The sequence below is a fragment of the Dermacentor silvarum genome, chromosome 8, assembly GCF_013339745.2.
Source record: "Dermacentor silvarum isolate Dsil-2018 chromosome 8, BIME_Dsil_1.4, whole genome shotgun sequence".
NCBI lineage: Eukaryota > Metazoa > Arthropoda > Arachnida > Ixodida > Ixodidae > Dermacentor > Dermacentor silvarum.
In genome coordinates this window covers 95,485,881-95,557,969 of record NC_051161.1, presented here as the reverse complement: position 1 = coordinate 95,557,969, position 72,089 = coordinate 95,485,881, and the positions used below count along the sequence as shown (strand labels likewise).

The 72,089-nt window shown below is 45.6% G+C and overlaps 1 protein-coding gene across 1 annotated transcript; it reads left to right on the top strand.

Moving 5' to 3' along the window:
* Positions 1 to 31,626: 31,626 nt before the first annotated feature.
* Positions 31,627 to 71,336, top strand: LOC119462299 (uncharacterized). The gene is made up of 5 exons (XM_037723642.2): positions 31,627 to 31,798; positions 36,349 to 36,485; positions 49,702 to 49,793; positions 61,966 to 62,052; positions 71,102 to 71,336. Exons 1-5 carry the CDS (start codon positions 31,694 to 31,696, stop codon positions 71,248 to 71,250), a joined length of 570 nt encoding a protein of 189 aa, XP_037579570.1. The 5' UTR covers positions 31,627 to 31,693; the 3' UTR covers positions 71,251 to 71,336.
* The last annotated feature ends 753 nt before the right edge of the window (positions 71,337 to 72,089 follow it).

Genomic DNA, 72,089 nt, shown 5'->3' with positions numbered 1-72,089 from the left:
TTGCTGTTAGGAAGCGCATTGAACAGAGTGGCGAATGCGATTTCCAAAACTCCGCTTGCTTGTCGGTTCATTGTTTAACGCTTTTAGAATGTTATCTTAGTGTAACATTTAGTGTTTTTAACGAGCAGCCTTTCCTGCAACGTAGAGGAGTGTGCATTGGGTCTTGCGTGGCTCCGATTCTATGCGACACATTTTTAGCTGATATTGACAGTGCGCTTAATTTGGCTTTTATTTGGGGGAAGGTATTCAAAGTGTTTCGGTACGTCGATGACTTTTTAATTCTTTTAAAGAAAGAGGACGGTTTCCCTGCCCCTGGGAGTATTTTAGATGTTTTATTCAAGCTGGGCAGGGTTTGAGTTTCACTCATGAATTTCTTGGAACTGAGGGGTTACAATTCCTGGATCTCAGGCTGAAATTTAGTGTAGGCCATGTTCGCTGAGAGTACCTCCCACTGGTTAAGAAGTGTCCCCTGCCTTTTGACTCTGCCCGCCCAAAAATTGTAAAAAGGGGCATCGCATTACAATGTCTGGATGCTGCGCTCCGTAAGTCATGCCAGCATTCAATGCAGCATAGCTTTGACAATCAGATTGGTCGCCTTTTAGCAGCGGGATTCCCTGAGTTGCTTGTTGTTGCGGTGGCCGAGTCTATCCTGCAGAGGGTAAAGAAGAGAGCTGGAGCGGAAAGGGCTGAGACCCAGCGATGGATGGCGAGACCCGTAGCCATGCTTTATATGCATCAGGTCTCGCACAACCTGAAGAAGGTCGCGAACAGGCATCGTATTCCTGTGGTCTTCACGGCTCCTAACAAGCTATCCAGGCTCTGCCCTCGAATTTGCGGTGACAGGAAAGGAGGTTGCCAAACCAGCCACGATAGCCGCTCCGTGGGGTGTGCGACAGGAGTGGTATACTCCATCCCCTTGTTGTGCGGGAAGGTGTACATCGGCCAAACCGAACGGTGCATAAACAACCGGCTCAGGGAGCATGCGCTAAAAGTTAAGAAAGAAGAGGACAAGTATGCTCATTTGGTTGCCCACATCATTACGTGTGGTTGCAAGGCACGATTTTATGAGACCACTATCTTAGGCAAATCAACACACTACACAGCTCGAGTGGCTCTAGAAGCATTCTACATCCCCAAGAACTCAGATATTTGTATAAGCGTAGCGCCAATTCTTTTGCCCAGTGCCGAACTGAACTATTTGAACTCTGTTGCCCGAGGCAGAAAGTACTGTTAACTGTTTTAGATTTCTTTTTATCACCTCGCATGGGAAAGGGACGTGACACTGGTGTACGTGGTTCACCTTATAAATCGGAGGGTTTGTTGACTGAAATAAACGGTTGGTAGTAGCGCTCGTCCGCATCTGTCGTGTCTTCGTGTGTGTTGAGCGTACTTTTTTGCGCTATGTCTGAAAGTAACTCGTGATATGTACTTGGGCCATGCGGTCGTTGCGACAGCACCATATGGGTAGATAATAGAGGAATAATGCAGAAATCAGTACGAAAATGTATAATTTAACTGCCTGCAGAGCGGCGACAAATTTTCTGCACCCAAAATTAAGGAAGGGTATTGCTTCCGCTCAAAAAAGAAGTAAAAGCGGCTAGCTAAAAAGGAAAGAAAAGACCAAACGAAAGCCACAGATGATGCGGCAAGTTAAACTACCCAATATCCGAGTGTGTTTGTTGGGAAACGCCGCGAGGGCCGGGCTTTCAATAAACAAGATCGGTAAAAATTGGTTATTGATGTCCTCGCAATTTTCGTTTTCACACAATAATTTTGATCATGATGCTAACTGTTTGAATAAACGGCGAAAATTTCTGCGGTTTTAGAAACTTATGAACAGTCATACGTTTTCATAATTACGAGTTTATGGACCTGAAGGAACAGAACTTTTACTTGCATTGATTTTTGCCGCTTCGCTATCTAAAAGACAAACTTCACTCGGCGGGGAAGTTTAGTGAAGCGGTCAATGACTTCGGACACGTTGATGCCGACGTCTCTGTGGACGTATATAAGCACCTGCCTAACAATGTGTTCCTCTGACATTGTAGAGCGCAAGTAGTTTTTTAGTAATCTCATGTAAAAAAAACACCGCATATCCACGGGGTGAATGATGAGTGGGCGAAGCTCCGGAGGGAACCATCGGTAAACCGTGAATTTCCGTGTAATTCGCCCAGTCTCGCCACACTAAATCGAACGATTGACTTCCACCAATGACACGCGCCATATGTGACGTCATTCCTATTTTATAACAGCGCCCTTCATTATAATTGCACCATCTCCCGCTTAAGGGGACGCTAGCACAAACGCGTTAGAAACGTGCAGTACTCTCTAGTAAGGGGGAGAGGCCACAGCGTCTTACGCAGCCGTTTACACATGCCGGAACGTGCACCGCGTTTGCCGACGCCATCACATGACTGCTGAGAGAGTGTAACCCCCGTATTCATTAACGCTCCTCGATTTGAACTTGACTTGCCACCGCCTTCAACGCGTTTCGAACGCGCTGCCCAAGGCGGTGGCAAGTCAAGTTCAAGTCGAGGAGCGTTTATGAATACGGGGGTAAGGCCGAGAGGCCACAGCGTCTTACACCAGCTTCTTACACGGGCCGTAACGCGCTAGCACCAATGCGTTAGAAACGCGCAGTCTTTCGTTAATGTTGGGTATTTATTGTCATCGTGGTGCGTGTGTCCATGTGCGCTTCGTGGCGTAGTGGTTAGCGCCGCGCGTTCGGAAGCGAGGGGTCCCTGGTTCGATTCCGCGCTGCGGAAACAAGTTTCGGAAATTTTTTTCATAAAAGTAGACGTGGCTACCTACTACTACGACGACTACTGCTACTACTACTACTACATACTACAGAGGAGGGACAGACCCCCACCCTAAGGAGCTTCGCCCCTAAAATATACTATCTGCGCTGGAAGTGGTTACTGGAAGGGTGACTAGAATTTGAAGCCGTTTCTACACATTTACATAGAACCTGCAGTCGCAGTGAGAGAGGGCATCTATTCCGGCGCTAAAACCTAAAGGTACTCCTTCGATGTCGTTGGCATCCTTGTTTAGGTACCTTGCACAAACAGTAAACTGTTGGATACCGGCAATATCCGTCGTTTCGTCAGCAAATATGGAGAAGCAGCCAGCACCATTTACTTTTGCATCTAGGATTTCTTTGATAATTTCACCATAAATTTCTATAATTGGGTTTTTTACATCTGGGCTTAAATGCGAGGTATTACTGGGGCAACATACAAATGGTTCTTCAGATATGTATCTCCACAATCAGCTCGCAAATGAAGAAGCGCTCTGAAAATACCAATATTTTCAGAGGGGATTTGCTTAAATCCACAGGACCACTGTCCCTATGGCTCTCCAGACCACTGGTCTGGAGAGCCAGACCTTGTCGTCCGCAAAAAAGAACCGCCTCAATAATAGGCCGTTAACTTTCTTCTGTTTTCGCTTATTTTACTTTGCCTGCCCTGGTCCAGCTGATTGATCACATCGGGCGCCCTTCCTGGAAATGTTTGGAGAAAATTATCAGCTGCCAGCTGGCAGTCACGGTCATATTCAGTATTTTCGTGTGTGTGGAAGATTGCGAGCGCGGGCTTCCATTTCTGAAACTGCTTGGACACGAGGGCTCCAGTGCGCGCATGTTAGCTCAAGTTTATAAGAATATTAAACCCATAAAGTTCCAGAATTGAAAATATAAAGCACGCCTTTGGAAATGTCAGTGCACCTTTCGCGTCATAAGTTTATGATAACTTTATACCCATAAAGTTTCGGAATTGAATTCCATGCGCTCCGTAGATTCCGCCGCCGCTGCGAGATGCCGCAACGCGCCCGCTCGCTATCCAAAAGCCCTTGAAAGTTTGTGCTCGGATGGGGCTCCTTGAGTTACGTGACTCCAGGTGCAAGGGCGTTGTCGCGAAATCCAGCCCGAGTTCGCAATGTTCGTGCCGAATTGTCTTTTCGAGCGTGAAAAAGACATTGTAGACAAAATCCAGAATGATTGCCGGCGTCGGTGTTAGTTTTGGTCGGCGGTGCATGCCGGCACGAAAAAATTTCGAGGGGGGAGGGAGGGTCTGAAGCCCCATCAGTGCTACTACTGCTACTACTACCCCTACTGCTACTACTATAATACATTATTATTAAATAATTATTATAGAGGAAGTACAACAATAATGAAAGCTTTACATGAGATCCAACGCAGTGTTTTAGCATAAGTGATGCGAATGTTCCATTGCGATTATAGAAAAGTTTTCATGCGTTAAATCTGTCGATTTGATGCAGATTGACAGTGGAATCAACATACTCTGGCTTACTTATCGTGATTATTTTTTTTCATTTACGATAAACCACATCTCCAGTACCAAATCTCTTAAGCAAACTTTAGTGGACTCTGGGCTTGGGCTCCCGTGTACTGGTGAGGGATAGTTGATACGGGGGTAAGGCCGGCTGATCCGCTGTACACGCAGGGCCTCTCTTTTCCTCGCGCCACCGGCACCGCCGTTGGCCGAGCGTCGTCACGCCGTGACAAGTGATATAAGTCGTTCTACTCGGCACAGAGCAGAGAACATGGCGAAAACAACGCCGGTATACCACTTGCTTCAGCTCTTGTGCCATCCGTATCGGCAAAGGCGCGTTCCCACCACGGCGTCAGGAAGCACATCTATCTGGCCGCTTAGGCCTGAGCAGCGGCCTCACTCCTATCGCGTGCACTCAAGTAGGGCCGCGATTTTGTAGCGAGGCATTATGACTTATTCTACTCTAGTCTTATCATCCACCGCTCAAGGCCGGCTGATCCCGTTGATAACGCGAGCGGACCGTCGCTCCGACCACTGACAAAGCGCGATAAGCGCGAAAAGGCATTATTACCGGAAAGGCATCGCTACAAAATACCGGCCCAGTATACACGCTTGCCCTCGTCGCCGCGCAACAACTATCTGCAGCAACTCTGAGCATGACGGGATGCCGCGCACCGGGGCTGCGCAAATTGCAATGAAAATGGGAAAGCTGTTTACTCTGTGCCGTGCAGACGGACCGTTGTCGTCTACAGTAGTCATTAATGCGAAAGCATTACATGAGCCTTGAGGTATAAAAGCCGGCGTCGTCCACAACGAGTGGTATCAAAAGTCAATGTGACGTCGTCAGCGTCTTCAATGAAATCAGTAGTAATAGAGAAGATAGTAAATGGTATGACAACGTTAATTAGTAGTAATTATGGGTAGTTATTGTGAAGTAATGTGAATTACAGTGAAGTTAATTAAAGTTACAACAAGTTATATTTGGGTGACTTAAGGTGGAGTCAATTGAATTAATGGGAAGTAAATTAAATTACAATGAATTAAATTTGGTTAAGGTGGATTAAAGTGGATCACCATATTAATTCGTAGCTACTCGGCGATGAGTTCTGAATGGTTGTGGTCTGGTGATTAATGAACGCAGAGAAAAGAAAGCGAAGGAAGGATTGCAAAAAGGTTGTAATAATTAAGAAGTCTTTATTGGTAATGACTAAGAGAAGTCATAATGATTTCGCATTCAAATCACGTAAGGATACTTAAGGTACAATTTTTTTGCGCATGGGCCACCACAGGGCTATCGCTTTAAACCCCACCGCGCCTCTACCCGCCATATACCTCTTTGCAATAAACCTTCGCTGTGATAGCGTTAATGATCCACCATTAAAACCCGCCATGTTTGGCTGCGTCATAGTGCACAGCTATCGGTTTAATATCAACAATCTTTTTAATCTTCGGCGCGAACGACCGTCCCATCCAATTATCCTCGCGTTGCAACGGCAGCCCCCGCCACATCCGAGTTGCACCCCACCGCCCGTATACTTCGGCCGGCAGCGTGCTGCACTGTCATTGCTTGAAGGGGTCTGCTGCGTCACGGCGTGAAGCTCCCCTCGCTACAAACCGGCGTAGTTTCTGCGCACGCTAAGAGTGCATGTTTATTTCCCCTTAACCACTACGATTAGCAACATCTAGGTTTTAAACGTTTAATTAAATTATAGGCTTTTACGTGCCAAAACCACGATCTGATTATGAGGCACGCCGTAGTTAGGGACTCCGGAATAATTTGGACTGCCTGGGGTTCTTTACCGTGCACCTAAATCTAAGTAAACGGGTGTTTTCACATTTCGCCACCATCGAAATGCGGCCGCCCTGGCCGGTATTCGATCCCGCGACCTCGTGCTCAGCAACCCAACACCATAGCCACTCAGAAACCACGGCGGGTCGGAGCAGATAGAAAATTGAAATGAATCACATGCATCAAGGGGGGAGGAAATAAGAGAAAGGCAGAAGGCAGGGAGGTTAACCAGGATAACGTCCGGTTGGCTACCCTACACCGGGGGAATGGGAAGAGGGAACACAAAGAAGACAGGGAGAGAGAGGAGGGAAGGAAAGAAGAGAAATGAGCGGTTAGTTCGCTGACGCGTGTGTTAGTGCACTAATAGTCACAGACGTTGACACAAGCCCGTCGTCCTCAAGAAGCACAAAAGTGCCTTCACCGCTTTATGGGCCGACGAGCGATGGGGGCGGTGTTCCAGCAGCACCTGCACGGAAAGCGTCCGATCGTCCAGTTTTTTTAGCGCGTTAGCAAGATCTTGTCTTTCTTGAGCATACCGTGGACAGTGGCACAGCAGGTGGTCAATAGTTTCGTCGGTGCCGCAGACCTCGCATGCTGCACTGTCGGTCACTCCAATTAATGTAGAGTATGCCTTTGTGAAGGCAACTCCTAACCAAATGCGACATAGAAGCGAAGCTTCACGTCGAGGAAGTCCGAATGGAGGTCGGAGTTGCAGTGACGGGTTTAATTCGCATGCATCAAAGTTTGCATTGCGAGTATTATGAAGGACAGTTTCAGTTTTTTTCTTGCAATTTATGATATATGACAGTCTTTGTGATGACTTCAATTTCCTGTATTACGTTTAGGCTACTGACACTGCACAAAATATATTTTTTTGTCATAATACGGAACACAGGCACCAGAGTGCGGCTCATAAACACATCGGTATAATGAGGTGTAATTTGTGGATACATTTCTCGGTATGGGTAATATAGGAGCTCCTTTCTCGCAAATATGTGTCTTGGTTTAGAGAGCTTGGGCTGAAAGTGGACTGATTGTCCGCGCTTTCCGTGGAGCTGCCGAAGTGACTGTGAAAGCCTTTCGCTGTGTAAAGGTGTAAGCCCTTCGATGCCAGGCGCCTGAATTATACACAAAGAACGCGCTCGTCCGGAACCAGAAAAGTCGCAAGCATCACGCCAAGGTCGGGATTACCCTTCTACGGGTTAGTTGCGTCCTTGACAAAAAAAGAAAAACCGGGGAGTGACAAGTCATTTTTAACGACGCGCTGTCGTTCTTATCGTGATCACAGATGACGATTGCGCCAACGTACCGCGCTTTGTCGGGAAGCTGTATGGTTCATTCTTTAGAAAGGGTATTTTTTTTTCCGCAACGTAACTTACGTCATCGGGGCAGATTTAAAAATATAAAGGTCACGAGTCAGGCGGTGGTACCTAAGTGAAATGAACGCCCGAGAAAGATGGACTTGTAGTCACTTTCTTTTGGAATAACGTTGCAGTTTAAAGCACAATAGAACTTCGTACACAGTATTTTTACCAACAGCTTAACAGAAGGCTATTCAGTCGTGATATTATTAAACTTATAACTTTTTAGCAGATACACTCTCACATGGCTTCAACATATATACAATAAAGGGCTCTGTAGTTTCCACCGTGACTTAACCTAGGTACGTTGGCGTACTTCATGCAATAATCCCAGTCAGCCTACTCACATATACCGCATTACTAATCATATCTACCATGGCCTCGGCTACATCCGAAGAAGTAATTGCCTACCTCTTCTCATTGCTAAAGATTTGGTAGGCGTAAGACAGGCCAAAATTTGAATATAAATGCCCTGTATGGAATTAGCATGGAACCTTTAGTGATATAGAACGTATGCATTACACTCGAGTCTGTACAGAAATGGACAGTAACATTATTTACTCTGACTATTCATTTATCATCAGTGTTAATAAACAAAAAGCATGCTGAGCTTCTATCGCTAGGTTTGCGTCGTGAAGTCACCTGACCTTGCAGAAGTTCTACAATTCTACGCTCTAATATTCCATCATCAAGAGCTCGGCGCTTGTCATCACGTATAAGCTAAAAAGCAGCCTGGCCTTCAGACCGTATAGTCAGCGTCCAAAGCTTTCACACGCCTCAAGCTGAAAAAATATTATATTTCTACGCCTGAGGCACGCATCGTGGTATTTGGATTTACAGCGTATGCTGGTCTAGAGTAAACAAAGGTTTTGCATACTTTTACTGGCTGCGGGCGTAGCTGCGTTGAAAATGAACTTATTCGCGGAATCTCGGCCGCGTAAACTTTTGACGGTGACTGTGCCATTGAACACCTGTATTTTCTTTATTCTGCACACATTTTTTAATGAATGGCCTTCCAGCCAACGTCATGCAATGCTTACACCTGGTTAATTTTCAGGACAGCCATCTCAGACATGATGTATTAAGTATAAGAACTGAACTACTATGTAGTACGTCATTATTATCACCAATGAGGTGTAATAAATTTGTAAACAAATAAGGATAATAACATTGCCTATGAAATTTTACTCAAATCTCAGGACTACTTCAAAACTTCGCCTGTTCGTCTTGTGTACCTACCACCCTATGCTTTCTATGAAACTGAACGGGCGAAAATCAAGTGTGAAATTGACATGTCCTGTGGCACCATGGCAGAAAAGGGAAGGTTTGGCTTAGTGGGACATATGAAAGGTTCAGCTGCCATTGTGCTACTCACACACGAGGAACGACACTTTGGCATTTTATGTATAGGCAACAGACAAAATGATAAATGATGCTCAGTGCACGCTGGCGTGATCATGACAAAACGACCGTACCGATATGGGTCATAAACGATTCTAATAAAGGAACATTTCTGCAAACCCTCACGGTCCTTTCTCATGTTTCTTCAATTGTTCAAACATGTTAAATTTAGGGTAGAATAATATTCTCGCAGAATTACTAAAGAATTGCACCAGTAATTATATCATGGCGCTGTGACCTGATTCAGCAATAGAGTTAGTCAAGAACAGAACAGCAGAATGCTATATGGCAACTTCGGTAATTGCAGTGACTTCTTGCACGACTTTGTGGGCATAACTCAAAAAGGGTGATTGGAGTCGTTCTCTATTTTTACACGACAGGCTACATTAACACGTCCCCAGAGTCTTTTCGCATAATTTCCAGTACTCCTCTGCGTAAGTTGTGGTAAAAGGGTAAAAGGATATGAAGACCTTTAGTATTTCTGGAATTTTGTGAAGGTATATGGGAATGGTTCAAATGATAAGACACGTGCGCTGCATATTGAGGGTAGAATGTTTATGTTTCGAGGTATCGGTTTGTACTAAGCAAACAAGCTTGTGCAATAATTCGGACAGCCTTCATTTGTACCGAAGATCAGGTATACACAAAAATTCTGCTTTGATATAATGCAAATATACTCAGTCAAATAGCTTCAACTGTATTCCTTTGTAAAAATACTACGTCTGGGGCTGCAGCCAACTTTTCTACTTCTGTGTCTTTTAATTGCACAAACTGGACGCTAGTTATTTTTGTGGTACGTTTCAAGCCGCACAAGAGTCGCACAAACACGCCTTTCCCAAGACATAGCTGAAAAGGCAAAACATTTCTTAGTAATGCCTTCATAAATATTCACCTTAAGAAAGAAATGAACTTTCAAAACACCGTTACCTGGGTTTATTCTCCAAAATACAACATACCTAAAGTGCAAAAGGTGGTTGGAAGCACGTTCGCATGTTCTCGAATCCAGCCAGCTATTTTTTTAGGAAGACGTTGGTACAGTAGAAAGTAACCTAACAAGAACCGTAAGCAAATGAAATGGAATATGCCATTCTGGCGAAAAACCGCCAAACTAAGCAGCGAAAAAGTGATAAGAAGCGCGGCGCAGCTGGCATCGAACCTGCGAACTCACGATCGTGGTATCAGTGATCTTGATCTGTGGTCGCTCAATACGCTCGGCTGCCGTTTCGAAGCGCTGCTGTTGGCGAAAACTAGGTTTATGTATGTACCACAATAAATTCCGTGACCTTGTTATGAAAACTGCGATTTTGGAACGACTTCTTTGCCATTTCAAGAGCTGCTGCTTCAACTAGCTGAAAGCTGATTCATTGAAGTTGATAAATCCCCAGGAATACGTCAGTCGATGCAATAGGTTCATCGCAAATTGCTTTTTATTGGCCAAAAAACAATTTTACACGCCTTTAATTTCAAAATCTGTTTCTTTTAGGCTCATTGTAACTACTGTATGCTACATACTGGGGCCGGATTCACAAAAACGTTCTCACGCTAAAACTGTTCGCAGAAGCAGGTGTCAGCGAATCGTGGTGCAGCACTTACGATCGAAAAGCTTTGTGAATTCGGCCCCTGGTGCTTTGTTTCTCTGTTTTAGATCTCGTTTTGGTTTGGGTATCACTTCTTATAATGTTACCTTGAAAAAAGTTTTAATGCGTGTATACATCCTCCCCGCTATAATCCTCCTCGAGCAAATATGGGACTGTATGATAAATAAATGAAAGGCTGTTCCAGTGACTGAATCGTCCTGGTTCTGTTTTCAAGAAGGCTTAAATGTGCGTGCGATGAGGCGAAATTTAGTCACAGCGTTACGCAGGCTAATAACCAAAGTGGGCCAAGCAGCAATAAAACATATACGTACCGCCACTAATATATACAGGCTTCAAGCGTTGAGTTGTACGAACAATGCTGGAAATGTGTTCCTATAATGAAGTTTTACAGCATGGCCTGCATATTGGTTCTTGGTTCACTAAAGTCATGTTATTCTATTGATTGACTAGTCATATGCACGCCGTCATGTGCAACAGTTGTCGCCTTGCGTCACCCTTGAATCACCTGTGAACAATAAGATTGTCGAACTTAGTGTGTCCTAGTGGTTTTTCCCTCATTCCTTTGGTGCGAGAAATCATTTTGTAGTTGGATTCATGATCTGTCTCGTTAGCGAATTTATTGTAAGGATAAGACCATGCCGCGTGCAGTTGTGCCTTTTCTCTGTGCTCTATAATATCTGACTAGCGGCATTTTCAAGCTTAGTACATTAAATAAAAGAAGCAAATCAATGCAGTACTTACACCATTGAACATTGATTTGGAGAGCACAAATTTTTCATGTGCCAAGAAAATGACAACGTAAGGGTGTGTAAATGGTGTCATGCCACTGAAAAAGCTTTTAGCATTTAACGAGAGTGCATCAATCAGCTGCTGAATATCGTATTTGACCGTTTTTTTTCCCGAAGCTCTACTCAACGCCGCCACACACGTCGCATTGCGGGAGAAGACGAAAACTGTCGAAAATGTTAACTTCACATTGACAATGCTTATTCTAATCAGAAAAAAAATTTTCTGCCGAATTTTTCCTAGCGCAGCATGCGCTAGAAAGAAAGCAAGTCCTAAGAACCAAAGACAGAGAGTTGATATACTGTCACTATCCGCTTTCAAAAGCACAAAGCCAATTTGTCTTGTTTGTGGTAAGGTTGTGACTGTTATTTGACCGTAGGGGGGTGGGACGGTTTTTTGGCGAGAAAACAAAGTAGTAGCCCTGGCATTGTCCGATAAATGACCATACCCTGACAGTCCATGTCTCGGCCGCACGAGAGTGGAGCCACGTGTGCAACTTTCAACAAAAAACGACTACAGCGCAAAAGCTAGTAATACTTGCCTTCGCGTACTACCATTAAATGTCGCACGTTTAATAAAAGAAAAAGAAAGATGAAGTAGCACTGTGCTTTTTGATCACCTCGGATGGGGACTACTTCCAAGAACGCCGAACGCAGATGACTCTACCTACTGCAAAAATGTTTAGGTGTTTCCGTCGAACGAGACAGTGACCTTATGGTAATGTATTGAGACGCTTCCCAAAACAAACAGGAAGAAAACAACAAGAGACGGGAAGCAGTGCAAACTGCCTAATAGCACCATTTTTGGGCACTTGTACTTTGGATTCACTTTTAAAGCAACGGCTTGCGCCAGAGAATATATCCATTTTTCGAACAAGGAATCGACCCGCCACCCGAAATTCTCTTTCTGCGTGCTGATCTGCGCCATCCAGTAGAAAACCGGATTTACAACATGTCTATGCCACCGTATCCACAGTGACCGACACCGAGCTGCTTTTTGTAAACGACACGCTGTGCCCCATTTGCTCAAAAAAAAATTATCGGCACTCAGTCGCAATGAGACAGAACTGCGCCTGTATTTGAAACTTGTATGTGTATTGCGCCTGGCTTGAACGTAATAAGTAATAATAATATTAACTACAATAATATTAACAATAAGGTCAATTTCGCCCGACAGGCGAATCACTGATTGTGACAGAAATTTATTAGACAGCTGTGCAAACTAAGGTTAGTCGTTTTATCAGCTGCATAAACTGCTGTAAACATTCGCTTACTAACTAAATTAACCTGCACGTTGTCACGCGCGCACAATCACACACGAACACATCTCTCTCGATAAGCGCGGACACTCACTGTCAAAACGATGGCGTGGGGGAGAGCGGCAGCAACAGCGAGCGAATTGTCCATCGTGCTACTTCTAGCTTCAACGCGAATTGCGCCGAGAATACACCACACATGACGGCATCAGGAGCGCTTTAACGAAAAGCTATTCCAAACTGCCTCTATTCTATTTCTGAAATCAGGCCTCCATGATTGCCCAACTTGTCTTTCACGCAACGTAAAAATATTAGCGTAGCTTGCACGGGGGGCGCAATGCTACAGAGAAAGCGGAGCTGATGGGCACCTAGCTTCGTCTGGCTTTTGGGCTAGGCTAAGCACTACCAAGTCATCCCCAGCATTTCCGGAATTTATTGATCATTTATCGATTATCGATTAGCTGCTGTTTGACTATCGGTTGTCTATCGATGACAGACTAAGCTTAAGTAGTCCCAACCATGCTTAGCCAGACTTAACCAGGCTCAGCTTCGCCAGTTCACAGAGGTACGTGTCATTGCGCTTGTACCCTTTCTGCACAACCGCCAGGATCGGCCCACAATTTCTGTTCGCAGGTTACGGACTAACGCTCGGCTTAAACAGCTCCGCTGTTAAAAAACCTCGAGAGCTACTCACTATTATATGACGTGTGCACACTAATTATGCATGTGAGACCGAACAACAGAAAAATCTAATTTTTCGATTCTATGCCTTTTTACCATCAGCCATCCGCAATTGGTCAAAAGTTTTCGGGCTGCGTCCAGTTCACCTGTCTGTCACCTGACGTCCAAAAACAGTGAAAAATCACTGCGTCAAAGTGGCGTGTACGCATTAAAGATGCATTCTTACGCCGATCAAAACTTAATTTTCTTTTTAATAGCCGGACACTGCCCCGTTCCGACATGAATAGAAGGTGGGTACCCGCCGATCGCTCTGGCACTGGCTAGTCGTTGCTGCCGTGGAGAATGGATTAATTTGCCTGTACTAAAAATTTTGCTTGACATTATATCGTTGTCGAGTCCTTTCAGCACGTAAACAACATCGCTATGTGAAATTTTCTTCACTGAAGATTCGTTTTAGCTGCATTGTTACGTTTCCGTTGCACGCCGACGTGATTTTCTAGCAGACACCGATAGCTAAGTAAGAAGAAGCAGGGCAAACGCAGACGCCGGCAGCACCCTCCTCATCAGGTTATCTACTTTCACTGCGCTAGCCCGACCCCACCTTACCGCCTTCACTTCTGCGTGCTCATCGCCCTTGGTCAGCCAATCAGGTAAGAAATATATGTCAAGTTAGGCAATGCTATTCCTTTTGAAAGCAAACAACAGTGACCTCCTAGAAAATAGGAGAGCGTTTCAATAGCCTTCTCAAACAACGCTGCGAGTCACCGCCCGATGCTTGCGTTGGCGGTTACGTAAATTGGACATCAGGAGATTGGAAGGAAAACAGATTGGAATAGCTTTACGTTATAGGGTCCCAGCCATCGGCCCGCCTAGACTTTGCACCCAGCGCAGATCGGTTTCTAGATCGGGGCCGCGCGGCCGCGCTCAGCCGCGCCATACGTAGCCGCCACGGGAGTAAAACGTCCCCCACTTTCCCTGCGGCCTTGTGCGCGATGGACGACGGAGCGCTTTTTCCCCGCCTTCCTCCCTTGCGCACGCGAGACTAAGCAACCATTCTCTGCTCACCCCTCTCACGCTTCCACTTTCACCCACACCATACGGCGCACGGCCACTATGTTATCGCACTTGGACATTATACGAAACATCACGTCGACGACGACGGCGGAAATGTGCCTGCAGTGTCCATATATTTGCAATCGCAATAAAATTATGTGGTTCCGACTCAGTGTGGGAACCAGAGTAAGCGAAGCTTTCTCTGCTGTTTGCTTTGACTGACGATAGTACGCGATGATCTTAACAGTGAATGTTTAATTTCTTCAGCATTTAGTGCAATGCGAGAGGGGTGAGTCGATGTTAAACTTTACCCTGCGTGCACCTGTTTGTCCGTGTAATACACACAATACACAGCGAGACGTGCTTGCTTGAGGCATTGTTGTGCGCCATTTTTCATAACCTTCGAGATTGAGCCACCAGGCTTCTCATATGAATCTGGCACGCTTCCACTCGCACCGGCAACTTACGGCATCCGGCCGCGATGTTATCGCACTCGGACTTCACACGGAACATGGCGGCGACAGCGAAGGCGACGCGGATGACGTCGGCGTAAATGCGCCTGGAGTGTACATATAATTTCTTTCACAATAATAAAAAAAAAAGTTTTGTACGGGAAATACCGCTGCCATAAACTAGAAGCTTGTTTCCCCACAGTGCGACTGAGTTTGTGGAGAAACAAACGAATTGTATATTTTCTTCGTATTTCCAAGCGATTTGGTGCGACAGCATTTAAAAGCCCGGATTCAGGTTAGTCATGTCCGAACGACTGTCAGACCAGTGTTTTCTTGCGCTACGAGGATATTGTAAGAGGCACCTTACGAGAGGAAATATTCCCGACCAGGCGGGGCTCCGAGAAGTATTGTCAAGCGATTACCTATTTGCGCAGCTAAGCAATCGTGTGGCTCACAGCAGGCCCTACAACAATTAACCCGGTGTAGTTCAGCGGTTGCGGCTCCACTTTCTCAAACCCTCACAACCCTACTTTCGCGTATAACGTGCGAGATTTGCGTACACTTAACAGGCACGCATGATTTTAGTTATACTTCCGAACTGAAAAAAAGAAATCACGCAGAAAGTCCTCTGGAAGTTGCCTAAGTATGCACAAGCATTGTGCCGCTTGTTAATCACCACGCAGCCCAGTGTCATTATCAATGTTATGAAATTTGATTCGACCAGCATAAACCCTTATTAACCCTCATCCATCGTTATCAACCTTATCGAACATGATCTGACCCTTATCAACTATTATCGGTCCTTATCAACCTGGATGTCCAGCTAAGCTGTTGCAAAACTACCACTACAATTTCTGAGGGGGGCATGCAATGTTTTATTCATGGTTCGGATACTTGTTTTGAAGTTTTTCTTTGTTGAAACATGTGCTGTTCTTTGTATTGTATGGGTGACCTCAATAAATGTATGCGCTGTTCGCTTCACTTCGCTGAACGCTTGTAGCCTCTGCCTTACGTGGTTATGAGCCATTGCATTAGTCTGACGTGACGGACGGAAATGGTAGACATAGATTTGGTAGGCATAGAAATGCTTTTGCATTTAAAACTAAAATGACATCGTTTATTAAACGAGACGGAGCTGCTGATTTTCGCTGTAACACGGGGACTCTGTTTTTTTTCTTTATTTCGTTCCGTCACGCGTTCTATAGATCATAAGTTCTCCCTTTCAATTTTTTTACACTGATAATATTCAAGCCTTCGCATTGTCGGCAAATTGCACTGTCAAGTAAACACAAGTAACAAGTGCTCCATTTGGCGATGTCCTTTTGTGTCAAAAATTTGCGTAACAGTAAATCTTTCTAAATACCTTATCGTTCTAAATACCATATGAAACACTTTACCATGCGCCGAAACTTGAGAAAAAGGGGCACGCGCAGCCGTTCTTAGTGCTTCGATGGCACTCCATAAAGCCATTTGGCCCGCTCCTTCTTGCAGAATCTGACACCATCATCTTTCATTATACGCCAGGGCGCAAATATGCATCACAGCTGCACATTCGTGTCCATTTTTAGCATGGTCCACAAGCTCTTTCCCATCGATTCAACGGCGGACGAATCTTTTGCCCCTGTAAAGATGCTTTGCCGCATAATAGCCAAACAAAAGCGCCCCAGGAAAAAAATTCAGCAAGCGGAATAAAACCAAACTGGACCTACATATATAGAGAGACCTACAGTATGTGCCACTAGAGTGCAATTAGCGGATTAGTTTTTACTGTGCTGCAAATGACGTTTTAAAAATCACCCCATGCATTTTAAATGGGTCTACAAAAGTGCCCCAGGAAAAAAATCCAGCCGGCAGAATTAAACTACACTCGACATATAGCTTGAGAACGTTGTCGGGATTGAGTGCCTAAAGTGCAAATCGCGAGAAACGAGCCATTGCTCAGCAATCGATTTTTTAAAAATGCTGCCCATAGAGTTACGCCAACCGCATCGCCCCAGGGTTGGCTTCACCGCAGTAGTCGATGTCCCAGATTGCTGGACTTGTGTGGAAGAGATTGGCGGGTGGCTACGCGTTGTTTGCGTAGTCCATCGAAGCTTTGGCAGAGACTGACGAGTTCTGACACTATTGCCGGGTTTTTCACCAGCAGCATCTGGAAGGCGTCATCTTCAATGCCTTTTAAGATATGCCTGATCTTCTCGGCATCATCATTGAGGCATCAACGCGGTTACACAGGCCGACAACATCTTCTATGTAATTGGTAAATATCTCCCCGCTCTGTTGCGCACGACCACGCAAACGTTGCTAAGCGCGAAGCTTGCGAACGGCAGGGTGCCTGAATACCTCCGTTATGCTAGATTTGAAGGCCGCCCACGTCGTGAGATCATGTTCGTGGTTTCGGTGCCACACCCTGGCGACACCATTCAAGTAAAACGGCACGCAATTCCGCTTTTGGGTGTCGTCCCAGTGGTTATGTGTGCTCACCCGGTCGTATTCAGCGAGCCAGTCTTCTACGTCATGATCTTCTGTACCACTGAAGATGAGTGGGTCGCGTTGACGTAACGGGCCAGGGCAAACCAAGGTAGGCACCGAGGCAGTGGGTTGTGGTTGTGGTGGTCCTTCCTCGAGCATAATGAAGATAGGCTGTAGTGTCCGGTTGCGAAGTTCCAGATTTCCGGTTGTACCCAGCACTTCCACCAATTGTAAAGGGGGTTTATTTAGGTCGTAGAGCGGCAGCGAGAAACGCAGCACCAGCAGGTAGGGAGTAGCCAGAGAGCGAACAGGCTACGAGCCACACGATGGCAACGGGGCTGTTCAGCATGCCGATCTTCTTACAGAATATTTAGGAACAGCGGTTCCCTACTGATGCAGCTCTTTCTTACGATGCACAATATGGCAAATCAGTTCTTCGGAATCTCGCGAGGTGAAGGAAATATCATGAAAGGGAAAAATTGTCATCCACCCGAATGTAGCAGGAAACTGCGCTTTCCCTTTCATGGTACATTCTCCATTGTTTCCAGGATGACACCCGTTTCAAGATGTTATTTCCCAAAGTGGGGAATGAAATAAATGGATATTTAAGCTGCTTCTGCGCTTCAGTAAATAAAAGAGCGTTTTGTTAAAAACTTAAGTAGAACAACAGTGCCCATTTGCAACAAGTTTGATGGCGCATCTCTCCAAACTGGCGCGAAATATTTTTGGAGCTTATTAAAATATAACTTATTTGCGCAAACGCACCGTTTGCTACGCTCGAACCATTTTCATAAAAACATAAGTACAAAATGTATGCTAATATTTTAGTAGGCAAAATATTCTATATGAATATTGTATTATAGCAGTATTGTAGTCGACCAAATAGGACCTCGGCTTATTGCATTTTTGTGCCATGTTTTTAGAAAACATTCTACAACAAGTAAGTACGGTTGCCTTGCATGGATTCAAAGCATTGTTCTGCCTGACAGTGCGAAAATACGAAAGTATATTGCTTATAACATTTATATTTAAAGTGTAGCCCTAGGACGGATAGACACTTCTCCCGTGAATTGCAGTCTCGTCTTTATCACGGTAGGCGAAATATGATTTGTTCTATTATTGTATTGGTCTAGCTTATGAATTAGTTTTTTTTAGTTGATAAGGAATAACCGTTGCGATAAAATATATTTATTCAGGATTGTTGGGCATGGCCTGACAGTCCCAACGTGGGAGTGGCCCGTTTCGCGCTGAGTCGCTTACCTCAGGACTTTCATTAAAGTCTTACATCCATCCATCAGGATTGTTCAATGCAAAGCAAAACAACACGATGTTGGCAGTAATAGTGTGCAACTGAGATAGATGTCAGTGGAAAAACTGGCGCTCCTGGCGCAATGCACTCCTACCTGGGAGACTTACTAGCTGACGCAACGGAGATGTTAGTCACTGGACTGTTTTGGTCGCAGTGGGGATAATGACTTGGTACGGACACCACTGCAAGCACGGAGGGCGTAAATTGCTGAGTCGGCATGTATGCCCACAGCTGTGCACAAACAAGCGACAAACCACAAAAGAAAATACATCATACACCCTTTAGGCATCAATATCTCTGCCTTAAGCGAGACCCACACTTCGCCATTCCCACTCGCAATTATATTTCACGTTGAAAGGAAAGTCCAAAGGCAGGGAAGGGAACCTGTGTAAAAGATAGGTTGCCATTAATATTCCAATTTTTCATTGATGCCGAGCTTTCTATATAGCACAATATGCAGCATATCACACATAGTGGTAACAATTTCTTAGTGTTCCCAGACATTTTTTCTCAAAAAAGATCATCAGAACCACAAAACTATCCCATATTGGGATGTCGAATATTGGGATGTCGAATTGCCTTTGATACTTATCGAAAACAAACACATTCCAAATAAACTTTTAAGGCAGCCTTACAGGCTGCGTCAACACACCGCCCACGGTTTTTCACCAACGTAAATTTATTTATTTTGTTTGCAGCCAAAAATTCGTAACATAAAACTCAATACAGCTACGGAGAGAGCCGGCAATATATGGAGGCGGGATACGTGCAATTATGAGGGAGGAATAAAAACATGCACATACATTAGTTCCTCGCCGACCATTTCCGAAATTTGGTGTAAGGAATGTAAAAGAAAAAATCGTTGGTTTATTTTCACTTCGTCGATCACGATGTGTACCACGTGACAGCGAAAAATGAGTTGTTTTTTTTCGTCGCGACAAAGGCTTACAAAATAGGCATTTTCTAACTAGAAAATAAACTATCGTAACTAATATAGAGGAACAAGGAACAGAAATGACAACTGCAAAACCGCAATTGCAGTAACATCAAGACATTGCTAGGCCATTTGCTTAAGACCGTCGTTCGTTGTAATTGTAATAAACATAACTTGAAAACGGGCATAATACGGCTCTTCACCTGACAAATACTTAGCTATCGTCATTGCCCTTTCTCCACGAGGCAAGACGGGTCCTCTTGGTCATTGGTTGTACGTCACCGTTGGCGTCAAATTTTCACCTCCGAATTTGTCGTAAAGGTCGATGTTGAAGAAATGTCTCACATTCCAACGTCTACACATGAAGGAAGCGCTTGCAAGGGCAGGCTTCTTGACGTGCATAAACATGTGGCTTATTAGGAAAAGCAACAAGATATAGAAGTCATTGGCAAACAACCGTACTTGAAGGTCGGTTGATGAATGTCGCCTTGTGAAGCCACCGCGACACTGCGGAATGTCAATACTGAGATCTGTGCAGATAAACGGGAGAACAGTTATTCGTCTTCGGTTTCCAGTAGGTCGCTCAGCTTGCTACATGTAGGTCAGCTGTTATTGCAGTAATTTAATATGTGGCCGTTGGTTATGAATGCAGGTACCACATTTACTTCACTCTTCAGCGCATGTGAGGACGAAATACCTAGGTGTTGCTGCGAGATTATTTCACATGAAACGGCTCTCGGCAGCCACCTTGACAGTGGCGCACCATTTATACTGCCATTGTCGTACCCGCTCTGAGTTCTCTTATAAATCGCGGTGTGTTTTCGTAACATCAGGGTTTGCTCTGCTAATCGGAACCATTATGTCATTTACTGCGCATTGATTGAGGGTCACAAGACTCTTTCCGAAAGAGATCAGTTGTTCTCATTCATATGTGCGTTGTTCAAACATACGCAGACACCCGCAGTATCATGCTAGGCTCTTCATAGCGGCACCTAGCCCCATTTTGATATTTCTTTCTTTTCATTACGCCTACTTAATTTTTTATGAGAATTTAATTTTATTCAGTTGCTTATATTTTCATCCAGTAGCGTTCATTTTCTTTCTTTTCCCAATCAATCGTCCTTAAATCTTTATTCTTAGCCTTCCTCTTCGTTCTCAGTCCTTAGTGCCCCTCGCGCTTGCCTTCGCCTAAATTCTCTTTATGTCGGTATCTTTGCCCTTTGCAGCCGTCCGTCAAGATTCGGTACGGCGCTGTGAGCTATTAACATTCCTGTGCTGTTTTTTGTTCCCTACCAACGGAGGGCGTCTTGTGTAGTCGTCGTGACTTGTCTGACGACACCTCTTCTCATCCTCCTCCCCCCTCCCCTTTTGGTTGTTGCATAGTCCCTGTTCTCAGCCTGTACGCCTTCCCCCTTCTCTTCAGTGTAGATGTAGCTGGCTTCGCGCCTAATCAACATTCAATTATAGGTTAGCGCTGCGTTTACCTCACATTCCCGTCCCTTTTACTGCTATTTGCTGTTTTTGATTTTAGAAATTTGTACTAGCAGGAAATTCGCATTCAGCCTGACGCCTCTTCTTTCTTTCCCGATTCTTTCTGCGGGTAGCAATTTACGTCGAGTGTGCCAGTTAACCACAAAAAATTATCTAGCATGCAAAAAAAAAAAAAAAACGCTAGACAGAGCTTTCCGGGTAGGGCACCTATGCGTATAATAAAGCGGCCAGCAGGAGACACTACTACACGGTGCGATATGCTTTTTATTCAGAACGATAATATGGAGTTCAATCATTCATAATGACTTACATTGTACTAGCAATGTAATCGCTCATTCTATGCTCCTACCGTCTATAATGATGTATAGCCTCGAGGGTATAATACATAAATAAACTTTACAGGTCCTACAAAACTTCACCTAGCAAATGCATTACTGGTTAAGTTGCACAGAAAATTGCACCATAAACTTAAGCAGTATTTTGAAATTCGCAATCGGCCAGACTTTCTAAACGATGCGAATGTAAATGCACATGTTTTTAATTCTCTACCCCCATGAATTTATTATTGCGCCCATCAAGCATGCAGATGGAAAGCGTGCAATGATGCGATATATCAAAGTTCGCTTGCGCCACTTCTAAACGATCTCCGATAGAATGAATAAACAGAATAAAAACAGTTACATCAATGTTAACAGCCTTTGTAATAAAACAAACGAATATGCAGAATATACATTATTCAGTAACAAGTAAAAAAAACGGCCCAAGTGATCTCGTTGCATTTGCCATGATCGGTAAAAAATTCAAATAAATATTGCGTGGTGTATAATATATATACTCAAGAACGGCCAGCAAATGTTACGAGAAAACTAATATTCACATACCGTTCTGTTTGAAAGGCCGATATTGACGGGTCTATCAGAACGGCTAAACAATGTGACAATGCCTCTAGCATTAAACGGACGTTGATAACGAACGTTTAGAGACGTACAGCCTCTGACGGCATTCTAACGGCAAAGCCGGCCCGGGATAGCCAGTTGCGTCGCCCGGCTTAGCCATTCACCAGCCCGGCTTAGACATTCACCAGCTAGGAAGGGCCAGCGCTGGATGTCTGATACAGTGGCTTTACCAGCACTGGGGCGCTATAACGTAAAATGATTCCAAACTGTTCCAAGCTCTGACGATTCCAAAATGATGATTCTCCTGATGATTCCAAAATTATTCCAAGCTCCTGACGTCAAATTTACGTAACCACCGACGAAAGCATCGGGCGGTGACCCGCAGCGTTGTCTGAACAACCCAATCACACACTCTCCGCGTTTAAAAGGAAGTCACCTTTGTTCGCTTTCAAAACCAATAACATTGTCTACACTCAGCGGTCTTTCTTATCTAACTGGCTGACAAGAGGCGAGGAACACGCTCTAGTAGAGAGGGTTTCGATGGGGCCGAGCCAGCACAGTGAAAATAGATAACTGTATGAAGAGGGTGGTGCCGGCTTCTCCGATTGGTCCACTTCGCCTTACTTAGCTTGCGGTGGCTGGTCGAAAATCGCCGCGGCGTGCAACGGAAGGATAATAATGCCGCTAAAACGGATCCTCAGCAAGGAAGAGTTGGCTGAGCGTTGTCGTATACGTGCCGAAAGGGCTCGATAACGTTTTACTGCCACGCAAAAAAGTTTATTATGCGTGAATAAATACATGCTCACCGGCAGGTGCGAGTAGCGATGGCCTGAGCGATCGGCGGGCAGCCATCTTCTATTTCTTTCGGAACGGGGCAGTCTGTGGCTATTCAGAAAATTTTCAGTTGTGTTCGGCATATTAATGCATTTCTTTCGCGTACACGTCACTTTGACGTGGTGAGTTTTCGCGGTTTTGTGAGGTCGCATCACAGACAGGCGAAGTGGGCGGTGCCAGAAAACATTTTACCAATAGCAGAGGGCTAATGGTGAAAAGGCGTCAAATCAGGTATGATTATTTTTCTTTTGTGCGGTTTAATCATGCATAATCAGTGTGTACACGTTATATCAGACGGGGAGCTATCGCGGTTTTCGTGACGTCGCGTGACAGACAGGTGAAGTTGGGAATGGCCCGAAAATGTTTTGACCAATTGTGGAGGCTGATTGCAGAAATTGGAATCAAAACAGTTTGGAATCATTTTACGTTATAGCACCCCTGGTATTACTGAGGCAACAGCGGCCTTTCGCAGCCCCAGCCACTGCCCGCTCATAACCAACATGGGGCCTAGTTGGCCCTATAAAATGTGCTATCTGGGATGTATCTTTATAGGTATTCTTTCGAATGTTTTTGTTTAAATTGTTGTTTTTCGTTTACAAATGTGCAAATCATGTATAATTACACTGTTATAATGATTAACTGTGTTAACTTCGCAAATTACAGAAGTTTGTGCAGACACAAGGCATTACACTTTTCGCGCGACAAAGCTGGGGTACTGGCCGAAGAATGTTCACGCATTAAAACATTCAAGGCACACTTAGTTATCCCTACGTGGATGAATGCGAAAGATTGGCGAACACAGCGGTCATGGTGGTCATGGGTTCTCCCACCATAGATCATGGCTTCGAGTGCCTTAATTAACTATATCTTATTTAACCTTTAACTTCACCTTAATTAACACCAAAGATCGTGGGTTCGGCTACCACCAATGGTGATGGGTTCGAGTGCCGTAACGAACTCTATTTTACTTAAACCTATCTTAAATAAGTTCCTCTTATTTACCGTCGCCCTAATTCACTCAGCCTTATTTCACTCTTCGATTATTTGCCTTAAGTGACATCATCAAGTGCCTCGATTGACTCAGCTGGGCTCACTTGACTTTTTGAGGCGAAAGCTTAAACGCCTCACCAGACAGTGGCCTTGAAAACGCGACGTGCGGTACAGAAAGTCATGTGATCTGGACTCGCGCTCTGGCTCAGTCGTGCTGACTCGCACTTGCTGGCTCAGGCCTCAATGAAGCAGAACTGGTGAAAGAGAACGCCGCATCTGCCGACGCGGCAGCGGAATTTCCTCGGTAGCGTTCGTAGCGACATGGACCACGCTCAGCCAGATCTTAGCGGAGTCGGCAGTAGGTCTCTGAGGAAGATATGGTTGTGCATCCATGAAGGAATGAAAGAAGAAAGATAGGAAGGATACTCTGTGCAAGTGCCGACTGAAGAGTTGGATCCTGTAAGTAAATAAAAAAATCTGAAATAAACAAAACTGTTTCTGTGTGTGCGTATCCGGGGTCTTTGAAACAAATTTAGGGAAAAAAATATATACAAGAAAGGGTTCAATGAAGGGCATGGAAAGATTCGTCGAAGGATTCAATGAAGGTGCAAGTATATATTCAACGAAGGATACAAGGAAAGGGGTTCAATGAATGGGCAAAGAAAATTTTAAGGAAGCGGTTCAATGAAGCGCAAGCATACATTCAAGGAGGGGTTCAATGAAGCAGCGAGGAAGGTGAAAAAGCTGTCGCCTTCATGTCTCTTAGGAAGGACCTAAGGACCCCGGCAATTTTTTTTTACCATAGTGTTCACGCCAACGCCGACAATGTCGGATTTCCCACCTCATTAGCCATATGATGCTTTCATATTAATAATATGTCCATTTGCATTGTCTTGTGTGTTATCATTTTATTGCGATAGCAATGATGACGACACACTAGGGAATTTATGCGGACACGCACTAAAGGACACACAGCAAAACATTTTAAAATTGCTTGCGTAAATTACGTGCTCAAAACTACAAGAAACTTCGCGCTTATTCCCAAAGACTTCCACGCACGCTCCAAGCGATGCACAATATGCTGCCGTCTTTCAGATACACGTCCGAGACACGCACCAACCCTTTACTTCTTTGTGTTCGCGCAAGATACGCTTTAAAGGAACAGTACAAACACTTTGTAAAATTTTGAAGTCAAAGGCTCCTCAACAACGGCTCCTCCAAATAACGCCTTTTTCTTTCAAAGAAAAAATTCTCGCGAACACTTCCGAAAAGTGAACTGATAATCATGCGGGCCACTAGAGGCTTCAAACGAAAACCAAAGTCAGGGTTTATTTTCGCTTTTTGCGATACAGGCCAATTTCCAACTTTGTTTGCAGGCAGCCCTAAAACGGGACACGAGGCGGAAAAGAAAGTTTCCGCTAAAAAGCAAGGATAATTTATGCGCAGAGTTAACGAATAGCTCTTCGGAGGCGTAACCAGCAGCCGGCCCAAGAAACTCGCCGAAGCAACGTCGATGGAAAAGGTGATTCAGCAGCGCGCCTGACAGTATAACCTAGACATGGCTGTCCTATCCCATGACTAGCTTGCTGAGTCTTTAGCCAACACCGATGTCTTGCGGGAGCTCATCACGTTTGCTGTTCGAGATGAGCTGCAAAAGCTCACCTTGTACTTGAGGTCGTACTTGTGGAGATTCGGCAGAATGTTCGCGTCCCAGAACGTATCAAAATGTTATAGCACGAGGCCCTGGAATCTGCAGCAGCCGCTTATTCCCTCGACATATGCAGAAGTTGAATGAACCTATTCAATAGGTTCATTCAACACATTATTAATGTGAAAGCATCATATGGCTAATGAGGTGGGAAATTGAATAATTGAATAGGTGCAGAAGTTTAATAAGCGGACTCCTACAGTGTGCGCTTCCTTTGACAAATCGACTGCCAACTTCAGGCCTCGTGGTGCGCTAGTCTCGACCAGCGCACAACCTCGGAATAGTGATGTTTAGAACACATCCTATAAGCAAAGTCTCTGTTTCTACTGCTGTGAACCTGACCCTTTGTACAGGACATTTTCAGTCCGTCGAGCGGGGATCCCTGACCTTTTTGCTAAGGTGTGCTGCCCAGGCAAAGGCGAATGCCCGCTAGAGATTGATGCCTACCACGCAGATTCCAGGGCCTTGTTTGCGTCATTCCGAAAAACCAATTACCGTAGGCGCTTTAAAACAAGTCGTCGGGGCCCCTATTGGCTACGAGTGCTACCATACGTAACTCGCCTAGCCCTGCCACCTGGAAAGATTTAGTTATGCAAGCGTTGCACGTGAGGTCACTCACACCGCAACAATGACGATGTTCCATGACCGCACAGGCGTTCAGACATATGCACAGCAGAGCAGTCCGGTACCAGTTTATTCTGACGTTCCCCTAAATGGAGATTATCACTCAGTCATGGCATTAGCGTGAAGCAGAACCATCTTTCTTTGAAGCCTCAAAAACTGCTCGCAACAAGTATGGTTCTTCCAAGGAACATATCACCTGAATACCCTTTCAGAAAAACCAAGTACGAGGGTACATAGCATGAGAGAAATATTGTTTCCCATTTCTCATCAACGTCCTCCGTTCTGAAGGAGTGAAAGGGAGAGATGGTGATTCTTGGGGAAAAGAAGAAATAACTGAAGTACTGTCACTGTCTGTCAGGTAAGGCCACCTCAACACCGCTGCACGGAAAGGGGAGAAGGGGAATAAAATAAGACGCCAGGGGTAAGGCCATGAAGAAGGCCCAAGCTAACAGAGGCGCGCGTCCCTCATGGATGCTTGCCACCCCTCCTCGCGAGGCGCAGCAGGATTAGCACACATGTTATCTGGCTTTGCGTTTGGCGTGCTTCGAGGATAGTTGAGAGTTCAAACTATTTGAAATTAGTGAGAACCTGCGGTTACGACAACCAAAAAGTAGTGTGGATACAGTTTCATTTCCGTGAGCGCGGGCGCAGCCGTTCCGTGAGCAGACCAAAGTCGGTTTCTTCCGAAAGTCCGTAACTAAAAGCTCAGGCTGTCGATTACGTAAGCAAGTTTTGTAAAGATGCTTAAATATTCTACTCAGCGAGAGTCGAAAAAAGTGCACTGATCCGATCGCTTTTGATAATTGATTTGAAACTATCGGCCCAAAGCAGCAGTCTGTGCGAATATTTCGTATGACTGGAAGGACAAGACCTCCGTTTCAAGAGAGGATGTTCGAGAAACAAGCTGAGTGCGTACTCCACTTGTGAGCTCCACACGCCGCTCGCGAGTGCAAAACGTGGATAAGTTGTTCGCAGCAGCGTATGCTGTGTAAAAGGCTTTTTTTTTTTTTTTTACTAAGCCCGAGGTGTGTTTCTGAGCCCCGTTTATTGACACGAGTGCCGACAGTCGTGTCAGGAGCAATAATATTGCATTCAGGTTGTACAATGTTTTGCCGCATTCGACTGTAACTCAGTTTGCAATGTAAGAGGGCACCTCATACTTGTAATGGGTCGGTCTAAAGCAAGATTGAAAATTCAGTGCTTCACCTACATCGGTGGAGTCATCAGTCTTCTCAAACGCTGGAGAGACATAATACGCAGGATGGGTTTCCTTCGGGCTAACGGTACGATTTTCGACCTTCAAAAGTCTAACGTCAAGTTCTCAGGTGCATAAGCAACATATAGTTATAATGACAACAATCGTGACAGCACACTTCAAACCACCGAGGATTGCATCATGTTGCCACCCAAGACCCGTTTAGTGACTGTCGTCCAATGCCATAAAGCGACCAAGCTGAAGGTATTGCAGAGACAAATACTGTCCTGCCTCTTTCAACGCCACATATACTAAGCCACATTACATCTTGCACTGCGAACTAAATGTTCACTTGGGATCAGGGGCTTCAGTAACGAGCACCAGGATGTACCATAAAGAACGCCCATCACGTGACTTTATTCACAAAATCGCTGATGTCAACGATATTGGCACAATCGAAGCCACATCAACGTAGCCACTTCAAGTGGTCAGCTTACCAAACGCATTAAGGTCAAACATGACCTACTCGATCATCAGAAAAATCCGTTATATGTCTCGTGATGTAATATAATGCGATTAGCATTCTTTGTATATTTCCGGAGTTTTCAGGTTACTTATCTATCTAGCCTACCTATCTGTCTAGCCTTTTACGCCAGCCCAGTGATCCAGCTTATCCCGTCGTCCTCATGCCGCTATTGTCACACTATCGAAGTTACATCATCATCACCATTTTATAGCCGTCATTTCATTGTCGTTGTCATGCCGTCCTTGTCGTTCCACCAACGTCTTTCCGGCGTCGTTGCATCGTTGTTACTGGGTCGTCATCATGCCGTCGTCCTCAGTAGCGACCATCGCACGCGAGTGTCAAACGCAAGTGTGCTGATACCGGATACAATATATGTCGAAACAACCGAAGTCTCGTAAATTTTAAATAAACTTTACGTCAGCTATACGGTGTGTCGTTATATTGGTTCAATGCTAATCGCAGTACCGTAGAAAGTCATCGTAACATGGGTTCTGCCACAATTTGTTTCTGTAAAATTCAAGGCATAAAATTTTTAATTCAAATTCACATTGACAGGCTGCACCCTTAACGAGGGCCGCCTGTGAAAATAGTGGGGGGGGGGGAACCAAAGACCAAGTGAAAGAGACGCATCAGAACGATAGCACACGTCCCTCCACAAGTACATACCATGCGCATGTATACTTGCGGATGTACAGGGTCGACCACATCTCAGGTGAAAACCTCATTGGTATTCAAGAAATCATAGAAGCTGATGTTCAGTACATAATTCGAAAAGTTATTATTGTGTTTGTCAACACCATGATTATACATCGTATAACGAACATTTCACTCGTGAAGTAGAATAAACGCTGCACTTTTACCGTCTGGAATACTAATGAGGTGTTCACCTTAGATGTGTCGACTCTGTACATATAGGTATGTACGTGTAAATCTGCAAGTACGTACGTACATGTACGTAAAGCACGTAACATGGCAACCAATTCAAACACAGATAAACTTCGTGTAGCCTAATGTTATTTAGGGACTTTGCTAAGCATATCTGATAGCGGCCGTTGGCACTTGCGAGCCGTCTGCAATTTCTTGAAAAGGGTGTACTTACAATGCACCTAACTTCCCACACAGATGTGCCGTAACCTTCCTCTCATTTCGCTTTATTTGATTTTAGGTGTATTTGTGGTTCAGTCAGCGCAACAGGCTAAATTATGCACGCTCGTAAAACACTATTAACGCTCATGAGTATTGGCAGATAATTTATTTGTGTAACATTTGGACACTGGGATACATATCGTAAACTAGCCACATAACGCTTTCGAGTACTCCTTAAGAGGAAGCTTTAGCTTGTGTGCTCCTACCTACATACCTGTGAAAGGAGAATTCTTTTTTCTCGGCAACCACTGCACCAAACTTGAGCAGGGTTTTTTTTTTCATTTAAAACAAAACTTCATACCTGGTGGCCATTAGTTTCGAATTTTCGATTTAGGTCGTCAATTTTTTATTAACGATTGCCCAAAATCGGGAATTTTCAGAAAACGAAATTATCAAGTTCACAACCCTGCAACTCAGCAATGAAAAAATATGTCACAATTCTGGGAGCTGCACCTAATAGTACACCTAAAGCGGACAAAATTGATATGTTACACATGAATCTAAAAAATTGTAATACGAAAATACAGGTTTTGAAAAACCCTTGTGCACAACGTAACAAATTCAAATTCACATATCGAATTTGTCCGCTTTCTTTAAACAGAATTTAATGGATGTCGTTTGCAGAACCACGATAGCTGTTCTTGATGCAGAGCTATAAATTTGTAAATTTTCCGCTTCTATTTTTTTACAAACTTTCGAAACTTTAAAATTTAAAAGAAAATTCTGGCCCTAGATGAACATTCCGCTTCCAACAGTCACTAGAAATTAACTTTCTCCCTCAAATGCAAGAAATATGAAAATTGCTCCATGGTTTATCCCAGAAAAGCGTTTCTGTGTTTTACATCTATTTGAATAGGCCGGGTCGGAGTTGGGCCCGAGCTAAAGCTTCCTCTTAAACATTTCTAACTAAGGGTGTATTTGATCCACAGGCTTTAAAAGTCGCACGGAAATTTGCCCTAGTGTTTCCCCACGTTCACAAAATTTATACTCGATGGCATTTGCAGATGTATCAGGGCATCGGCTTAAATATTGTTCCGATCGTAAAAGACGCTCTTCACGCTCAGGAGGACTTGATTGCGTATTTATTGTGCAGAGTTCAATTATTCTGAACACTTAAATTTGTCTACGCATTACGCGTACTGTCATTCTTATTTTTGTTACGTGTAGAAGGTGCTTGTTTAGTTCACCGACTACAACTGAAACAAACAACTGCAAACCTCCCATGAAGCATGAAAACAACGAAACAGACGGGCGTTCACTGAATACTTGCACGCATCTGTTAAAACAGGAACTTTCGCCACGCGACATGTTTCGCCACAGAAGATACTTCTCAATCCGCCTACTTTCATACAATTAGGAATCGGCGCCTCGTACAGCTAGGAAACATTTCAGATAACGGCAGTAAGAGGACACTCTCTAGCGCTTGAATATGTAACCTTCTATAAAATCAGTACTTGACCTTCACAGGTTAAACATTTATCGTTAGTCACTCACAGCATTCTACTAACTTCAAAAAAATATAAATAATGTGCTTCGCATACTTCCCGAAGAGACAGTAGATAGCAATTACATGCCTGTATGTTTATCAAAATTTGAGGAAACGGGTACTCAGTAATTATTTTGACAAAATAATGGACATTCACGCTTTACACTTTTGCTAGACGTCATCCAATGAGTGGCCACCATCTCCTACAAGTATGAAATCTCAGCCACCTGTGGTCTTCCCAGCGAAGTTGCTAAACCTTTTAAGCAGTTTGTATAAAGCCACTAATAGTTCTAAAAACGATGGGTAATCAATTTTTTTGAACCCTTAAATAACACCAACTTCAAAAAAAGTCTCCATATCGCCCCTATAATTGCCTACATTTTCTCAATATATAAACGTGGTCGGGGAAATAGATTTCGAACCCGCCGTGGTAGCTGAGTAGCTTTGGCATTGCACTGCTAATGACGAGATTGCGGAATCAAATACCGGCCGCGACGGCCACATTTCGATGGGGCCAAAATAGAAAAGCGTCCGTTTGCCGTGAATTGGGTGCACGTTGAAGGACCTCAGGTGGATGAAATTATTTTAAAATACCCACTACGACGTGCCACATAAACAGATCGTGATTTATTCACGCAAAATCGCAGAATTTATATTTTTTATACGAGCTTCTATAGAAAACCGTGATATCTGGCATATAACGTTGTTGAGTGCTTTCAGTTGCGTTAACAGCTTCACTGTAAAGCAAGTTTAGTGCCAGAGACGTTAACGGTATAAAAAGAACACTCTTGTGTTTGCTTACATTCAGTTTCCGGAGACCACTTGAGCGCAACAATGTATCAATGTTTAATACACTAGCATTCCTAAATTAACGGTAAAAAGTGGAGTACCATGTTACGAAGCGTGCTATAGTCATGTGTGTTCACATCTCCGATCGTGTCACCGGTATGAAGTAATGTCATCAGAGAAAGCTTTGCAATTAAAATGTTGTCTATTGGGCTATGTAAACCTCGGCCCGTATTCATAATTGAATATCATAATATCGGTGCCACACATTTATTTAGCGCAGCTGCTCGACCAATGAAAAGGGTAATAAGAACGAAGACCTTTGTGAAGTCGGCCCTCATACACACTTAACTTATGCTTTTATATGCCGCGTTTTTTATTTCCTAATAACCCTTCATGTGCTGAGTAAATGTCAAAGACAGAGTTATGATAAGCATGAATGGCAAATTTTGTTTTACTCGAGGCTGTTTTCACGTGCAGTGTTTGATGACGTCTTAAAAAATTCCTGCTGCAACCAATCAACTTATAAATTGTGTGCTACATCCCACCTATGTATCACGATATGTACACAGCCCATTGAACACCCGAACGTTTGCCTTAAAGATACGCTTCGCCTCATAGTATCGCTAAAATGAATGCTATTTTATATGCAAGCATATTTCAGCTCTTTCTTGGCGCCCTTGCCGACTACGGGAACCAACATCCTCCCCAAGGATCCTTGGAAGAGCTTATCAGCGTAAGATCACTGCATGTATTGAGGGGAACGCATTTTGGACAGTGTTTTATTATCGTATTATTTGTGCAGAATACCCATTCTTTAAAGCTTTGTTGTTTATAGTGGTACTACCTCTGCTCTTTGTAGTTAGCGTCTGATGAAGAAGGGAGATATATTTGTGCTAAGTGGACATGTGTATTGCTGAATGTGCACGAGGAGCTGGGTTTGTTTTAGATATCTGAGAAGGACATGGAAAGTTCGTTTCCTCTGCAGTGGTTCACGGTGTCATCTAATCCTCTGCTGAGAATTTGATGAACTTACCGATAGTATTTCCAATATACACTGCCGCGCGACTGGTCGCTCGAGGCACTTTGCGTGTATTCGCGGGCTTCTTTCACGCTCGGAAAAACACTTTTTTGTAGCACGTACGGAGTAACAGAAAGCTGTATCGGTAGTTTTTCATGTTGCTCTACAATTTTCACATGGACACTTTGATAATTAGGGCTATCCTTCTCGAGTTATATAATTAATTACAATTAGTTAATTCAATCTAAGCAACGAAAAAATTACTGGCGGCTACACCACTGCACTGGAAACAATACGCACTAGGTTTGGTTCGCGCAACGCCGTTCCTCATTTTTAAATCATGCTGCATGATAGCTGGGACACCCTGTATATGTGCACCAAGGACATGCATACAGCGCCAGTTTTTAGCTTTTTATGTGGGTAGGAAATAAATGCAATCTATGAATAATTCAGAGGTACATGAAGCGTTGTATTTTACGAATACATTATAAGCAGCAGCGTTGCAGCCGCATAGCTTTCTGTCAAGAAACAAATGGCAGATTTAGTGACAATAATAAGAACGAAGATTGTGCCGCAAACGCCAAGTGTATGCACCCTTGGTTGGATCACCCCTACCGACTACACTCCTCTCGTAATTGTGGGTGATTTCAACATAGACGTGTCTCGGCCAGACGGAATGTGGTTGACGTCATTTCTCTAGGAAAGGTTCCGCATTCAATGTTACACAAGCATCAGTGTGCCCACGGCGCATCATCGTCGTGTATATACCTCACATACAGCTCCGCTGGTCATCCAGCTTCACAGAGTGGAATGACTAAATTTTGTCCTCGAGTGCTAAGCGTTCTTTCTGAGAAAACTGCAAGGGTTTCCTTTGTAGCTTCGAGCTGTGTATATATATATATATATATATATATATATATATATATACATACATGCATACATACATACATTCGGTTGGATGATAACTTTTCTCTTTCATATCTGAAGGTGTATAAAAAAACTTGCATAACTGAAGCACTTATAAAGTTGTAAATAGGATGTACTTCATTGGCAACTAAGGCACAATCAAACAAGACTTGAATGGTAAGCCAAAAGTCAAAATCTTATTGTGAGAAGATTGAGACGTTCCATGTGGTCTCCGACTAAAGGCGTGCATTCTAGTTTTTCCTCGAGTAGGTTCAACTTCGGGCCATCAAAAGAGCCGAGGCTGTAACGCATCACCTGGTAGCCACCCTTCATTAAGCCAAATTAACAAAATAAAGTTGTTTGCTCCTCCTCCTCGGATTAGGCTAAACTACCTATGCGCGCACATTACAAGCACATGCGCACATTGGTGGCACTCGCTGCAGTATGCCAGCCGCGCCTGTGATGTGATATCGCAGCTGTAACACTTCTGCAGCCATATAGGTGCCCAGAGTAACGTACATGACACTTCCTCAACATGATACTGCTATGTTGTGTCTGGAGCGCATATATATTAAAATAGGTTTGAAAGTTTCTAAATGCAAGGTAATAGTGTCCCACACGCCACTCGCTCGTTTTAGCAGTAACCTATATAACGACTCACGTCGTGACACCCCCAATCAGATGCTATCAAAGTATTAATGCGAAGCTTTCTTTTCCCCTTCCTTAGACTTTTTAAGTGCTGCTGCTGCTGCTGTCGCGGCTGATGTGCCTGTCTTGCACGCCATGTCGGGAGGTGGTTCTGAGCATGTATGCACAGGGAAGGAGCGTGGTAGAGAGGAAAGACGAGGCGCGAAACACTTTGGGCCTTTGCACCACGTTCAATGTGCACAGTGCCCTCTGGAGCACCCTGTGCGTTGCCAGAAGAAGCAGCGTGGTAGAGGGGAAAGACGAGGCGCGAAACACGTTTGGGCCTTTGCACCACGTTCAATGTGCACAGTGCCCTCTGGAGCACCCTGGGCGTCGCCAGAATAGCCTCTTAACGGCCATGATTATCCGTGAACTCGCACAAAAGCGTTGCAGAAACAACAGCACTTACTTTCCTACTGACGGTTAACTGTCCTGAGGAGATGTAGATCGAATTGTAGGGAAGAGGCAGAGAATGGGTAGAACCGACGCAGCCACGAAACGAGTGAATAACTGTCTTGGCACTTTTCGCTCGAACTCTCATACAAGGGGGGAGGGCGAGAGAGGCGAAATGCGACGTGAGAAGTCGAGCAAATGCTACTACTAAGGCGCCTCGATGAGCGTGCCCCCGAAAAACCCTAGCTACTCGACACGACAGGGGTTGCGGAGAAACTGGATAAATTTGAGTTCAAGGTACAACACGTTTCTGGTACTTCTAAAAAATTAACGCCATGCAAATTTGTCAGGCGGATAACTCACGGATGGGGTGCAGACTCAAAGCGTCTATAAAGCACCGTAGCATCTAGGCGACATCGTACGAGTATCACTGTAGAGCCTAGGCGTCGTGCTTTTATCCAATACTTCTGTACCCGCCGTGGTAGCTTTGCTTTGCTACGACGGTGGGTACTTGTCATTGCTTCAGATCGCACTTTGATCGTGACTACTGCAGGCAAATTTTGACGGGAGCGATATACCAGAACGTTTGTGCACTTAGGTTTAGGGCTCGTTAGAGAAATCCAGGAGGTCAAAATTATAACGTAGTCTTCCACTATGGCGTGCCTCATTATCCGATTGTGGTTTTTGCGCGTGGTCCCATAATTCAAGTAAAGTTTAACACTTCTGACAAAATGCGATGTCCCGTTTGAGGCAGTGACAATACTAATCTTCTGTGAGGTGATGAACAGTGGTGCACCACAACACCTCAATCGCACACGTCTCGCTTTGTGTTCTGTTCACTACGTAGAGAAACAGCAGTGGTGCAGGCACGGTAACATTTACCACCAACTCACCACTCTCGTATTGCAGTAAACGCTGAAGAAATGAAAAATACGCCATCAACATCACCTCTAATTACCGTCAATCAAAGCAAAAAGCACAGAAAGCTTCGCTTACATCGACTCCCAGAATGCGTAGAATCCGGATATTTTCATTATCTGCCTCCCTTCTAAACCGCATCACTGGGTTGGCTCCTAATTTGTACAATTTCGTGCTAAAGGACGCAGCAGATCGATCGTGCCCTGTTGGTTCCGTTATAGCTGTAACCTTAGCGGAAATGCATAAGGAATGCACTTTCGGTGGAGCCTCGTCAAGCGCGAATGTTGCGCGCTTGGCTTGTACGTTTGTACGCGTACAATGCTCTACTCTTGAGCTCACGCTTGGATTCGAGCAGGTGTTCACGTTTCGCAACACATCGAAGTCATGCTTGCTTGGCGCGGCGCTTATTCTGCTCCACTTTCTGTTGCTCTGTCATACTTCGTTTAGGTATCATTATGCAACAAAATTATGCAACATGTTTTAATGTTAAGATCAATATATTTAGATGTTCTTCTTTTGTGTGTGCGTGACATGCTTGTTCATCTGTTTATATTAGTTTTTTTTTTTGCTTTTTACTGAAATAGTGCTTAGGTATTTAGATGCTTTATATATTGCATCATTTGCCTAACCTTTAGTATATGTCTCTTGTATTTATTTTTGATGTTCCCGCCTACAATAATGCCCTAGAGGGCGCGGTAGTTATTGCATATAAATAAATAAATAAATAAATAAATAAATAAATAAAATGATTGTGAAAGCTGACAAAGTTCACGAAATATTAAAAATGGTTTTTCTTCATTGTGGTCGGAAATTTCCATTGTTCAGTGTTTTCTCGAAGTTACTGCAATCGTATCTTTTTATTGAAAAGTTATATAAATATAAGCTTAAGCAATTTCATAAATAAGTATGCTTAGAATGTAATGCGGAATTGTTGCCGCTCTGCCAAGAGCCTTTTTGGCATAAAGACCTGCAAAGAAGACGAAAAAAATTAATCCTGGGTCGTTTTTGAAACGTTATATAAAAACATCTACCCTACCCGTAAAAACCAAAAATAACTGAACACAAGCAAAAACATGCATATATTTAGTAAAAAAATTTGCTACTAGCTTCATTATATTTTGTGTAATTCAGAACCAAAGTTGGCCAAAACAGCTGAGCAGTTAGGTAAGCGCGGCACTCCACCTCTTCGTCATGATTGATTCCCGGTGCCTAGAAAAAAAACCCATTAAACTATGATTTCTGTTTCTCGCCTGGTTACCGTTTATCAACTCATTTTCACGCTGCCTGATTTACCCTGTTGCGCAAGCGCTTGGAACACCCTCAGAAATGCTCGATGCCAACAAACGTTTTGTCTGTTCCAGGCACTTAACACCTCTGGACCAATTTGGATGGTCAAGCGCACCTACAATAAACCAAATCATAGCTGCGTCTATTCAAAAATGGTATTGCTTAATGGAACCGATTATGAATTTTTGCAGTCTTACATGGACAATGGGATGTAAGTACAAAGGAGCCACTATTATAGTATTACAGTTTCTGTTGGCATTCCATTCAAGAGGTCAAAAATAACAGTTTACAAGCGGCAAGCTATTTGGCTTTCATAATGAAAATTACCCCCTTAAATATGGATAAAGGTAATATCCTAACCATTGTTCCTTATGTTAGTATGTACATGAGTGCTTCCTTGTAATTTCCGAAGTGCTTTCTGCGGTACTGAAAATGCTAGAGAAGTTTCTTTATAATATAAAATATACAAGAATTAAACTGTTTCCTCGGAATTGCTTTTATAACAGAGGTAGAGTTGTTTTATGACCCAAGGTGGTGTTCAAAAAAAAAAAAAAGGTTGCGTAAATTAAACAAACCTGATTTTACCAAAACAGCGAATCGACAGATGCTGATGCAAGACTGAAGCTAGTCATTTAAAAGATTCATAACCGTTTCTAGACGTGCAAACCAGTGACGCTGATAATTTTTTTCAGCTCAATAAATTCCGGCTTTGTTACTCAGAAACCGAATTTCAACTGAAGAAGGGTCCAACTGTCAGGCCCTTAGTCTAGGTCCTCGAGTGGCGTGACCGGTTACGCTTCACGGTCGGTAGAGCATTAAGCCAAACGGATGGAGTCTTGGCTTAGGATAAGGACGCTCGCGTCATGTTTTCCTGACGATGAAGCTTAACAACCAGGTTCCGTAGTTATAGCAGAGATACCTCTTAAGCGTGTAATAGTTGAGCTTTTCGACAGCTGCGTTCCTGTTAAGCTGGCAAATTGAGCTAGGAATAATTACGGTATACAGAAATTAGTATCGCCAACTTCTTGCATGTTTGCAAAACAATTATGAAATCTTGCAATGATGAGCATCAAGAGTTGCATTATGTCAGGAGTGACATGCAGAAACAAAGAAAGAAAAGAAAGTGATAATGTGATCGAAGGTACACAAGAGGAGATTTCAAAAAGGAAGAAATGAAACGAGCACGTGGAGACGTCATCTTGTGGAAAGGGTGCGCGCATAGAAGGACGTGGTGGCCAGGGCGCAACGTTCCAGGAGAAGACGGCCGGAGCGCCCCACTCTGAGTCCTGCCCAAGTACCAAGGCGATGCAGCGACGTCCCGCCCGAGTAACAGGCTCAGCGAGCAGCTGACCGCCGCGTCAGGAACTACCGCTGACACGGACATACCCGCCAGGACACGTCAGCGTTCACGCCGCTGAACGTGGACGCGCGAAGGATGGCTGCAGCCAGTCACCATCCCGTCTATGGATCTAAGCTGGGCCGGTGCGCACCAGGAGCTCCAGCAGGCACGAGTCCCACTCGGCCGGAGCACGATAGCTCTTCAGGGACTGTGCCTTCGTCACGTCAGCCGGGGCATCGGTGACGCCGGACACCAGCAACGACTGACGACGACCGGGTTGCGACGACGGACCACAGACCGGGCGGCGACGATATCCGCGACGAAGATTACCGGTACTATCAGCGCCCCGACGCTAGCGTATAAACGATCGCCCCACAGACGTTGGTTAACGCGGTAGCGCGGACATAAAACATAGTTAGGGAGGACGCATGCCGTGCACAATAAGCGTTGGATGTTACCGTGTGCTACGGCTATTGAAAATCCATATTGAATTAATGTTGTGCGTGTGGGGCACCTTGCGTTCATGTGTTCATTCTGCGTGCACAAGCGAACGTACCAGGCGTTGATGTACGCGTGACACATTAGTACAAATCATCTGGCTGTTTTGGCCAATAAGCTAGCTTTATTTCTTGCCCGATTAGTTTTCTAGTTACTATCTGTGCTCAATTTAATGGACAGATATATGCATCTCCAATAACCCACAGAAATGACCTCATCACCCCATCTTCTGTAACTTTGAAAGCATTTTCTGAATAAGGAAGGAAACAAACACTGAAGGCAGCTTCTAGATTGTTATGGTACAATAAACAAACGTCGGAAAGCATCGATCGGTCTTCGTGAACTCTTCCCGCTGTCCCCTTTCAAGGGCTGCACAAGGTCTCCGTACTCCTGTCGAACACACCAAAATGCATATAATCACTGTAGAGGATGTGGTCCTGCATCTACCCACTAGGATGATTTTATATCCAAAACAGTGGTCAACGCATACACTTGCGCAGGCCTTATCGCCGGCTGTCAACTATTCCACGAGGCCTGAGCAGAGATTGCGCAATATAAGTGTGCTCGTTATATGTTCGATCAACTTTTTTCAGGCAGAAAGAGAAACGTCCCGAAAAATTTAGAGCTGGCTTCCACTTTTTCAAAGCCGAGCGACGAACTTCTTTAGCGGTATATTTCAGGAAACCGATACTGCGTTTACTTCGTTGATGCGCGTCAGTGGGTTAAGGCCTTTATATTCTGGCAGCCTCGATGAAAAGCTTCGACGGAAGTTGATGATATGAGGTTCGACATTGTAAACTACTGACACTAGCCAAGCAATATGTAAGTCCTACTGGCATGTTGATTAATACAGTAACGGTAACCATGGACTAAAATATGGCTTCCTGCTCGTTTTATGGCCAGAATGTTTTCACAATGGAGCATAATGTAGTGTGCTGGCTTTGGGGCGCATATTGGATGTGAGCTTCTTTGTGGTAGCTGGTGCACAGCGGCTGTCAAGCGTGGAATCAAGGAGCGGGATATGCAGGTTTAGAACGAAAAGGCTGGTCAAGCTCTCGGCAGCGGCAGCAGCAGCAGCGGTGGCGGCAGCGGCTGTGGCAACGGCGGCAGCAGCGGCAGCAGCAGTAGCAGCAGCAGCAGCAGAAGAAGAAGAAGAAGAAGAAGACGCGTTCAATGGTATACAGGGTGTCGCAACTACTATGCACCAAGATTTTAAAACACGCAAATGCCACGTAGCTACACAGAACCAAGGTAATGTTGTTTGCTGTCACTTGGAAACAGATATTTTTTTGCATTCAGCTTAAAAACGCAATAGTCTTCAATAATTACTCAACTTCTCAAATGTTATAAACAGATTAAAAGTGTCAAAGACAAGATTGTAGAGCAACATGATAAACACCGAATACAACTTTCTGTTGCTCAATACGTACTAGAGAAACTTTTTCCGAGCGTGAAAGAAACCCGCGAATACAAGCAAAGTGCATCGAGCGGCCAGGCGCGCAGTAATTTTGCGTGTATTCCCAAGCGACGGCAAAAAACATTACCTTTGTTCTGCCGAGTTACGCGTGGAATGCGCATATTTTCAAATCTTAGTGTAGAATAGTTAGTACACCCTGTAGATGCGCCATGAATGTAAGTCGATGGCACAGCCCCATTGGAGAACTGCAACGAATCGCGGTTTCCAGGTAAAATGCGCTGGTATTGAAACGACCTCTGGAAAAGCCTTGCCACCTTCCTACTTTAACGACGTATCATCTAGTCGTCTGTTTCCCTTTCAATAGCTGCGGCCCACCGAATGAGCATCTGGCTCGTGACTCGTCCCTGATTCAAAGTATTCTGAGTGCCCCTTCTCTGGGTTCCTGGCCCTGCAGAATTAAGGGGCGGCTATCGTGGTTCTGCAAGGAAATGATCGGGTGGTTCTATCTGGTGACCTCAAGCTATAGATACCAAGTGAAAGATTGGCTGTGGTTTAGCTCTGGTTAAACCTAGTCGCGGCATGGTTAAACCTAGGTGGTGGCGTGGAGCAGAGGTAGAATACCCGGCCTCAAATCTGAAGGTCGCAAGTTCGAATTCTACTCCAGTCCACCACATTTTCAGGCATGGAGTGGTGCCTGACAACGGCAAGCAAAATATATTGCCGAGAGCTAGTGGGGCTATACTAGTTCAGGTGCAACCAAACTAGAAAGGCCCACTAAGCTTCATCAAAGTCATTCCCTCACCAGAACAGGAATTGGCCTCCCTGGTCCAGTATGCGGCCACTACCTCCCTCATGACTCCGACAATTAACCCATGGCCCCCAGTTCCCAGTGGCTGCAGAGCACCTGACCAAGGTCAGACGTGCTACGCGGCAGATGGTGCTAAGAATCTCTGGGTCCGGACAGGCCGCCAATGGAAACTGAACCTGGCAACTGCTACAGAGGTCTTCCAGACAAGAGAGAATCCGGGGTAGGATTTCTAGTCCATAACAACATAGCGGGCAACATTGATGAATTCGACAGCATTAATGAGAGGGTAGCAGTCGTCGTAATAAAGCTGAATAGGAGGTACAAAATGAAGGTAGTACAAGCCTACGCCCCAATCTCTAGTCACGATGATAAAGAAGTAGAACAGTTTTATGAAGATGTTGAATTAGCAATGAGAAAGGTGCAAACTCAGTATACTGTAGTCATGAGCGACTTCAATGCAAAAGTGGGGAAAAAGCAAGTTGGTGAGCAATTCGCAACTGTGGCATCGATTCTAGGAATGCAAGAGGAGAGATGTTAGTAGAATTCGCGGAAAGGAATAGGCACCGAATAATGCATACCTTGTTCAGGAAGCGCGGCAACAGGAAGTGGACCTGGAAAAGCCCTAATGGAGAAACAAGGAATGGAATAGATTTCATACTCTCTGCCGATCCAAGCATAGTGCAGGATGTAGAAGTGTTAGGTAAGGTAAAGTGCAGTGACCATAGGTTATAGAGGTCTAGGATTTCTCTCAATTTGACGAGAGAAAGAGTGAGATTAATGAAGAGGAAACCGGCTAACCTAGAGGCAGTAAGGGTAAAAGCAGACCAATTCAGGCTGGTCCTCGAAAACAAATATGCAGCTTTAGAAAATGAAGATAAAGACAACATAGAGGTAATGAATGAAACCGCAACTAGGCTGATCTCAGAAGCAGCAATTGAAGTGGGAGGTAAGGCACCAAGGCAGCCAGTAGGTAAGCTCTCCCAAGAAACAAAGGACCTAATAAAGAAACGACAAAACATGAAAGTGTTCAACTCAAGAGATCAGATAGAATTTGATGAACTGTCAAAACTGATCAACAAGAAGAAAGTAAGGGATATTCGAAATTATAACGTGGAAGAGATTAAGGAAGCAGTAAAATATGGACACAGCATGAAATCAGTGAGAAGTAAACTTAGGATAGGACAAAGCAAAATGTATGCACTGAAAGATAAGCAGGGTAATATCATCAGCAATTTCGATGACATAGTAAAAGCTGCTGAAGAATTGTATACTGACCTGTACAATTCGCAGAGAAACCAAGCTATTTCATTCAAAGTAGTGATGAACCGGATACAGAGGCTCCTTCTAAAACTAGTGATGAAGTCAGATGAGACTTGAAAGACATGACCGGGGGGAGAAAAGCTGCTGGAGAAGATGGAATAACCGTCAATTTATTCAAAGATGGAGGAGATATCATGCTTGAAAAGCTTGCGGCCCTTCATACGCAATGACTCACGACTTCAAGTGTACCAAAAAGCAGGAAGAACGCCAACACTATACTCATCCATAAGAAGGAAGACGTTAAATAATTGAAGAATTATAGAGCCATTAGTTTGCTTTCAGTATTGTATGAAATATTCACCAAGATAATTTCCAATAAAATCAGAGCAGCACTTGACTTCAGTCAACCAAGAGAACATGCTGGCTTCAGGAAGGGATATTCTACGATGGATCATATCCATGTCATCAATCAGGTAATAGAGAAATTTGCGGAGTACAATGAACCCCTCTATATGGCTTTCATAGAGAATGAAAACGCATTTGATTCAGTAGAGGTACCAGCAGTGATAGAGACATTCCATAATCAAGGAGTACAGGAGGCATACGTGAATATCTCAGCAAATATCTACAAGGATTCCACAGCTACTTTAGTTCTCCACAAGAAAAGTAGAAAGTTACCTATCAAGAAAGGGGTCAGGCAAGGAGACACAATCTCTCCAATGCTATTCACTGCATGCTTAAAAGAAGTATTCAAGCTCTTAGACTGGGAAGGCTTAGGAGTGAGGATCAACGGCGAATATCTCAACAACCTTCGGTTTGCAGATGACATTGTCCTATTCAGCAACAATGGAGACGAATTACAGCAAATGATTGAGGACCTTAATCGAGAAAGTGTAAGAATTGGGTTCAAGATGAATATGCAGAAGACAAAGATAACGTTCAATAGCCAGGCAAGGGAACAAGAATTCAGGATCACCAGTCAGCCACTAGAGTCTGTAAAGGAGTACGTTTATCTAGGTCAATTACTCACAGGGGACCCTGATCATGAGAAAGAAATTCACAGAAGAATAAAATTGGGTTGGAGTGCATACGGAAGGCATTGCCAATTCCTGACTGGGAGCTTACCACTGTCGTTGAAAAGTGTACAATCATTGCATTCTAGCGGTGCTAACATATGGGTAAGAAACTCGGAGGTTAACAAAGAAGCTCGAGAACAAGTTAAGGACTGCACAAAGAGCAATGGAACGAAAAATCTTAGGACTAATGTTAAGAGACAGGAAGAGAGCGGTGTGGATGAACCATTAGGGTTACAGAATGGATACCAAGATAAGGGAAGTGCAGTCGAGGTCGGCAGAAAACCAGATGGGGTGATGAAGTTAGGAAATTTGCAGGCGCAAGTTGGAATACGCTAGCGCAACACAGGAGTAATTGGAGATCGCAGGAAAAGGCCTTCGTCCTGCAGTGGACATATAATATAGGCTGATGATGATGATGACGATGAAACCTAGTCGAGTAGCGATAGCTACAAACCCCCGGCTGCGCTTAGGCTTCGCTTGTAGTTAGACATGTTATTAAACTTAGCGGTTTCCCACTAGACTATAGGAAAGGAGAGACGTTGTAGTCAACCAACGGGCAAAACCAACGGCACGATCGGTGGCCGCGCGGCGACCTCGACGAGACGAGTTGCCGGAGAATCGAGGCCCATGGCGTGACGTCAAACAGAGGGCGCCAGGCAACGGCGGACTGCTGCCTCTAGCAGCGTTGGCCGCACGGCGGTGACGGCGACGAGCCGAGTCGCCGGAGAATCGAGGCCCGTGGTGTGACGTCGCACAGAGGGCGCGGCGAGCGCCCAACGGCTTAAGTTCCTTTACCAACGGCAGGAGCGGTGGCCGCGCGGCGACCGCGACTAGCCGAGTTGCTAGAGGATCGAGAGCCGTGGTGTGACGTCACAGTGCGGCGACGGTTCAAAGTGCGACGATGGTTCAAAGTGCGACGACGGCGAAGAGGCGAAAATCTGGCTACAAAATGGTCGCGTGAATTTCCAGGTCTGGGTCGTCGACTAATCCAGGTCAACGACGCTTGAGAGACCGGACGCGCCTTAGCGTGCCGCGTCTATTTTCATTTCATATGCGGAAAGCTACCTGCACTGAAGTTGGCACGCTTTGCGGCGACTTGTTTTACCTAATGAAAAGACACTGGTTACTACTGGTCCGTCTAGTGTGAAATAAGGGCGGCAGCTAGAGGTCACGCTTGCGTGGGTAACTAATTCTTATGAATGACGATGCGCTTGATAGTCTCTGTAAAGTTAAGCGATTTTCACTGCTGGGCCAGACGCGTGTTTTCAAGACAATCTAGATCAAATAGCAACCGTGATAAACATGGTCCTAACCATCAAGGTGGGCATTTGCGCATCGATGGCCAACAGTAACTTTTCAAATAGTAATGGACAGTTTGCTAGCACAGGTGAAATAATAAGTTGCCTCCTGTGCACTCGAGGTGGTAATTTTGACCGCCAGTTTTGAACACTGGCAAAATTGCAGCTGTACTACTGACAGTTTATAGATGCCAAACGGCGACACATTATATGACCAATTTAACAATAGGATATGAACCGAGACAATCTATAAATTTTCACAGTTGAATTAAAGAGACACATCTACGTCTTCAACCTATAAACAGCCTAAAAACATGTGACAGTCGGAAAAAAAAAAGTTGTATAGTTTCTCCCGGTCCCAACGTGGGCGGAGCCACCGACTTAATCTGGGGGAGCCTTCGGCTCGCCTAGATCTTAGTTCCTCAGGACTGAAATAAAGTTCTTTATGTATAGTTTCTTCTTGTAGTTCCTTAGGCATAACAGAGTGAACATCTTGAGAGACTGGTCATACGCTGTATTAACGTATATATATATATATATATATATGTATATATATACACGAAGAAGCCAACAACATTACCATTTTATATCATAAGAAGCCAACAAACAATAACACCAAGGACAACATAGGGGAAATTACTTGCACTTAATAATTGAATGAAAGAAATGATAAATAATTGAAAATGAAAATGGATGAAAAAACAACTGTCCGCCGGTGGGGAACGAACCCACGTCTTCGCATTACACGTGCGTTGCTCTCACCATTGAGCTACCGCGGAGCCGATTTTCCATCCACTTTCTGGGGTATTTATGTTTTACACCTAGAAGTAACCCTGGGAGTCTTATTATATATATATATATATATATATATATATATATATAAACAGGTACTATAACACAGGCTGTATTAATTTTAAATAACATGCCTTCTACGGATAATATTTTCATTACCCAAGTATATATTAAGGGTACGCCACGAAAAAACAAAGCAGGATGATCTCCAACCCTCTCAAACAAATGGCCCGTGGAGAACATCACTAGAATTTATATTGAAGGTGAAGAGTGATGTCGAGCACATGACATGAGAGTCAATTGCTCCCTAAGTGAGATTCGCCTACAATATGTCAACGCAAGAGTGGACGCAAAGTACAGTGCTCAAGATTCTGCACTTCGAAATAAGTCGCAGCGTAAGCTGGACGAGTGGTTGTATAGCAGCTCCATTTTTGGCAGCACGCACTAGAGGGTCTTCGCGGCGAAGTCTCTTTGCGTCTTTTTTACGAGCACGATCTTGACTGTGCGCCCGGCGTCGACGGCGACCTGCGGCTTCCGCTTCTCACTGCAAAGGGGTCTGCTGAGACAGACGCTGCCGGGCTGCAGCTGCGCGCGTAACTCGGATAAATAAGGTATATACCGAAAGGTAAACACAGGTATTGAGACAACGCGGGGCACATGTCACATCCCTTAACCCGTGGCACGAGATGATGTTGTTCATGATGATGATGATGATGATGATGATAATTAATTGGCATTCGCTTTGAGACGGGGCGGTGACCGTCACTTGGCCTGCTTGATCTAATCAGGTATGCTATACATGTTTTTAATCCTAGCACTTTTGTATATATCACCTTAACCTTCGTTTTTACCCTCCGTACCTTCCATCAATTTCTTGACCGATCCACCATAGGGAGTAGAACCACATACTCGATAGAAAACACAAACTACCTTGTACCGCTACCTATCCAACAGCTATATGGCGTGCAACCTGGTGTAATAATATTCAACTAAAATGCAAATTACGCACGTATCGACGCTACGCGGTGAGCATCTGACATTGTGTGACAAGTGCCATAGTATGATGCTAAGGATGTTGGTGAATATGGTGATTAATGGCATCTCCACTGAAACAGGGCTGTGACATACAGTCACCGAGCCTGCTTCATTTAATTACGTACCCTCTTCTTCTTTATCTTCAGCCTATATTTATGTCCACTGCAGGACGAAACACTCTCCCTGTGATCTCCAATTACCCCTCTCTTGTGCTAGCTGGTTCCAACTTGGGCCTGCAAATTTCCTAACTTCATCACCTCACCTAGTTTCCGCCATCCTCGTCTGTCTCCTTTATAAAACTGTTTCATTTCTTCATAATCGTGACTGAAGGTTGGGGCGTAGGCTTGTACTGCCTTCATTTTATACCTCCTATATATTCAGCTTTTTTACGACGACTGCTGCCCTCTCATTAAGACTGTAGAATTAATGTTGTAGACATTGATCCTCCTATCCAAAGTTCTCTGCTATCTGCAAGACTTCTGTTACAGATGACGTGGCCGTTAATCAGCACTGTATAAGCCACGCCAGTTCTTCTAACCTTGCTAAGGCCGATAGTATCTCACGCAATGCCTGATAATTCCTGAAATAGATTTGTTAAGCTAGCCTCACTCGAGAGGGTGAGCGGTGTTAAACATTGCGAGGTTCAGTTTCCAGTGGCGGCCGGTACGGACCCAGAGATTGTTAGCACCCTCTGCGGCGTCGCAGGTCTGACCGCAGCCTTGGTCAGGTGCTTCGCAGCCGCTGGGGACTGAGGACCATGAGTTAATTGCACGAATCTTGAGGGAAGTAGTGGCCGAATACGGCACCAGGGAGGCCAATTCCTGTTCAGTTGAGGGAGTGATTTTGTTGAAGCTGTAATCAGGTATACCAGACATGTTTCATTGCGATAGCCACTATATAGACTTTCCGGGAGCATTTCTGCCGCCGCCGTCATCATTGCCGCTGTCGTGAGGTTCCGTATAAAGTCCGAGGGGGATAACACCGTCGCCGCCCGCCCTACGCTTTATGTATGAGTGAAAGCGTTCTAGGGGAGCCGGCGATCGTGGCTCAATGTTGCCCATGCGAAAAGGAAGTAAATGAGCAGGAAGTGCGCCGTCTTCCATCACCCGCGATGCACCCAACATTGCAAGGCAACGGTGCGAGGGGAGGGAGGGTGTGTAATTCTACTCCAGTTTCAACTGCATATGTGGAGGCTGCGGAAGGTTGCGCGGCCGTATCTTGAGAGCGATCTGCGTTGGGGCAGAGTCTAGGTGCGTCGGTGGCACGTAGCTTTGTGCGTGCGGTGTGTTCTCAGCGCTCAGTTTATGTTGAAGTGATTGACAGCACGAAGGTCAGTTCGCTCACTGCTGCTGCCGCGTTTCCTCACGCCAGCGTTTTCACAGCGAGTGTCCACGGCCATCGAGTGTGATGTCATGTTAGCTGCAAGCGGTGACACCATGCCTGTTAATTTAGTTAGCAAGCGAATGTTTGAAAGTTCCTACGGTTGATAAAAGTACTGTCCTTTCTTCGTATGGCTCTCTTGCTAATTTTCTATCGCAGTCAATGTTTCGCCTTCCATGAAAAACTGCGACTTTTTTTCATTTTTGGATTTTTTATGCACCTCCATAATCTTTTTTTTTTATTCTTCCTCAAGGCAATCCAACCATTTCTTGACCAATCCCCCATAGTGGGCAGGACCCTGGCGATAGCAGCGAAGTACACAGGCAGCGGTGGCGGAGGACAACATCGCCAACCGAAACAGCGATTGGAATAAGCCCATAACAGCTTACGCTGTAAAAAATCTGCCGCGTCACTCAAAGATATGATGCCGAATGTAATCTGCGATGGCCCCAGCCCAAGTTCTACAGTTTCTACAAGCTGTCCAGAAAGTCTGCCCGCTTACCCATTTTAGCTGAAAATTCCAGCGACACACTCATGTTGCGAGTACAACCTTTGATTTCTCCACTAAGAATGCGCACCTGAAGGTTGTGGCAGAGTTTCAATAGCAGTTCGGTGGCGCAAACAGCATAAGTAGCCGGTGTATTGTTATTGAGGCACCTAAAAGGACCGTACGGTGGCGTGAGTTGAAGTTGCTCCAAACACCAAAACAGAATTTGAAATTGAAGCACGTGACGGATTCCTCCATGCACTGTTTCTGAGGCCACAAGATCAGTGCTCAGGCTCGGGTCTACATCTCAGATTTACTGCTGTTCTATCTCTATGCATGTTCTATTTGAAAAAAAAAACGATTGTTGTAGGACAGGCAGGCAGGCAATGAACTTTATTTTAGGTCCTGAGGAGCGACTCCGAGAACCCTTTACTGGGGAGGAGCCACCACGGGCCGCTCCCACGTCGGGACGGGCAGGCCGTGCCTGACGGCCGCGTGGCGGACCCTCTGGACAGCCCGTAGCTGAGCGGTGAGGTCGGAGCTCTTGAGCGCCTCCACCCACTCTTCTTCCGTGGTGAGATTATCGTGGTCCCGCAACGAGGGACACCGCCAGAGCATGTGTTCTAAAGTGCAGAAGGGATCGCCGCAATCCGGACAATTGGGCTCGGACGAGTCCGCGTACCTGCTGAACCTGGCTAGACTGGGATAGGACCCGGTCTGCAGCATGCGAAGGGTGGAAGACTGAGGGGTGGAGAGCTTGGCGTGGGGCGGGGGATAGACCCTCCTGCCGAGCTGATAGTGCTTTGAAATCTCGTTAAACGTGTGGAGCGAGTCCTTGTGGATCCCCGCGTCCGCGACCTCGAGCGGCGTTAATCCACGGCGCGGTGGGTGAGTTCGCGTGCGCGGGCGTGGGCCAGCTCGTTGGCGTTGGGAACGAACCATCTAAAATAATTGTCAAAGTGAACGAACTGCCTGATGAGGAGTACACAAATTATATGAACACATTAACAACAGTAAGGAAGTACAGTGCTGGTATCGATAAAGGAGTTTTGTAGTGAGGGCACAAATTATTGTTCATATGTTTCGGTAGATGGCATGACACAATGTAGACAGATGAATAACGATGATGTATATAATGACGGCGCAACGACGACTGAAGCCTGTCCGCGTAGTACGGCAAGATGACAGCGTAACAACGTGAGGACGACAACAGCTACGCATCTGCGCTTTCTTTTCCCCTCGTTTACTCCACAGATGCCAGATACTCCCCCTACACATTGATTTAGGATCGGGCAGATCCCACGCACTGAGGCAGCAGGCATATGTGTTGCTCTAGTGAGCCGGCCATGTGAGATGGCGCATTTCCAGAAACGCGGGTGGACCTCAGCGACAAGCGCACCCCTCAACTTTCAGACGCCACAATACTCGCGTGCGAGAGCGCGTGCGTCTAAATCTGCTAATTGGCGTGTGTGTATCCGAATGCATAAATGATTAGTCGATGATCCACAAATGTGTGAGGTACTTTTACTGTCAAGTAATTGTTACTGCGATCTTTGTGCATACTAAGTGTGCATACATGATGGCCATATGTAATGTCAGCCGGCTTACAACTGCCAAAGAAACGAGAATTCCTTCACAACTATAGATACTGTTGCCATCATTGCACAATAATTAACTGGGGCTAATTACTTTCACGACTTCCACGTTGGCCGTCCACTACACATTTTTGCTTACGCACTGATCATGGCGGCATGTCGAGGAAATGCTGGCAGCATGTCGTAATCAGTCAATGTTCTGTAGAAGCAAAGGGTATTATTATCTTGATTAAAGTATTATAAAACACCGCAGGCGGTAACAATATTTACATTCAGTGATCCTGATTTGTGTCAAAATTTCGCGCCACTATGAGCATTTTACTTTCCCTTAAAGAAAAACAGACAGCAAGATTGCATGTGCCTTCTGAGGTGCTCTTGAGAAGTCATATAGGTTGCTGTTTTACTTAATTTTCTAAAAATTCTCTCTGAATCGCTATTTCAGAATGAAACAAAGACATCTATATGCGCATCTTGCCACGGTAAATGATACTGCAACTGGTGAGGGGGCTATGATGACAGTCAGCGAAGAAAAGCGTAAGTACAATTGAAACCGTGGCTGGACTTCATAAAAATTGCCAGAAAATGTGGTGCATACCAAGATATGCTCCATGCCGTTGCTTGGTGATATCTTAGACATTTTAATTAGGATATATTCGTTTAAACACGGCGAACTGACCGGCCGCGGTGGCTCAGTCAGCTAAAGCGTTGCGCTGCTGAGCACGAGATCGCGCGATCGAATCCCGGCCGCGGCGGCCGCATTTTTATGGAGGCGCAATGCAAAAACGCCCGTGTGCTTGCGTTGTAGTGCACGTTGAAGAACCCCAGGTGGTCAAAATTAATCCGGAGCCCTCCACTACGGCCTGCCTCATAATCATAACAGGTTTTCGCACGTAAAACCCCAGAAAGAAGAACACCCGCGAAATTTACTTATACTGCAAACAGTGTCCCTATATGCCAGCCCGTGTGGAATGGAGGGTCGCGTGTACTTGCATATGCCTAATGATCAATAAAAATATAAAGTTAGGGTCGCTGAACGCACTGATCAATGCCGTCTACTTGTCTATTCTGTCTAATTTCCCTGTCACAGAAGTAGCCCGCACGCCGTCAATCGGAATAGAGAGGATGACAATGCCTAAATCCGGCAGTTTGCAGGAATGGGGTCTTGCAGAAAAGGCGTAGACTTGTCCTGACAAGGAACACGGCATAGGTTACGTTGCTGAGACGCCTGACAACCACTAACGGGCCTGTGTTGCTAGCCGAAAATGTTAGGAACAATCCACGTTTCCGTACACGCACCGTGTGTCAAATTCAGAGGCATAACTGTAAGCCACCTTGATGGCGCTGTCAGCGAAACGCTCGGAAACGCCGGCGTGACCGCCTGCCTATTGGCACACAAACAGTTTGTATTTTCGGCCAGTTTATTTCGTTCGTGAAAAGTGTACTAAGTTATTTTTGTGGCTCAGTGAGTGCACATGACTACCTATAAAATTTCTGCGGTTTTCCGTGCCAAAACCATGAATGAATTTAAGGCAAGCTGTAGTGGGGGCCCTCCGGATTAATTTTGACTACCTGGGGTTCTCTAACGTGTCACCCGATGTACGGTACACGTGTGTTTCTGGATTTCGCCCTTGGCTTAGAAGGGGTGTTGCTAATTTTTTTACCCGTTTAGGGCAATAAAGCTCTTAGTCGTAAAATTGTCTTTTTCCTACGGCCACATTCAACACAACGTACACTGCAGCGGCTTAAGAGGCTTGGCTACGACATCTGCACTCCTCTCAAATGTTAAGTGCTTGATGAATGTAGCGATTTAAAGCCGACAATTTTTCGCTTATGTGCCATGAACGGTTGATGGCTTTGTTTCCTTGTATCGCGCGGTACCCCGGTACGACAAAAGACCGCACACGTGCATGTGCTGCTTTTTGGTGATTGCTTGTGTGTATTACGGAAAAAAACTGAGTGATTTTATCGAACAGAAAGGGAGACGCATCTCCCCCGCTGAGTGATGTCACTCTGTCTATAGCGAATGGCTTTATTTAGCTACAGTGCATGGTGGGACGCTTGCCTCGGAGAAAGATTGTGTCTCCTTGCCTGGCGCCTTTCTTGATAGGTAACTTTCTACTTTTCTTGTGGAGAACCAAGGTAGCCGTGCAATCCTTGTAGATATTTGCCAAGATATTTAACTATGAATCCTGTACTCCTCGATTATGCAATGCCTCTATGACTGCTGGTATTTCTACTGAATCAAATGATTTTTCACAATCTATGAAAGCCATATAGAGGGGTTCATTGTACTCCGCAAATTTGTCTATTACCTGATTGATGACATGGATGTGATCCATCGTAGAATATCCCTTCCTGAAGCCAGCCTGTTCTCTTGGTTGGATGAAGTGAAGTGTTACCCTGATTCTATTGGAAATTATCTTGGTGAATATTTTATACAATACTGAAGGAAAGTAATGGGTCTATAATTCTTTAATTATTTAACGTCTCCCTTCTTATGGATGAGTATAGTGTTGGCGTTCTTCCAGCTTTCTGGAACACTTGAAGTTGTGAGGCATTGCGTATAAATGACCGCAAGCATTTCAAGCATCATATCTCCTCCATCTTTGAATAAATCGATTGTTATTACATCTTCTCCAGCAGCTTTTCTCCCCGGTCATGTCTTTCAAGGCCCTTCTAACTATATCGCTAATTTTAGAAGCAGCGTCTGTATCCTGTTCATCACTACTTCGAATGAAATAGCTTGGTTTCTCTGGGAACTGCACAGGTCAGTATACAATTCTTCCGCAGCTTTTACTATGACATCGAAATTGCTGATGATATTACACTCCTTATCTTTCAGTGCATGCATTTTGCCTTGTGCTATGCCAAGTTTACTTCTCACTGATTTCATGCTGCGTCCATATTGTACTACTTCCTTAATCTCTTCCCCGTTGTAATATCTGATATCCCTTACTTTCTTCTTGTTGATCAGTCTCGACAGTTCAGCGAATTCTATCTGATCTCTCGTGCTTGACACTTTCATGTTTTGCCGTTTCTTAATTGGGTCCTTCATTACTTGGGAGAGCTTACCTACTGGTGGCCTTGGTGCCTAACCTGCTGCTTCTGAGATCAGCCGAGTTACGGTTTCATTCATTACCCGTATGTTGTCTTCATCTTCCTGTTCTAAAGCTGCATATTTGTTTGCGAGCACCAGCCTGAACCGGTCTGCTTTTACTTTTACTGCGTGCAGGTTAGCCTGTTTCTTCTTGACTAATTTTAAATCTTTCTCTCTTCAAATTGAGAGAAATCCTAGACATCATTGGTGATAAGCACACCGGGCGAGACAACAGCGACGAAAATCGCTATGATCAAGGTTTTGACGATCAACAGAAAGAGGCAGGAGACCAACGCGTACGTTTCGGCGCCCGAGAAAATGGTAAAAGGGATTATCCGAAACATTCCCCTGAAGTATACCCAAGACCAGCTCACGCATGCGTTGGTGAACTCGAGAAACCCCTCTTTAGCGTACGCCAAGCGGCTCGGCAGTACGACCACCGTGATATTGTTGTACGAAGGAAGTCCCCACATGGGCTTACTTCAATAGCATCATGATAAGAGTATCCTTGTATCGGAAACAGATTGACTTTTGCAAGGAGTGCGGCAGGCTCGGCCATCGACCCGACGTGTGCCTAAGACCGGAGATCAAACTATGCCCGACCTGCGGATCGAAGAACCCAAGCAGCGAGCACGAGTGCACGCCCAAGTGCCGGATCTGCGGCGAGGCACACCCCACGGCCGACCGAATGTGCAAGGCAAAATACAAGTTGCCGCACATAGTGAAGCAGAGAAGGTGGCGGGCGAGAAGCAGAGCAGAAATGGAACGCACATTGGAAGATGGAAAGACGACCCCTCAGCGGACCCTATCACCATCGGGATACAGTATGGCGGAGGGAAAAGGCCAAAGTCGCTCGAGATCCAGATCCCTCACGCCGATAAGAAGACGGAGCCGAAGTCATAACAGACGTGAAAGCAGAAGTCGAAGCCGGAGTCGGAGTGGAAGCGGCAACCGGAACCGAAACCGCCCCCTGCCAGACGGCGTGCGGCCCACACAGGGCGAGACACAGACAGGGCCGCGCAAAGTCACCTGGTCCGACATAGTCTCGGGGAGAAATGGATACTGTGTAGAGAGCACCCCCGCCACTGGCAGTACGAGAGGAGCCCCCGATCGCCTCCTGGCGGCGAGGATGGAGAAAATGGAACGAGAGAACAAGGAACTTCGAGAAGAGCTGGGCAGGGCCAGAAAGCAGAACGAACAATCAGCGAGGAAAATCGACGAGCTACAGCAGACGCTGGACGAAATATTGAAGAACATGAGAGGATCTCCTCATCCACCTCCCGCGTGGCCGCCGAGCGAGGCGATGTGACCGCGACAGAAGGCGAAGTCGGGGAGATGGACACCTGTTGCGGCGAAGAAGCACCGGCGACGGCGGGCTCCAAGCGCAAGGGCACGAGCGACGCGCCACCTACGGAAGACGCTGTGGTCCACGCACAAGCACCGAAGAGACCCAGGTCAGGAGCCAGAAAGATAGACGCGATCGAAGAGATGGTGAACAAACTGACGGACAAGACGGAGCGAATGTTTGACATGCTCCTGACGAGGCTGAACGAATCCGACGCGGGACGGAACGCGCAGTACGCAGCGGTCAACACCCAACTCGCGGCCATGAATAAACGAATCGAAGATCTGGAACGCGGGACGATGCAGCTGCAGCATCAGCAACATCACCACAACCTGCCCGGAAGGGCCGGGGTACCGTCACCACAAGCGATAAATGTACCGGCCATCCTCACCAGCGGCAACAACGCCAACACCACCCGCACCGGGGAAGGAGGGATGCACGGACAGTTGTGTCCCCCCAACACCTCTGCATAACAATCATGGCTGTGTCCCGCAAGTCCGACAACAGACGCATAGTCTGGCAGTGGAACTGCAGGGGCTTCAAAAACAAATAAGCAACAATGGTGCAATACATAAAACGCTTTCAAATAACAAACTTCCTGTCGTGATTGCCTTGCAAGAACCTTTCGACCGGCCCCAGCTTCCGGGCTATGTTACGTGTTGTACCCCCTACGAATGCATGGGGAGGGACGTCAAGGTGTGCACCCTGGTTAAGCGTGGGACGGCCTTCATCGAACACGAACTCCTGCTCCACGAAGAGTCGGACATAGACCACGTCCTGATCGAAGTCGTTCCGAGTAGTGGAAGAAATAAGACCGGCCTCTTCGTGCTCAACGTATATAGCTCCCCCTCGCAAAGAAACCGCACTCACACTTTCGACGCCCTCTTTCGCGAAGAGATGTCCAAGGCCACCTCCAATACCTTGCTCATATGTGGAGACTTCAACGCGCCGCACACGCAATGGGGATACGGAGCTGACTCGCCGAAAGGGAAGAGGTTAGCCGGACTGATGGACGAGCTCGGCCTGACCGTACTCAACGAGCCGGCTTCGCACACCAGGATCGGACAGGGAGTGTGCCGCGACACATCCCCCGACCTCTCTGTCTGGTCGGGCGTGGACGCGGTCACTTGGTCGAACCCTTTCGAGGACCTGGGGAGTGACCACAGAATCCTGTGTGTGACCGTGGGAGAGAATGAAAGTGAGGAGGACGTCTGCCGAGAGGCAAGAATCGTGGACTGGGATAGATTCCGGAAAAATAGAGAGCGAGACAAGAAGGAGGGCCCGATTGAAGACATCAGCGAATGGTGCAGAGAACTACTCGCGGACGTAGAGAAAGCCACCGGTGAGATCTAATGGATGGACTGGCGACAAGAATCCCCCAAAGAAGTAGGAGACAGATCCCGCGGAGCTGGGGACGACGACGCTCCCCAACCGTCCAGAGTGGACAGCCGGCTGGCACATCTCGTTGCGGCCAAGAAATCCATGCAACGGAGAGCGAGTAAGCAAAAACTCAACAGGAAGATACGCAAGGAGATCGCCGAAATCAACCGGGAGATCAAGACGCATTGCGGCCGCCTGTGCGAGCAAGAATGGCAGGAGCTGTGTGACACGATGAACGGCAACATGAGCGCGGGACGCACCTGGAAGATTCTCAGGCACCTGCTCGACCCGGGAAGCACCAGAACGGCGACCCGTACAGAGATGGCCAAGCTGCGACACAAGTACAAGGACGACCCTGAAGCCTTCGTGGAGGAGATCGTGCAGACGCACTTCACTCGACCGGAACGGAAGAGTCACCCCGAATACCGCGGGGCTCCCAACGAGGAGCTTGACGCTGACTTTTCCGTGCAGGAAATTAGAGCGGTCCTCCAGCTATTGAAGACCAAATCGGCGCCAGGTCCTGACAGGATCACCAACAAAATCCTGAGGAACCTGAACGACGACGCCATCGAGAAGCTCTGCGAGTACATCAACTCGTGCTGGAAGGAGGGCCGTATTCCGCAAGAGTAGAAGTCCGCGGACGTTATACTAATACCATACTACTACTAATGCCAGGCAAACTACGGCATACTAATGCCACTAATACTAATGGCATACTAATACTAGGCATACTAATGCCAGGCAAACCGCTAGAGGTCCGAAACATGAGGCCGATCTCCCTCACGTCCTGCGTGGGGAAAGTGATGGAGCATGCCTGCCTCAACACGGTGACGACGCTCCTCGAGAAGCAGGACGCCTTCGGCACCCACATCATCGGTTTCCGGAAGGGACTTTCCACGCAGGATGCCATGCTGCAAATCAAAGAACAGGTAGTGAACGCTCCGAGAACTCACGTACGCGCCTTGCTCGGGCTAGACCTCAAGAGCGCCTTCGACACTGTGAAGCACATGGCCATATTGGACAAGATCAGCCGACTCGATCTCGGGGCGAGGTTTCACCGATATGTCTGCAGCTTCCTGAATGAACACGAGGCGACGGTCAAGATCGACGGGGCCACGCCGCGAACGGTCCGAATGGGCGGTGCGGGAACGCCGCAGGGCTCCGTACTCTCCCCCATGCTTTTAACCTCGTCATGATCGGTCTGCTGGAGCGTCTCGACGCGATAGAGGGCATCAATCATACGATCTACGCAGATGACGTGACAGTGTGGACCACGGAGAACACGAGCGTTGGTGAAATGCAAGACCGACTGCAGCGGGCCGTCCGGGAGGTGGAGCGGCACCTTGAAGACACGGGACTCGTCTGCTCACCCGACAAGTCAGAGATCCTACTCCACAGACCGCGCAAGAAAGGACCCCTCCCGCAGGGCGTGCTCGACGCCCGTCGTTTGGGCGTCCACGTCACGACGAGGGGGGGGGGGGGGCGAATACCGACGGTGTCCAAGTTGCCAGTGCTCGGCCTGTGGCTGGAAGAGAACGGTGCCAACCGCGAGCTGGTTTCCCGACTGCAGAAGAAAGGAGCCGCCGCCACGCACCTCGTGCGGCGGGTCGCGAACAAGAGGAAAGGAATGAAAGAACACAACGTGACGAGGCTGATACAGGCGTACGCGCTGAGCCATATATCGTACGTCGCCGCGTATGCCGACTGGAACAGGAGCGAAACCGACAAGCTGAACGTGGCGATCCGCAGGGCGTTCAAGACCGCCCTGGGGGTACCCCAGTACACGCCAACTCACAGGCTCCTCGAGCTGGGCGTACACAACACGCTCGAGGAGGTCGCCGAGGCGCAGAGAATAGCGCAGCTGGAGCGGCTGTCGGGCACCAAAACGGGAAGACGAATCCTCGACCTGCTCGGGATTCGATATCATGAGGCGCGGGGACTGAAGGAAACACTGCTACCGGAGGTCAGGGACGCCATACAGACGGAAAACATGCCGAAGAACATGCACCCGGTGCATGACGTGCAAAGACGTCAACGACGGGCGGTAGCAATCCTCGAGGAGCACGGAAGACGAGAAGGCGTCCTGTTTGTCGATGCAGCCAGGTATCCGCGGCCCGCCGGTAACGTTGATGGCGACGAGGGACGACGACCACCATCGCCACTACAACGAAATGTGCGAGACGAACCGGGGATGCCAACACCACCATGTCTACTCTACTACTACAAAAACGGCAGCAGCAACAGCAGCAACATCAACGACACGGCCGGCCGACGGCGGCGGAGCCCGCCTTCTCTATGGCGGTCGTAGATACGAAGGGAAGGATCCGAGTCACGGCATCAGCTAGGCTGCCATCGGCAGAAGCAGCGGAGGAGATGGCCATAGCCCTCGCGGTACTCCACGGAGGTACGGAGGATAGCCTGAGCTGCCTGATCATAAGCGACTCCAAATCAGCGATCCGGAACTACACCAAAGGTTGGGTGTCCGCGGATGTGGCGCGCATGCTCAACGCCAGAGCCGGAGACTTCGTGTCCGGCAGGATTACGATCAAGTCCCTCAAATGGTTCCCCGCGCACGTCGGGGAGCTTGGTACTAAAGAAGACAACAGCCGCAACAACAACAATACTAACGGCCGAAAACACACCGGCATCCCGCCCAACCACAACGAGCGTGCCCATCTCGTCGCGAGGCAACTTACCCGCCGCGACGCGATCACCCAGAGGGCAGCCGCCGTTGTTGTGCGGGACCCCAGCGGAGGAATTATCAACACAACCCAAATCGCGGCGGACGGAGCTGGGGGCCACGGGGACGCCGACTGTGATATCGAGGAGTTTCCGGCCTCGTACCGAGAGGTTCTTGCACACTATAGGAAAGAACGTATGACATATCCACAACCCCACGGGCGGCTGGACAGGTCCCAGGCAGTCGACCTGAGGCCGTTGCAGACGGGCACTTTCACCAACCCCTATCACCTGCACCGCCTGTGGCCCGCGCTGCACCCGTCGCCCGGCTGCCCGTCGTGCGAGCACGAACGGGCTGATATGGCCCATATACTTTGTGAATGTCAACGCCCTGAAGAAGAAGGACCAAGAGGAAGGGGGAAGTTAACAGCAGGACCTTCTGAAGCGGGGCGCCTCGCTGAGAGATGGCAAGCCGCCCTCCTCAGCGAGGCACCCGAGGACCAGGAGTGGGCCGTCCAGCGGGCCAGGGCCATTGCCGCGGATCTCGAAAGATTTTTCTCCGGCGATGGACCCCTGGCAGCCTAGCCCCGGGCACCAACAGCCTTAACCGCTGGACAAATAAAGTTTATTCCTATCCTATCCTAGACATCACTAACCTATGGTAACTCCACTTTACCTTTCCTAACACTTCTACATCTTGCACTATGCTGGGATCAGCAGAGAGTATGAAATCGATTTAATTCCTTGTTTCTCCATTAGGGCTCTTCCAGGTCCATTTCCTGTTGCTGCGCTTCCTGAAGAAGGTATTCATTATTCGCAGCCTATTCCTTTCCGGGAATTCTACCAACATCTCTTCTCTAGTGTTCGTAGAAGCGATGCCGTAGTTACCAATTGCTTGCTCACCAGCCTGCTTTTCCGCGCTATTACATTGAAGTCGCCCATGACTACAGCATACCGCGTTTCCACCTTTCTCATTGCCTATTCCACATCTTCATAAAACTTCTATTTCTTCATCATCGTGACTGGAGGTTGGGGGATGGGCTTGTACTACCTTAATTCTATACATCCTATTAAACTTTATTACGACGACTGCTACCCTCTCATTATTGCTGTGGAATTCATCAATGTTGCCTGCTACGTCCTTATGGACTAGAAATCCTACTCCGAATTCTCTTGTGTGAATTCTATTGACCCTTTTCGCGGAGCAGTTTGTTTTAGACAAACGAGATGGCGCTCACGGCGGCGCGCCATACCTCTCATCAGCGACCGCGCTCGAATACGAAACCATTACCGCTTCTGCCTTGCTTCTGTGCGATCAGCTGTCGGAAGTGCGACTGAGTTTTCGCTAACACATGCATGATAGATTGAATCACGTGGATTGAAGATGTTTGCAGTACTTGGCTGCAAAAATAGTGACTGGAATGTTAAGGAATAGAATGAATCTGTGTGGCCAAGTTCGCGGACCGCTGCTGCAACTGTCTGAACGTGTTACCTGCACTTCGTGATGTACGGCTTTCTTCGAGGATACAGAAATTGGCTCATCCGCCAGCCTTGTAGCGCTAACCTTCAAAGAAAGGGCTTCAGCAACAGAACGTCGGCAAGAGTACCACTCGTTAAACAATGACAAAGGGAGTAACGCCGCTTCCTGTCATAGTAAGTTTCGCGCACGTTGTCTATACACATCTGTCCCAAATGGCAGGAAAACAAACTTATGCCCACTCTATCGCCGCCGTATCAAGAACAAGTGAATGGGCGCACACTTGAATATATGCGCACTGTATACGCACAATAAATGACAGACTACACCTATGGCACACGAATGGTGGAAGCTGAATGTTTCGTGACGGTCCGCAAGAGTAAGCGAGTTACTAGCTGTAATATATGTTTGCTACAAGGTATTACAATGTACAAAACAGCTACGTTTCAAGCCTTGTGCGCAGCAAGAACAAATCTATCGGAACTGAGCACACCCGCGATCGATTAAGAGAAAATAATCAGATAGTGGCCGCACCGAGGAACTTCACTGAGTCGGAAAGTGACAAGCCACTGCTTCAAAATATTTGCCGATTAAAGAACAAAGAGCAAAATACACTAATCCTGACTGAATTCATAATCGGAAAGCTTGGATAGCTTGGAATACATATTTAGCCCCGCTTTTAGAACAAGCATCATATACGCTGCTTGCGCCGTTTCGACATAGCTTAATCAGCTCCGGAAGTGCTTTTGCATGTTCTCTGATGCTATGATCAAAGCTTCGTGTCGTTCACCTAGTCACAGTCTACGATATCTCCGAAAACAGAGGTTTTCTAAGCCGCGCCGGCGTCATACACTTCCATTGTAAACAAGGAGGCAACGGAGGCAGCTGAGGCAAGCAATGGACGCGTCACCACATGATCAAATATGGCAACGCCCACGGGATCGCCGCGAAAAGGGTCAATAAGACGTCTGTAGCAGAGGACGTAGCTGTTAGCGCTGTATAAGCTTCACCAGTCCTTCTAACCTCACTAAGGCTAATGAGATCCCAGGAAATACCTGATAATTCTTCAAATAGCTCTGCTAAGCTAGCCTAACTCGATAGAGTGCGCGTGTTGAACGTTGCCAATCAATAGATAATCGATAATCGATCAATAATCAATAAATTCCGGAAAATTCTGGGGTTGAGTTGGTAGTGCTTAGCCTAGCCCAAATACGAGGCCAATACCTTGCGATAGCCAATCTATAGCTAATCAATAATCGACCAATAATTAATAAGTTCCGAAAAATTCTGGGGATGAGTTGGTAGTGCTTAGCCTAGCCCGTATACGCGGCCAATACCTTGCGATAGCCAATCGATAGCCAATAAATAGCTAGTCGACAAATTCCGGGAAATGCTGGGAATGACTTGCTATTCTCAGCCTAGCCCAAATACGTGGATATCTTGCGAAAGCCATTCGATAGCCAATCAATAGCTAATCGATAGATAATACATAAATTCCGTGAAATGCTGGGGATGATGTGGTAGTGCTTCGCCTAGCCCAAATGCGTGGCCAATACCTTGCGATAGCCAATCGATAGCCAATCAATAGGTAATTGATAATCGATAAATATACAATTAATTTTGGGAATTGCTGGGGATGACTTGGTATTGCTTCGCCTAGCCCAAATGCGTGGCCAATACCTTGCGATAGCCAATAGATAGCCAATTATTAGCTAATCAATAATCGATAAATAATCAATAAATTCCGGGAAACGCTGGGGATAACTTGGTAGTGCTTAGCCTAGGCCAAATACGTGGCCAATAGCTTGCGATAGCCAATCGATAGCCAATGAATAGCTTATCGACAAATAATCAATAAATTCCGTGAAATGCTAAGGATGACTCGGTAGTACTTCGCCTAGCCCAAATACGTGGCCAATACCTTGCGATAGCCAATCGATAGCCAATCAAAAGCTCATCGATAATCAATCAATAATTAAATAATTCCGGAAAATGCTGGGGATGTCTTGGTAGCGCGTAGCCTAGCCCAAAAGCCAGGACTAGATAAGTGCCTATCAGCTCCGCTGTCTCTAGCATTGCACCTCCAGTGCAAGCTATGCTTTTCTTTTCCATATAATGTTCAAGTGACTCCTCAACCGCGTTTCTCGCATTCACCCTATTCATTATGGCTTGAAGAAATGGCACTGATATTTGCTTAAACTGAATTATAATATTACATGAGAATATAAAAATACCTAGACGTTAGCCTTCTGCCAAGTAAAGTATGTGCTATATGCTTAGAAAGTTGGCGTAAATATCTACAGAACAGTTCATCAACATAACAATCATTTTCCCTTTGGCTGTCGTCACATTTCGCCAATTATGATATCACTTGGGGTACTGGCCATAATTTGTATCTAAATATAGCAAATATAAAGTTATGATTCATAAGATTAGTATCCAAATGCCAAGATGAATGTACAATAATAGTTCCTGTGATGAAACGTACGCGCACAAAATAGAATAAATTCATGAATTTTTTCATCATTCTAGATGGCAAACCTAAAGCTTTCAGAATGTGATGATGGACATTCTGCCAATATAAAAGCCCTGCATAGTTTACCCACGCAATACGCCATGTTTTCTTAACCTTAACAATTTAACAAATACTTGCCTTGTATTATCAAAAAAAAAGTGACTAGAGGTACAACTTTTCATGATGTTTAATAAGCATTTTCTTTTTTTGCAGGCGCGCGTTGGGGAACAAATTACTTACTGGTTATCTCGACTCCTATAGAGAAGTGCGGTATTCTGAGCTTCTTCAACAATGCTACCAGTGAGTTCTTACTTCTCAGTATAGCTTGGCAGGAAATCAGTAGCTAAATATTATTTTACAAAACTGTTCGCTTTAAAAACTTCAGCATATCTTACCTTTACTGCCAGCCGCTGTGTACACTCTCTAACAAATTATTCTAATTGTACTTGTAAAAGAGAGGACACCCATTCATTCATTAAAATTAGGATACCGAAGCATACAGAACACTCAATATTCAAACACGAACAAGGTTGAATCAATACAAAGCTGCAATTTTCGAATGATTCATTAAATGAATGAGAAACAGGATCGTTTTTTTTCTCGCTTGCAATTCACTTCAATCCCAGTGAAAGAAAAAATGTCGGCGAGAACAGTCATACACCATTTCGTTGTACTCATTATACGATCGAACTTTTTCTATCCATACCTCCTTAAGCGGTTCCAACATTCGATAATCACACGGAGCGAAACTTGGTAAAAAGAATATGGCAAACAGTCAAATAAATAACAGGCCTTGATTGGTCGCAACTGTTGCAATACAAGGACGAGCATATTCATACCTTAGCACCACAACTCAATGTCTTTGACTAAGTTCACTAATCAAGCAGAGAACTGACACTTTTTCACCGCGAGACAGCAATCAGGAACGCTTACACGTTGTTTGCGGAGTTCGTGTGCCCTCAATGGCAACGAAAAATAAAATGACTACACTTTCTCCGTTTTTTACACCTTTTTCGAGCGAAACTGTACATGCCTTACAAGTGTCGGTGGTGGTGTCACGCTAAAATCCGGCTGCTCCCAGAGTAGAGCAGCTGCGAGAAAAGCTGCGCTGACGCCGAATCACGTGACGTGCGCTACCAATCAGTGTCGTGTGGTATGTCACAGGGAGGAAAAGAGAAGGAAAGGGGGTTGGCGCGTGCTCCGCTGGGCTTCCCTCGGCTGAGATCAGTGTCGGCGCCCGAATGGGAAGACCGGGCGTGGTGCGTTCCGCCGAGGTGCAGGCTGCGCTTGAGCAACGTCGCCGCGACGCACGCGGGAAGGGCTCGTCGTCGACGTGCCGATTCTACTGTCAGGGCTGCTGATGTCCAGGCGAAACGTCAACAAAGAGCCGCGGACTCCGAGTTGTGGGAGCGCGGTGTCGAGGCCAAACGTCAGCGAAGAGCCGCCGACCCTGAGTTTAGGGCAAACTAAGCGGAACGCTTGCGCCAGCGTCGTCTTGTCACGATCTTCGCTTGCCCTAATTTTCTCGACAGGGAATATCTGGCGATTTTTTCCTTGTCCTATAATGACCAGACGACCAGCGACATTGTACCAAATCCGGCTTTATAAGCCATTTTTCTTATATTTTCTTTGATAGAAAATTCACCACCGATTACGATACTCCCTAATGTGAAATTTTCGCGCAGCTCTTCAAGTGTATTGAATTCCACTGGTTGCGTCGCTCATTGTTCAGAAAGAAAGCGTGAACACCGAAACCCGTGTCTCGCACGCAGTGCATTTTCTAGCCGCGGCGGCGCAGGCGATGTAGCGCATGCGCCTTTGGTCCAAAGCACACGTTGGTATTTTCTTTCTATATGTGGTATCGGTGGACGCGCTCGCCGTATGCCTTGGTAATGACGTCATTGGCTGCCGGGTGACCGGGCACGCTACTACGGCGCCATCTCGTAGCGGGTCGCCGCTGAGGAGCACGTCTCGTTCGGCAATGCGCTTTCTTCCTCACCCTTTAGCCATACCCTCCTCCTCCGCTTTCCTCCTTGCGCTCTCTTCACTATCGCCGTCTTTCATCCTTGGCTCGTTCGTTATGCCAGTTACGCTGACGCCGAGGGCGATGCTCCAAGAAGAAATGGGCTCCTAAGAGCTGCACTTTAAGAGAACGCAACTTATATCCAATTTTTTATGGTATACAGAGCGACCATATTTAAGTTTCCCGGTATTTTAACCCGATAGCGTTAAGGGCCCCACGTCGCAGAAAATCCGGCATCGGTGTCAGCGTCGGAGTGCGATGTCGGCGTCCGTGGCGGTGAAAATCATCCCGAGCCACCCCAACCGCGCAGGCCTTCCACCTGGTGCAAGGTTTTGGTGAGCAAAAATTGAATTTCTCGCAGTGAAATCTGTCAGAAAAACCGTAAAGTACGACTTAACCACAACCTACAGACATGGTGGCATCGGATTGTAATTTGAATGTAAGCGAAAATATAATTCTGTTACGAGGAAACTCAAACACAAACCCTTTTTCCAGCCTTTGTAAAAGACCTACAGCTGCGCGCTCGGGTACTTGCGAAAATGAGATCCAGATGGCGCTCGCATCCTCGGCAGGCCAAATTGGGACTTCACCAGCCTAATGCGGTTTGGACACGCGCGCGCGTTGGTGCAATAGCAAACAATTATTCAAATAATAAAAAAAAGGTACTAGGGCTTTCACATTTTAATATAACACGAATTATATTGTCCCTGGAAAAGCGTCTTCCCAGCAATGCATTCCTGTTTCAAAGTGAAGCCGACTTTAAGGGGATCGATGTAAGCTTGGTCTTTGTAAGCTGGCTTTCCCACGTTCTGTTTTGTAGTGGCAAAGCCAGCTTACAACGAGGCGTAATAACGGAGCTCGAACGGGGCCCGACAACGCTGGCGCGTTGCACTCTTAAAGGCGAAGCTTAAGCGTCCTCTAATTTTTTAAAAGATTACCTGTGGCAGATAGCATAATTCTTGTCCTTGAGCTATATTATTCGAAGAAGTTGACATTACTAGCACGGGAAATACAGACTATGCTTCAACTAATTAACGAACATTCACTGATTAACTTTCTAAACATTAACTTCAAGGCACATATTTCAAATTACAATATGTAACCGGTGAATCTACAAGACGTATTTGTTTGAAATGAATTTTAGGATTACATCAGTGTCGAGATATTATTTCGTAAAGTGTGGGACGAAGTACATGGGCGTTTCAGTTACTTTTGCGCTTCAATTCATACAAGAGCATTTTGCTAAAGAAATAAGTGGCACCGTGAATTTCATGCGAGTTTGATGGTGCATACCTCCAAACGGGTGTGATTCTGGAAATTCATTCCATGTAGATACACCTTGCAAAGTAACCGTCTACAATTAGTAAATTGCAATGTGCCGTAAAATGAATCATTCGCAAGGTAATTAGGATTTTTTGTTATTTAGTTTATTATGTGTTTCGATCTATCGGGAAAGTAATGTCCGCGTTTCTGAATAATGCAGCTCGAGGACTAAAATTGTTATCTAGAACAGGAGAAAGACGCCACAGAACTGAGAATTGATCCCACCGTATATGTAGGCTCCTACCGTATATTTGGAGCGCGTGCCCCTATTGGAAGATGCAAGATAATTGCAGATGCCCCCACACTTTCCAGTGCGAAATGAGAACACACTTAACTTACTAAAGGAAAAATTTCGCTTTTGAAATCTGAAGAAACAACGGAGCTCTGTAAGCGTGGGCGTACGGCGTAGTGGGTATGACAATCGCCTTCGGACGTGAATACCGGGATTGGAATCCCGTCTCTCTCTCTCTCTCTCTGTCGTTTTCTCTTTCTTTTTTTCGCTCTTTCTTTCTATGTTTCTCTTTCTTTCTCTTTTTAATATCACTCTCTGCGTCTCACTCTCGCTATCATTTTATCTTTCTCTCGCCCATAGCAAGTTGTGTTACAACCGTCGGTACAACGCAATGATATCATTTCCAAAAATGCATGTTCTGCAAGCGTGGCTGTATAGCCTATTTTGAATGTTATCAAAAACTATTTCGAAATTATAATACATTGGATACAGGTGCGTCTGCCACCAAATTTGTATGGTTGCTGCCCCAGCTAAATCAGGATAATTATGATTATACAAAGGATAACATTGATATCAGTGAGGTAAGTGCCTGCGTAGATTTGTAAGCGAAAGGCACGACGTCCGGCCCGGATGGCCTTACTGCCGAATTTTATCAGTTTTTTCGTTCCCTTTTTTCATAATTATGACTTCAGGTGTACCGTGACGCCTTGGAAGTAGGGTACATACCTAATAAAGGCTCACTGTCCTCATAGCCAAAAGCAATGACGGAACTAAATTGCAAAAGGTGGGCGGATATCGGCCTATTTTCTTATGCAATGTGGATTATAAAAGTTTTGAAAAAGTACTATCTAACCGTTTAAAAGTTGTGATAAGATTTCTAGTAGGTGATCATCAAACATGTGGCATCAGAGGTCGGTCTATTCAGACCAACATTCATGTTGCGAGGTCGGTGCTAGAGTGTATAGCTGAGGGGATTCGACTGGTAGCACTGGTACAGCTAGATCTGGCTAAGGCGCTCGACCCCACACACTTTGCGTGGGGAAAGGCAGGTGATAAAGAAAGTAGAAGAAAGAACAGCTATTCTTTCCCGTCACATACCCAACACCCAAGTGTCGCTTCTGCCCTGTCCAGACAGCACATCTCTCACATATCACGTGGCAATGCCCCATCAAGTCTCTCCCCCTCCCGCACCCTCAAACCATTAATTAGTATCGAAGAGCTGTGGGAGGCTGCCCTGCGCAGCTCCAATCCCACCCTACAGGACCGAGTCCTGAGGTGGGCTGATGAGGTAGCGGAGGCCTACCACGACTGGTAGGCAGACGGCTAGCAACATAAGGTGGTGGGACTGGAGAACATAGACCTCCCTCTCTCCTCCCCGGCCCCTCCCCTTTCTTCAAATGGGAAATAAAAGTTCAATCATTCATTCGCTTGAGCATATAAATTTAGGATCCCAGCTCCTTAAAGGTGTCAGAATATGTTATGCTAATGGCTCAACGAGGCTGATAGTGAATGGTTCTCTCTCCGATCCGATTAGGCATTTATCATCAGTAAGACAAGGATGCCCTTTCTCACCAGTTCTGTTCTGCACGTATTTAGAGACACTTTGGATGAGCATTCTGTAAGAACAGAATTTTCAAGAACAAAATCGCATTCCACGGCCGTCGAATGAGATTCGGGTTCTGGCATATGCAGATGACGTGGCATTCTTTTCTACTGATAAAACGAGTGTAAAGACTGCTCTTGCAATGACAGAATAGTTTCGTGCAGCTTCTGGTGCTAACGTTAACATTGAAAAAAGTTCAATTTTTTGGTTTGGACTATGGGCCATAATGCCATCACACTACGCAGGCATTCAATGAAAAAAAGATCTGTGCTATTTAGGTGTACCTCTCTCACAGTAAAGAAATAGCAACAGTCATTGGTCGGCAGACGCTGTAAAAATACAAATTAAATTGAATTCATGGCGAGGCCGGAATTTGTCAATGTTCAGTCGTGCTCAAGTGCGCAACGTGTTCTTAGTTTCCCGCCTGATGTATGCGCTGAAAGTACTGCGCTGCTCACGAATTCGCATTCAGGCACTGCATCGCGTATTTGCAACATTTATTTGGAGCTCGAGTTGCAAATCGATGCGGCGCGATAATCTTTTCGTCCTTCTTGAACGAGCTGGTATAGGATTAGTCCATCTCTTCGTCAGGCAAGTTGTTTCTCGTCTGTTTTCTTTTTCGAGACAGTGACCATCCTTTCTTGCATGAAATTTACAGATCCGATTAGTTGATTATCTTCCTGTTATAATTGCGTCATCAAATGCCAAAGATGCCACACAGGCTCCTTGGGGCTTTCTCAAGGAGTTTGTTGATTTATTCCTTCTCTTGAAAGTTAAATTCAGCCTGGAGTACATTTTCACAGCGAGTCGAAAAAAAGCAATTTCTACTGCACTGGTGGACTCGATTTCCCCATATCCTGTGTATCGTGCACCTTCTTTAATCGGCCTTATTAGGATGTACTTAGGCGGGTCCGTAAAATGTGTATACCTCTCGGAGTTAAAACATTGTTCTTTAAATTGCATTCAGAAACACTTGCTGTTAAAGCCTGGTTGAACGCGAGGGGCTGCTTCGTGCCATGGTCCACGAACTGTCGACTCTGTTTACCTGCTGAAACCATAGATAACTGTTTTATAGACAGTATGGATGCTATATTTTTCTGCAACATTCTCGAACGGACACTTAAAAAAGACATTGACATGACTCTATATGCAATTAGGTTCCTATACCGTTGAAGTTTACTGGCGGTCCTCTCTATCGTGTTCATATTACTGGGTTTATACAGCCTACGGAGAGCTAGAATGCGTGATCGGCAAGCCGAAAGCCCGCTATCTACAAGATCATTCTCTCATGAAAGTGCAGCTTGTGTAAGAAGCGTGTAGGCTGGCGCAGGAACCTCCGCCTGACTGGATGCACTTGTTGGACGCATTGTGTGTTTGTCCGCGTTTTCAGTGTGTAGCTATGTCCTTACTGTAATATATCTTCATCTTTGTTTTCCATGTAATAAAGAAAAAAAGTGGGTGCATAGTCTAGTGGTTATGACGCTGGCCTTCGGATCGTGGGTACCCGGGTTAGAATCCCGCCTCGCAAAGACAATTAATTTTATTTATGATTTATTTATTTCTCTCGCTCTCTGTCTGTCTCTCTTTCTTTATCTCTCTGCACCTCCTCTCCTCATTTCACACGCTCTCAACTTCGCTCGAAACTGCGAACACCATCGCTCCGTAGGGATAAACCTCGACCTTAAACAGCTTCGCTGTTAAGAAATTCCGATTGGTTGGCAATCCATATTCCTCCACTAACTATGCGTTCAACGAGTGACGTTAGATAAGAACCAAAGCACTGTACTGGTCTACTATACGTCCCTAATTTCTCGCACTGCTATTAACCGATGGCGCACTTGCTAAATTCATTAGAGCTGATTATCTCACCATCAATAAGCAATTATTCATGTATCTTTGTTAAGTTTGGCGGCTTCCTTATTATTCTATAATTAGTCCTTTTTAAAGCGTTAACAGCTATCTACAGTTTCTAGTCGATGCTAGTGTTGGTCGTCACATGTTCTCTTATAATTTCTCAGGTTTGGTGATGACACAGTAGAGAGATGCACAATAATGGAGGGAAGTTCCGCTTAGTGCTCATCATCCAAGCAGTTCAATCAATTATGCAAATGCAACAAACTTGCTGAAATCTGTGCAAACTAAAGCTTTAGTGTAAGGGGTAGTAAATACTCTACAACCAGCGGCGATGCGTAATCAATTATTCTACAGTCATTCTATGCAGCATGCAACCTCATGCAGTTTTTACGTTTATCCACAACACAAGTGATAACATTAGTGTTATGCAATGTTGATTTTTATGCCATACATCGCTCACAAGCTATGACAAATTGAAAACACAAAATTAAGTGAATTTAGTATTTGAGACGTCTACTCAGTGATGTCAGGAGTATGTACGCGATGTGTGGCTTGTGTGCAGGGAAAAATGATGATAGAATGTTAACGCACAGATAAGTGCGACCGATATCTAGGTATATTCAGGTTTCTGTACTACAGTTACATCGACACATCACAATTCAGAGCGATTGTCCAAGAAATAGCAGACCCGCCTGGCTTATACTGAATTCATAAATCAGTGAAAATCATGTATTTAAAACAATAATTGAAAACTAAGGACATATACATTATCAGGTCGGCTTGAAACCTGCTGGAACGCCACGTGTAGCCTGAGGTCATCGCCGCGACGCCATTCCACCCTCGCTCTCGGAAGCCTCTGTTACCGCGCGTTCTTCGTTCATGCGAGCTCTCGCCTGTGTTCTAACTTCGCCTCGTGAATGACTATAAAGAAATGGCGTATAAAAAGACATAGTAAGTTCCGAAGGAAAAGCATTGCTGGTAGTTTCCAACATACGACCCCACGCTCAGAATCCGAGTGTCTTCTCGCTGGGCTAAACCAGCGCCTCCAAGACAGCAAGCCTGAGCAGTGTGCTTTATGACATCATAGTACTTGGGCCTGAATTTCCATTGCCAAGTCTGGCTTGACAAAAGTGGTGACGTCAAAAACCCCGCTGCTTACTCGGGAGCATCCTCATTAGATTCTATAACAGTCAGGCACCGTGCCATGACGTCACGGAACGAAGTGCACCGGCCGTATGCTATCAGGGGGCGTCGGAAAGCGTCTCAATGCATTTGCTTGCCCGCGAGGAGTTCATAACACGAAGGACCGCTCAGCGGCGTTCAAATGGACATTATTGCTTTCGCATTCACAATTCATCAGAAGTGCTTATGTGTCCTCGGATTTTTTGCTTGGGGCTCACTAGGGCTCACACTCAGCTAATTTTTTGTGACACGGCTCACTGGACCTAATACTAACCAGAGCGGGCGTTACGTCGCATCGCAAGTATTATCTTAGCAAATATAGAGCAAGAAAGTTTCCCCATCATTTCTCAGTGGTGTGCAGATTTTCCAGACCCCCTTTGATATTGCACCAATCTCTGGAACTGTCCTAGTTTACCCAGGGGACTAGGTACAGGATTTGACGATGTTGCAAATAAAGAGTTTGCAACGTTTTCTCATGAGACTACGATCAGTCGTCTTGCCAACGTCGTCTTCTGTAGTGACATTGTCCTCGCAGACATCAAGAATATACGGCCGTTGTTGCTGTCGCGGCGTCTTCCTGTTATCTTCTTTCAGCTGCAGCTGCGCTCAAGAACGGCAACATGCACGAACGCTGATGTGTGTTCCCCCCTTCTTGTCCTTCATTTTTTCGCGCTGTTCCCCTGTCGAGTATGTACCGACTAGCCCAAGCCTCAACAGTGCGGTCTCACAAACCCATACATTGCCTACCCTACCACAGACATGGTGAGCTATCTCGTGCACATTGCGGAACACTAAACCGCGCTAGGTAGCCTGGTACGTAAAAACTGCTTATTGTAACAATAAGTCTGACAGTGCAGGGAACCCTCATATGTATATTTTTAATTTTTTGTAGCAATACACGTGCAATAATAGCACATATATTATACGCGTATAATAATATATGTACTTTGACTATATTTCCGGTGGCACGGAAGCATATTCGGAAAATATCTCACTTTTAATTCACATAATGCTCAATAATAAGTAAGGTACGGTATAGGCCAAAATATTCAGCATTGCAGTCACATCGATCTGAGCAGCATTCTGCTTACTTTTCTTAAAAAAACTTAGCTTCCTATTTCTTTTTTTTCAGACCGGTATGACTGTGAAATGTACGCCTGGAATGAAACTGTGCAAACGGAACTCCACGAGTGTAAAGAATGTTATAGGCTGTATTGTAGTCAACAAAATGAAGATCATACTGTCTACAATAATGAGTGCACAGAAGATCCAGGTTGCTGAAAGGCTTGCGGTTAGCTGAGCAGACCGATATTTCTTCAAGCCACTCCAAGAAAACGCATGTGCTCAATAAAATTATAATGACCCTTAAAACATACTGCTACATTAGGAACTTCGAATTCCACGATCCCCGAGTTTCCCTGTAAAAGGTAGAGAGGCGAGGTAGAAGCACATATTTATTAGAGTTAAGTTTCATTCCCCACTTGTTGCTCCACTCAAGAATGATGTTTAAGGCTAAATGAAGATATAGTTGATCATTAACTGTATTAATATCGTTAAAAATGATATAGTCGTCTGTGACCAGACGAATATTGACAGGGGCCTCTATTACGTCAACTATGCCGTTACAATAACTAAGAAACAGTAGTAGGCCAAGCACGCTGCCTTGAGGCACGCCAGAGGTTACTGAAAGAGAATTTGACTGCTGCCCATCAATCACTACGTACTGTTTTCGATGCGTTAAGTAAGCAGACACCTAGGACAGGATAAAGCCAGGAAGGCCAAGGATTCTAATTTACAAATTAATTTGTCATGAGGGACTACATCAAAAGCTTTTTGAAAATCCAAAAATATCGCATCTACTTGGCCAGCCTTGTCTAGGACAGAAGCAAACGAGTGATTGACTGTGCTTAATTGGGTGACTGTCGAGAGCCCCTTCCTGAAGCAATGTTTGAAAGATAAAATGTTATGCTCGTTTAAGAAATCATTATTGTAGTCAGCAACAATGTGCTCAATTAATTTACAAGAAGAGGACGACATGGTAATCGGATGGTAATTCAAGACTGAACTTGGTTCCCCTTTTTTTTAATGTAGGGACAACACGTGCTACTTTCCAATCGAAT

Bases quoted from the DNA above. Each gene is read 5' to 3' on its own strand.
- LOC119462299 (XM_037723642.2), top strand. From the start codon at position 31,694: ATGAATGCTATTTTATATGCAAGCATATTTCAGCTCTTTCTTGGCGCC. The intron at 49,794-61,965 runs GTAAGTACAATT...CTTTTTTTGCAG, and splicing joins GACAGTCAGCGAAGAAAAGC to GCGCGCGTTGGGGAACAAAT. The intron at 62,053-71,101 runs GTGAGTTCTTAC...CTTTTTTTTCAG, and splicing joins CTTCTTCAACAATGCTACCA to ACCGGTATGACTGTGAAATG.